This window comes from Centruroides sculpturatus, unplaced genomic scaffold (assembly GCF_000671375.1).
Source record: "Centruroides sculpturatus isolate CEXI.00-Female unplaced genomic scaffold, Cexi_2.0 scaffold673, whole genome shotgun sequence".
Taxonomy (NCBI): domain Eukaryota; kingdom Metazoa; phylum Arthropoda; class Arachnida; order Scorpiones; family Buthidae; genus Centruroides; species Centruroides sculpturatus.
Window position 1 is genome coordinate 108,055 of NW_019385012.1, and position 51,102 is coordinate 159,156.

At 36.9% G+C, this 51,102-nt stretch overlaps 4 protein-coding genes across 4 annotated transcripts; 3 read left to right on the top strand and 1 right to left on the bottom strand.

The window, feature by feature from the left end:
- The first annotated feature begins 7 nt into the window (after positions 1-7).
- On the top strand, positions 8-606 carry LOC111633395. The gene is made up of 2 exons (XM_023377963.1): positions 8-132; positions 234-606. The coding sequence occupies exons 1-2, from the start codon at positions 8-10 to the stop codon at positions 604-606; spliced, it is 498 nt and encodes a 165-aa protein (XP_023233731.1).
- A 5,611-nt stretch (positions 607-6,217) lies between these two features.
- Positions 6,218-7,840, top strand: LOC111633401 (H/ACA ribonucleoprotein complex subunit 3-like). Its single transcript, XM_023377968.1, has 3 exons — positions 6,218-6,329; positions 7,574-7,616; positions 7,681-7,840. Exons 1-3 carry the CDS (start codon positions 6,276-6,278, stop codon positions 7,776-7,778), a joined length of 195 nt encoding a protein of 64 aa, XP_023233736.1. The 5' UTR covers positions 6,218-6,275; the 3' UTR covers positions 7,779-7,840.
- A 24,221-nt stretch (positions 7,841-32,061) lies between these two features.
- LOC111633398 lies at positions 32,062-38,048 on the bottom strand. Its single transcript, XM_023377966.1, has 5 exons — positions 37,922-38,048; positions 36,779-36,978; positions 34,430-34,526; positions 32,494-32,659; positions 32,062-32,397 (listed from the first exon to the last, which is right to left on the bottom strand). Exons 2-4 carry the CDS (start codon positions 36,971-36,973, stop codon positions 32,499-32,501), a joined length of 453 nt encoding a protein of 150 aa, XP_023233734.1. The 5' UTR covers positions 36,974-36,978; positions 37,922-38,048; the 3' UTR covers positions 32,062-32,397; positions 32,494-32,498.
- A 9,766-nt stretch (positions 38,049-47,814) lies between these two features.
- Positions 47,815-50,197, top strand: LOC111633407 (glutathione S-transferase kappa 1-like). The gene is made up of 8 exons (XM_023377975.1): positions 47,815-48,078; positions 48,150-48,231; positions 48,296-48,396; positions 48,461-48,583; positions 49,049-49,084; positions 49,151-49,267; positions 49,332-49,425; positions 49,497-50,197. Exons 1-8 carry the CDS (start codon positions 48,007-48,009, stop codon positions 49,535-49,537), a joined length of 666 nt encoding a protein of 221 aa, XP_023233743.1. The 5' UTR covers positions 47,815-48,006; the 3' UTR covers positions 49,538-50,197.
- The last annotated feature ends 905 nt before the right edge of the window (positions 50,198-51,102 follow it).

The following is a 51,102-nucleotide window of genomic DNA, read 5'->3' on the forward strand; positions in this document are numbered from 1 at the left end:
GAGCCACATGTACAGATACATCGCCCCAGGTTCCATTATCGTTTCCGACAGCGCGCCCCAATATCGCGGTTGTACGACGATGGGCTTCTCGGATCATAAGACCGTGAATCACAGCCAGCAGGGCCCCGGGAGGTAAGGACGACGATATTGTGCTATGTGTTAAGTGAAAGAAATGAACGAGCGTTATTGAAAAAGATACCAAAAAGTGACATTTTTCTTTTTTCTCCTTGCAGATTCGTCAACAGCGAAGATCCCGAGGCCCACACTCAGAACATCGAGTGTAGACACCGCTGGCTGAAGAGGTCCATCAAGTCGCTCCGCACGGACAGGAGCCTGCAGAGTTACACCTGCAGCTACGTGTACAGAACGCGGTTCCTGTCTAAGTTGCCTACAATATCGGCAAAGTTCCGGCAGTTTATCGGGGATATCGTGGCCGTCTACCCGGGCCCCGGTCGCCAGGGTCTCCAACTCAAGACGATCGGAGTGCCCGTGGATCAACATCTGCCGCCAGACGAGCCCTATTTCGATATCCTCGAGCACGAGGGCGACGAAGAGGAACAGCAGGGGGATGACGATCGCCCAGTGAGTAGCGAAGCTTGTGTATAGTGCGCGTGACCGAAGGATACTTTTTTGCGGATTTGAAACCTGGATTATGATTTTTCAGACAACATCGGGCGCTACCAGCACCTTTCTCATCGACCCCCAGGACCTAGCCGAGGCGGGGACCAGCGGCCTCACCCCGTCCTCCCCATAACATCATGGTTATAAAATTGGTTATGAAATTCAATAGTATTATTAATAAATGTTGTCAATGTAATGCACATTTTATAATAAATAATAGATGTGTAGATATATTTTTAATTTTAAACAGCTTTCAAAATATTCCAAAAATAAGATTTAAAATTAAATTATTTGACAATAAACTATATGTATATAAATTATATAAATATATATACAAAGTATTCATAGAACTAGTACATTTTGAAGTCGCTTCAGTACGTTTTGAAATTTCATTGAGGCAACACTGTTTTGGAGGTAAATCTTACCTGTTAAACGTTAAATTACTTAGCCTTTCTGGCGGAAAATAAAAAATGCGTATTATTTTCGTTAAAGTTATCGACATTATTGTATTATTAATATAGCCATAAAAATGATTGGTATTCGAAGCCAACGAATAAATTACTGCTTTAACGTTACTAGTTATTGATAAGTGTGTTCAAGAACTACCGTGAATAATTAGTGACGTTAAATAGCACTGAAAAGGGGCTATAAAATTATGAGAGAAAACGTTGGTGTATGGCTTACGAACAATTACCAATTTTTATCCGAATAGCTCGCGTCCAACAAAAAAGCAGAAACAAACTTTTACCTCATCTTCACTCCCAAAGCTTTTCCTTTCTTTCTTTCTTACTGGTTCATATTCGTAGACACTATATATTCAAAAACAACCAGTCTAAAAAGTACCCTTCCACGCCGAACACGCTCACAAATGAAATGAAATACCACGTGCGCGCCTAAAACCGTACGGCAAAGTGTTGCCAACTCAAAATCCATACTTATCGCCAGTCGTTCAATAAAAATAGCCAAATAGTATTCTTTCTATTACAATTCTCTGTTTTTTCGGGTTAGAAAGTGTCGTAAAAATAGCTGTGGCAACAAATATTTAATTAATTAAATATACTTTATGCTAAATAACGTTGTTGAGCCAAAAATGAACCGTTTATATGAAAAATAAAAGAGATTATGTAGCCTCTACATTCCGATAATAGCTAATTTAAATAATAATTTAGCTAAAAAAAATTAAAACCTAAAAATAATATATAAAAACCGATGACCCTATTTCTTTTGCAAACGAGTTATTTATAAATTCACTAATTGTAATAAATTTAACTGCAGTGAAATATGAAAAAGTATTCGGATCCTTACGGGTCCGATTGTGTAAATCGGACTCGTAAGGTTTGAAATTAAAAGATAATCACCTTAATTTAAAGAAAAAAAAACAGCTCCTAATTTCATAAGCATTTGAGTATGACAAAGCTCACACTAAAATAAATTAATATCGGATTAAATAAGAATTAAGTTGTGCGTAACCGCACAATTCAGACTCTATGACCGCATTCAAAATTTATCGAAAATATAGACTTTATTACTAGTTTAACTTTAAAAAATTGAGGGTATTAATAATTACGTTGCTTGAATATTTATAAAGTGCAAATTTATTGATTAATTAGCGTGAGATAACAGCATATTGTAGGATAAACCACCGAACGCGGTAGGTTGATTGTGTGTTCGCGCTTTGAGATTTGAAGTTTTTCGGGTTTTTTTCCTACGTTAGTAACATCTAAATAGGGACTAGTTTCGCATAAAAGACCGCTCGGGAGCCAGAATGTTCATAGAATCCTCCTCGGCATATTATCCACGTGTCGCGTTGCCATAACCAAATACCGTAAACCAAACGATTATTAAGAACGGGTCTGACTCTCAATGGATTAATCAGTATGCCCTGAGGAACGGAAAGCAGAATAAATAAACAACAAGTCATAATTACATTTTTAACGTAATTTTAATTTAACAAACGAAATAAATAAATGTAATCCGTACATAAAATTATATTGTCAATAAATTTAGTCAATTCTCAAAAGTTTTGAATTTACCTTACTCTACATCTAATTTATGTTTTAAAAAACAGTGATAAACTATAGAGCATTAGAATATTGTCCCAAAGAATTTTCATGTAGTTGTGTCTTACATTATTCTCTCCATCCTCCAGAGTAGAAGCATTATTAGTTAAATGTCTCATTCATGATAGCATGTAGGTCTATCATTTTGTCAGTGGCGTGCCGTCATTAGAAGCGGTGGAAGAGCCGCTTCCCTTGTATTTTATAAAAAAATAAATACATATTAATTTTAATTATACGAAAATAATCGCACAATATTTTATTATAGCCGCATTATGTATCTTATTACAAATTTCTATACTATACGTGAAAAAAAAGATTGCTATTGTATATTCGAATATTAATGGCGGAGTGGAATCTCTGTATTGTCAGATTCTAAAAAGCCAGATTTGCGTACGTGCTTTACAGAGCACCAACCTCACCCGGTTTAGCGGATGGAAGCCTACGACCATGGGTCGATGCTACACATATAACGCTTCCAATTCTATCTGGGACCGGTTCCGGGCTGTTAGCCGCCCGCCCGCTAGATATTTGGCCGATTACGTGAATCACGAGTACATTTATAACTTAACCCAACCGATAAGAATTTACTGGTATGTTTTTACGATAGTTCTGTATAGTTGACAGGAGTTTAAAAAATCCATTAAATTATTTGATATATTTATTCCGCTCTCCGATTTTATATTACTCGTGGATTTCAAAATTAAACCAGTGATATTACGATTTCGTATCTCCCGTCTTTAAGGGAATGTAGAAAAAAACGTGTACAATTCTTGTATAATGTTAAAAAATTAACCGTTACTTCGACAGCGTTGTTTACAACTAAATTTAATGAATGAGAGAGATGCACGAGGTACAGAAAAAGCTCTAGAATTTATTTTCCTTAAATTTACGATTTATGTATCCGTTTGTCATAAAAATTTGTCTTTCCGCTTTTTTCCCGAGACTACAAATATTCGAGTACAAAGTAACCGGTTTCGACTTACTTCTACTTAAGAAGTAGTTAAATAATTAAGCGATTAGGGAATTTGGGACGTAAACAAAACCCTGATGAAAGAGCCGGAATATTACTTAAACAAAAGTTTAACCGAACCAATCTATAACCGAGTACAGTGGGGACTGATTTATTCGAAATACTGTATTAGATGTAATAAAGACAGAAATTTTTCCAGTTCAACGAGAGTAACCGAAAAGTTGTAAATTTTGGAAATTTCCGTGGACAACACCTGGTCCTAAAACGAATTAGTTAGAAAACAAAAGACGGACAATCTATTAAGTTTAACGTATNCGGGTGGCGTAACTGGTAGCGCACCGCACGGTAAGCGGAGGTTGCGGGTTCGAGCCCCGTCCCGGGCCAGTTCTTTTATTCCAGAAGGTTCTAAATTTAATTTAATTTAATTATATTTATTTAATTATTAATTTAGTTACGAGATGGCGCCTAACGCTTACCTCTTAAGACAAATTGCTTTGGTTCTAATCATTTTAAGTAGCCATATTATAGCCCGTTATTCAGGCGATCGTTTGGAAGTTTTATATGTATACCAATCGGGCTTTATGTTGATGTTATTTATATATTAAGTTTAACGTTTTTAGATTTTTACAGCTATGACGAGAAACGTTTAAAATTTACAACAACCCTGTCGCGTCCTTTGAGATATACTAGTGATGCGACAAAAGAGGCATTTGACGTTAACCGGTATCGGCACCCTCGGGATTTGGCACGCATGCACGCAGCGCACACCTACCAAGATCGTCTCTGATTCCATCCACGAGTCACTGATGGGAAGCACTTTTAAGTAAGTGGATTGTTTTAATATTTAAAAAGTAAAGAATATCTTATGCTATTTTTATGTACGTTTCTTCACAAAACTATATTTTCACATACATATAAAAAATTCTACAAAACTTGTGTATTTTTTATATGTATGTGTTATATCCCTTTTTTATGTTTTAGTTGGCTGAAGAGGGGCTTAAGAGCCCGAAACGTGTAATTTTTTCACACGTATCAACTAAATAAAAATGAGGAAACCTGCCAACTGTCTTAATTTATAGCACTTCATCATGTTAGGAGCCGAGATATATTATATTTTAATTAGTAGATATTATCGAAGCGAGAATTGGCATTTAGAAGGCGTATAGAATCTATTACATCTAATATAACAGAGTTAATTATATTAAACTTGCTTATTTATTAAGTGCGTTGGATAATCTATTAATTAAAAATACATTTAGAGAAGAGTACGGTTTTTACTGGCTTATCGAACAAATTAATACGAATGGACCCTAGACCATCACTGACTGACTGCCCCTGGAAGTCGGCTTGTTACAAAAACACAGCTTCCCTATCATCAAATGTCACTGCACGCTCCTGAAAATTACATGAATCACTGAGGATTAAGATTACATAAAAAAACATAAGTATTTATATTTACCTTTGGTATTGTCTTTTCGTGATCCCATCCTAGATGGTTCTTCATTTTTAGTGAGACATCGCGTTGTTCGTTTTTGAGGTACAGACTTACTAATGTACAGTACTTAGAACAATTAGGGAAGTTTGACGGATATGCATCCGACGTTAATGCCCAGCGATCTCGTTGAATTTCTATTTTCTCTCCATTTATAACATAGGAGAAGGTTTTTGAAATAAATCTACCCAACATCACAAACGTAACATTTATTTGTTAGCATCTTGTCGTCTCCTGGAATGCATCGCTCCACTCCTCAATCTTATCGCTAGGAACATGGAATAAATGTCTCTTCTCGTTCGATGACTTATATTCTGCCTTGCATCTTGGCACAAGGCACGTTGGCATTTTTATGTAGCTAAAAAAAAACAATTATTATAGGTCAAAATTACTGACTTCAGTATATACCTAGCAAGAACAACGCTCTCCTGCTAACAGCGGCGCCAACTAGCGGCAAATATTGTCTCTAGCTAAGTTTGAACTATTAGTCGGAAGACCAGTTAATCTACCGACTCTGGTCTTAATTAATTAATTTTATATGGGCAAGAATCACTAAGGGCCTTCCAAGTTTTCTCTGCGCCCGAGAAAAAATTATTTTCTTTTCTTCTCGAAGGCCCTTCAAATAACTTTTATATCATTTTACTATAATAACAGTTCCCGGTAATTCAAAAACAATGGATAAATATTAACAATGAAAGTGGTGACGTTTGATTGAGCACCATTGTATATCACCGCGTAAGATTCGGGTTCGAATTTGCGAAGTAAATGGATATTTAAATTACGAAGCAAAATATTTAATTCTAGGTGGTCCGATTTTAGATAAATTGACCAAAAAAAAATAAGCGAAATTAAAGAGAAAACCGTATCAAATAAGATGGCGAACTCATGGAATTGACAGTACAATACTGTACTTACGTATGTAATTGCGTATTTAAAAATTTATTACTTATTAATTAACACATTTCGAATAACATTATTTAAAATCTTTAACAGCAATAGTAAGTAAATATTTAATTTTAACGTATTAAATTTAATAATTTTTGTACGATGTAAGAACTATTTCTGCCACTAGAGGGTGTTTATTATTATACTGGGGGATACACGTGGTTGTATCAATATTTGAACGTTAATAATGTATTTGAAGTATTATTTAAATGAAAATGGAGATCGGATTTACACGCTTAAAGTAAGTTTAGTTGTTTTGTGTTTCTTTTTGTTCATTTAAATTGCTTAAATGTATGCATGCGAGCGTCATGTTTTTGTTTAATGGTCGTGTGTTTGTCTGTTCGCCAAGATGAGCTATTGTATTGTGAGGACCACTAATAGAATTTATACTTTCAAACACTTCTTACTATTATTACATGTGTAGTTTACTATTTAAGTGTCTTTGATGTGTAAGTAATAAGTATTAGCTTCCAAACAGTGCTTTATATGGAGATGGCAATGAGTTGTGAGCAGGCTGTACCATCATTTGGCCACCATGTTTGATATTGAATAGGATCCAGATCCTTAGAGAAAGTGACTTTCCCATTCTATTATGTAGTATTTATACATTACCATATTACATACTTAAATACAGTATTACCTTTGTATACTAGAATCATCTCTGTTCATCTAAAAAATCAAAAATAAAATATTTGGCTGATAAAGCCTGCATGTGCAATCAAATTTAAATTCTAGTCAACTCTATAAAATTTCCAAAGCATTTCCAGGTCTTTTAAACAGAACTTTGTTGTTGTTTTTCACTAAAATTGCAACTCCCGGTTATGCTAATTTCGGGTAAATACAGCTGAAATCAGACAATTTAAATTGTGGTCGATTAAACCCTGTTTTGGCTATTGTTTTTACATCATTAAATCCTATATAATGAAGAGATTTATGCTTGGAACTGAATATCTGTGTGACAACTAGTAGAATCTTATTCCCATATCATACAGGAGTAAAATAAATAAGTAGTTTATAATGGATGATCAATGCAACTCCTCGACAATAAACGTTTGGTTTGATAGTTGGGTAGCTGCGACAGTTATTCGTACTGCTCTGGAGACTTGGGATGGAATCGGGCCCATCGTGGGCCTCAGTAAAAGGCTCTTTTAGTGTCTACAAAACAGAGATGAAAAAGAAATCTTCATCTTCAGATATATCTCTTGGAACATCATTTACCCTTACAAATGTGAGATTATAAGGATAAAGATACATACCATTTGAATGTATTGAATAATTTTAATGTTGTTTTCAAGTCAATAAAGTATCTAAGTTGATTTTCAATTATTAAAAAGTTTTTCGGTACAGAATTCCAGTACCCTACTCATTTCGGTTGATCCGAGTTGGGTTCGGTCTCATTTGATACGGATAAACTGGTCTGACTGTATCTTAAATGTAGAAGTTAATGTAGATATCTGCTATACTATCATGTTGATTATTTTTCAGGATACGGATCAGGAGGGCAAACCGACTGTATCGGCTCATCCTGGTAAGACATTCTAGCTGTTTTAAATTTATTTGTAGCTTTTTGTGACAACAGTTTTGATTTGCAGCCAGATTTTCCCCAGAAGATAAATATAGCAAACACAGACTCATTATAAAGAGAAGATTTCATTTGCTTCCCATACAAAAGGAAAAGCAAACGTATTAATATTTTGTATTGTGATTCGGTGAACTTGTACAATAAACTGCTAAATATTTTGACAGATTAAAGTTTAACAGTGTTTTTTTTTCTTGTTTGATATCTGCAAAAAATGAGAACAAATTAATATTAGTGTTGCTGACACATGAAGCATTAAAACCCAGCTCAGAGATAGGCAACAAAATATCTCTCAGAAAACTTATGCCATCGTAAAACAAGGTGTAATGTATAAAATTAAGCTCTGTTTTCTTGGCAACAAGAATAAAAGTTCAATAATTATATTTAACATGACTGTTTATTTCCATAAAGGAGTTTTCATGAGTTTTAAATTAAAACTTTTTCAGTTGCCAAGTGGTAAACTTAACCAGTATTCAATGTGTACCACTGAACGCTGATTGTGTATTCATGCCTCCTCAGTGGACTTGTTATATGAAGTTTGCCAAGGTTTTCACCCGCATAACACGTAAATAAAAGCCAGTTTCCCCATAGAAAGTCCTAGAAGCAATGCAACACCTAGGCAAATTGCCTAGATGTTGCATTGCCATATTCCATACTCCATCTTGGAATATAGCCCATGTAATTGCATTGTCTTCTCCCGTCAATCCAAAACAAGTTCTAAAGCAAACACTGGGAATTCCTGCAGCAAAATTAAAAGAACTTTGTTATTTTGAATTTATCATTGTTTAACTGTAGCAAAGAAACGAAACATAAACTAGAACCTGTTTAGAATTTAAATATTTATTTACAAAGTCCTTGATGGGTATCATCAATAATCATTTCTTTCCTTCTCAGAGATCCAAGAAAATGAAAAGTGACATACAGCACTTACTTTAAAGTAAATGTGTGTGCCATTTTGTTTTATTTGAATATTTTATATCAGTAATTGTCATCTGTAAGGCATCATTTGTACGTGTTTGATAGGAACCATTAAATTTTTTGAATGGATACAAAGAACAACAAAGTCTTTGTCTTGTTTCCTCATTCGAATCAGATGAAGTTTTGTTTTTAATTTCTTGTTTCTTCTGCGTAAACGTGACTTTAAAGGGACACCCCTCTTAATTTTCAACCTCCGAAAGGATGAACCACCTTACAAACCCTAAAATTCAACGTATATCCTGTTTTAATGCTATGCAAATTATGGAATGCCTGTTCGGGAAGTTACCTCACAGTCTGTTAAACATGTTTATTCAGTTTTTCCCAGAAGTGTTTCCTAGTCATCGTCAAAACAAAGCGTAAATTTATGTCAGCATCACTTATGCAAATTAACCACTAGTAAAAGAACAATGAATGCGTGTTTACTAATCGATGAATCAGTGTCTTAACCAGACACTTCATGACCTGCATAGTAAATATCGAGCAGAGTTACGACACTGTTACGCCGTTACGTTACGATTTTAAAGTGAAGTTATCTGTTATTGCACCAAAGAAGTAAATGAGAAGCCCCTACTAGACACACCAACACATTTTCTAAATTAAAAATGATGGGAGGAAATACAGTCGAGCCTGCAATAACCGCCATATTTTTGATGTTTCCATCAATGGCTGAGGTTTGTGTGTGGTTAAATTGCCTTGTTACATCATGTACACATGTGGAATGTGTTGGATCTTCCATTGTTATCCAATTAAAACCGGGAAAACAAATTTCGTAAAGTTATTTTCGTTACTTACGAGAATAATAAGGAATTTTTACACCCTTTCTTAGATCGTGTAATTGTTCAGGATAATTTGAAAACGTTTCGTGACCTCAGGATCGCGCTATCACTAATTAGCACTTTCAGCAATCCTCAATTCGCCGCTTTAGGTGTTAACTCGGGTTAACCTCTATTGTTAACACCTTTATTCAAACAAGAGAGGGTGGAGGAGATAAAATTAGCATGAGCACCTGTTTTCGTCACCTGCACCTTTCAAATCACGAAAGACGAATATTAATTAAACGTACCGAGCGAGGGCAAGGACACGATTTGCAACCCTGCACTTTCGTATTGATAATACGAAGGAAGGGCTTACACGAGAGTTTAGCGTTTCCCACACCAGATGGCGGCACGATCTGCAAAAGGCCCGTGTAAGTAGAGCGCCAAACTTCGGTTTAAAAGTTGATCCTCAGAAGCATTACGGGAGAGAGCATTCTCGAATTTCTGCCAATTGAGAGCGCTTTAAATGGCTGGAGGATGATTTAGTTTCACTTGAAAGAGAAATCGGCCACCTTAAAAAACACCTGTTGGCGCGAAAAGAAGAAAATCGACTGCACCCGAATGCCAAAGTTCAACTTGTGTGTGTTCGTCTTATGTCGAGCATCGCTTACAGATTGACAAATGATAAACAGATGGTCAAGGCTTCGGTTACTTTATAAACTGGTCAAAATGTCTTAGTTAGAAGTTGTGCAGTCCTATTAATGTTTAAAATACACTCGACCCACTGTTAAAGGGAAATATGGAGTTTGGCACATGTCCTTATCAGCATCGAATGCAACTTGTGCACTTCTTGATATCAGCGGATGTCTGTAATCAGTATACAAACCTAGAAATACTTTCATAATATTTATGCAAAACTTTAGAGCAATTACTTAGGTATGGAAGGACCCGTTTGCATCACTTAATGAGCAGAAATTCGCCCCCTTTGTCAAGTTATTGCCCATTGCAATGAGATGATCTATAAATCATATGCAGCAACAGCCTATCGAAGACTCAAATCGGAGCAAATAATAGGGCCAATTAAGCATCCAAATTTGTGGAAAGGGGACGAAAAAACTCTCGACAATCGTTCTGTTAGCGTGTATGTCCGTAAAATCGTCCCTTCCGGAATAAAAACTCGACCCAACCCTCGAGCCCCTCTAAAACAATTGTTTTCAATTAATCCTGAATTATAACTAAGGACTGTCAAGTTTTATGAGCTCGAGCTGCAATATCCGGCGAAAATAACAAGATTAGAGGGTGCAAGAGTCATTTGTTAGAAGACAGTGACTCACTGTCGTGGGTCTGACAGGTGGTACCTCGCTCCGGCTCTTCCACATTAATCCCTACATATCGGAGCCAAAGTGTAATATATATGCGAATATCGTTGGCCTTCAATGGTGTGGGGTCGAGTGGGTTGGTTCACCTTTCGCATACGTATTTTATTATATTTTTTCTTTTGGAAGAAAAACGAGTGGTGTAATTCGTTCCTCCATCTTTTGGGGCGCAGCCGAGAGTGGGGGGTTGGAATTTTTTCATTACGGCCTCGAAAGGGTTGAAGCTAGTTTCGGAGAAACGTGACGTACTCTTCTCTCTAGATACGAAGGCCATAAAAAAAAGGGGGATATTAATGAGTGGCGAAATGCAGAATGTACTTTAATAGCCCTCTAATCGCCCCCTTGGTTGAAACCTCATAAATACCATTTGAGGTCCTTTCGAGGGATAATTGGATGTTACATGGGCAGGTAAGTGCAGTATGTCACTGCATTTCCTTGGGGTGGAGCCTTTTTAAGGATGGATTTCTCTCGATTTCAGCTCCGATAGTTTCGGATCTGTTTTTCGATCGCGGAGGAACTTGAAATTTATCTCAGATCTAAATTTGGTATCACGTACAATGGTAGATCATGAATCAATTCTACTTAATCTCCCTCCTGTGATGCGGGGCGTAGATAGATTAATGCCCTTTAATTCGGTGTTTGACCCTCGAAATTATACAAACTTCTCTTTGTTACTCGCATGCAATGTTTTGCATGCGAGTAACAAAGAGAACAAACCTCACATTTCTCCAAAACTAGAGTTTATACAAGCATTGTAATGGCATTAAACTGTAACATAACAGGCCCTGAACTATAGGCATAACAGGCTCCCACTAAAGAATAAACGTGGAAAAATGCCAGGCCCTAAGCTCTAACGTATTACAAATCCGACACCTACCACGAAATTTCTTCTACACAAAGTTTTTAAAATATGCACATAATTGTTACGAAATTCAGCACGCGACGAAGCCTTAGTTTCGAGTGGTAACCACAGATTTATAACGTTACGTGGACTTAAATGCGGTCATGTTTAACCATTTACACAGTGTAACACATGTTAATGTTTGTGTAGCGATGCAGGCAACATATGTTAATTTAAGAGCAACGAGGTAGTCGACAAGAAGGGAGTTTCAAGCGCTTCAGGTGGTCCTCCACCATAAAAACGTAAGAATATCGCGTACCTAAATTCATCCGGGAGGTTCGACCGACACGTGATAAACTTCCGTATCTGTCAGGACAATAAAAATAGAAAGGAAGAGCCCCAAAACAGAACCTCTTCGCGCAACTCCTCCCAAAATTATCTTCCCTATTCCCGCCCGTAATAACGGACTCTTCGTCACTCTCAACCTTCTTCTCACGTTCATAAATATAAATAGCGTGACGTCATCACTTGTCTTTATTATTATTTCACTTGCCCCCTAACGACCGAAAGTCGGGTAAAGACGTGACGTCAGAAACGAAAATCGCAATTGAGATAGCATCTCGATAATCGCCATTTCCTGTCCTTCCTAACAAATAATGATAAGGAAAAAATCGCTGATGTGAACAATCGCCATGATCTTTTTCCGTCAAGCCATTTATACCGAACACGATAATGCATTTTATATGCAAATGATACCAGGCGTTACGCCAGCCGGGGCCTTTCGGAGCTTTAAAGGGCCCCCCGCCGACGTTAGAATCTTCTTAAGAGGAAGACTACAATAGTTTTGTTTTTTTTTTCTTTATTAATATATGTAAAGGGCCCGACCCGAGTGAGGTCGAGTCCCCGAATTCGGCTGGAATCCGCTCGTACTGCCAAGGACCCTGACCAAACACAAGCCGAGACGACACGGACGTGACCCTCATATCAAAGCCCTATCTACCTGTACACTATCGCACCTGGCAGGTGTGCGAAGGGTAGAGACACACCTGTAGAAGCGAAGACCGTAGGACAACGACTTAAAAAATCAGATACATTCTTAAAAGCCCTTTTATTAACACGGCAGCACCTGTAAGAAATATTCAATCGAGTACGAGGAAAAAACACCAAGACAAAAAGGGAGGGTCGAACATTTTTCAAGTAACAAAAACCTACTTTGTGGTATTTTCGGGATTTAAAAAAAAATAACACAGTAATCACTTAGTTTACGAGTTTAAAAAATTGTCACCCGAGGGCTGTCATCTGGTCGTCAAGGGCAAGTTGATCTCCGTGTGAATATCATTGATGTATTTACACTAATGACGAAGCCCTCGGGAGCTACACCTGGTTAAATTATTCTAGAACTAAACACCTTTGTCAATTAATAAACAGGGCCTTTTATGATAATTTTCTGTGTGTGTTTTTTTTTTCCTCCATTTTGAGAATTTACCTTGAGCCTGGATCCAAAGTGGGCGCTACTGCTCCCTTAAGGGCGTTAGAAGGTTCTAAGGGGCCCTAGAAGGCAGGGGGCGATATAGGGGTGTTGGAACACAAGGGGGTAAAAATTCATTTCTAAAGAAAACGTTAAGAAACGTGCACTAAATGGGGGAGGTAGTCCGAAAATTTAGATGATTATTGTTACGAAGTCTAACCCTTAAAGGGCCCCACCGTTATTAGATTATTTTTACATCTTGGAATGTATTAAATTCCATTCTAGAGACAAATAATTGGGCCTTTTAACAACTTCTACTCCTCTTATCGTAGAAATTGTTTCGGTTTCGTAAATCTGCCCTTGCGTAAAATTACTTGGGCGAAAGGCCCATAATTCTGGTGCCCCTTAATTAATTTAGACGCGATTGAGCCCCTTAATTAAAAATATGTCAGGTTTAATCCGAGATATTTAAGGAAAGATAAAAAAAAAGGGCATCTGCCACTTTCCCTGGAGATAAGAGGGCAAGAGACAACGCCTCTACACGTCCGTCATAGGAATTGATAAACGCCAATTAAAAAGCTACGTGACTCACTTCGGCCCTTCAAAATGTCTTCAAAAGTAGAACTTTGACCCGGTGACGTCACGAAAAATCAATACCCTCTGAAAACAAAGGTAGAAGCCCTCTCGAGAAGGGCTCTCTTCGTCCTTCAAACTGTCAACTTTGAAGAGAAGCTGTTTGTTTAGTTCCTCGAAGAAGTAACATGAAAAGAGGATGAGTGAAGCATGTCGGGCCTAAGACCCGTAATATATAATAATTTAAAATTAAGCCTTCGACTTCGTAATCGGTAAGAAAGGCCTAACTTATAAGAAGACAAGATCCTTGAATAATCTTTACGTAGCGTACTTGAGCCTTAATTATATGCTGGATCTCTTCAAGGGCCTTCCATTTGTCTTAACTAAGGCCTTAACTTCTATAATCTGAAAATTTGGGCCCGAAATTTTAAAAACGTGAGGCCCAAATATTGAAGTCTGCGTTAATTATTTAGAGCTAATCGAAACAACAGAATTTGAAGGCCTGAAACATCATCTCGTGGGATCCTGAAAGAGTCTGAAGATGCAATTTCAGGCTGCCAGTATGGGTAATAGAGGCATAGTAAATAGGCTTTCTTTGTAGTGTACTTTAAAGCCTTCTAATACCTTGATTACTTACATTTATACTTATTGCACATTCTTCGACACGTTGAGATTCTTTCCAGCTCTCGGTTTTCAAGTTAAACCATGATTCAGGTCTCTCAGGAATGCAATAGGCTAAGAAAAACTTCATTGCCTTCGCAGGTGCTGTCGCTTCCTCCAACCTTGATCTATATATACTCTTATCTTTTTAGGTTAAGTAATAATTGATTTAGAAGAGGAAGAGGCGACTTTCTCTGCTCGCCATATGTTGTTTACCCTCTCAATTAATTCCTTCATTTCTTCAAAAAAATATCCCTTCCGGAAACACCCGCTTCACCTTTACAATTCCTTCATATTTACGAACATACCTAAAGCGAAGTTTTGTAAAAGTTATTAAAGGTATTCCAAGGCCGGTTGGAAGAGTCGCCAAGATGCCCTCGGGCCCTTCTTCTGACCATATGTTGTAGTTCCCACATTGTCTTGTCGTGGGAAAGTGCAGAAGCCAGAATGTCACATGAAATGACATCTGCCGCTCTTCTTCCACATACGTGCGAATTCCTACACGTTCCCCGATTGCCCCTTATTTACTGGGGGGGTTGGCATGAAAGATCCCCTTCGTGATTCTCTTTATAATGTAACTAACATGAAGGCCCCGTTTGACGACTAAATCTGTTGCCCGTGGTAAGTCAATGGATCATCCGAAGGCCCCGCAACAAGTAAAAGACACTTTACGTGTACGAGTAGTATAAATGAATTGGGTCTTTATGGTACTTTAAACGGGTTTCTGTTACACAACGCGTGCTGCAGCAGGAAATTTTATGATGGCCCCTTAGAAATACAAGAAGTTTTAACGCTATACTGATATACTTTTACTTTTTCTTTATACCCTTAAGCCTTTAGTAACGTGCCGCCAGTGGCCTTCGAGAGATTCATTAACGGATCGTTTTGTAGGGTAAAATCAGGAGAAATCCCCCGAGGGAAGAATGACTAATATTTTGGTTTCAGTTGTTTATACATTAAATATTCGTCGGCCTGAGAAAGAGATTGTTTGAAGAGCAGAGCCGGAGGCCCTTACGTTATGAGGGCCCTCAAAGACAGTTTGCGTATTACCCATTATTATTTGACGAAGGTGAAGGGCCTCTTATACGTTTCAGCGCAGAGACACAACAGGTTTAAATCGTCTCTGTTGAAAAGTGTACGGTAAAAAAATGAGACCTTTTATTTTAAAAAAAATGGGGGAATAAACAGTTTATCAGTCCTGTCATCGATAGAATGCTGGAGGGGAAAAAATAATAATAAATTTCCTCATAAATTCTCACGAATTATTTTTATCTTCGCATACTTCTTTTATATGTAACAAAGGAAGGAGAAATGCTCTACCCCTTTTTTTTTGTAGTAAGGAATATGCAATTCGGTATTTAATCTCTTTACCAAAAATGGGCAGGATGGGTGAGTTCATTTTGTATAACTGGGAGCGAAATCGCCGGTAAATTTCGGGGCAGGTGCACGTCGAGTACAGGTGGTGCACATGTTCTGGAAAAGTGCCAGTTGTGGGACGAACTGGTCGTGCAGACAGCGTGACTGCTCTAGAGAGGCATAGCAAAGAGCAAGACGGGGGGGGGATTAAAGAGAAGAAGAAAAAAAACTCAAGCTCGGTTGTTCGGGAATGGAATTTGCCCTTTTGCCAATCACTTCTTGTGTTATTGGAGATTTTATTAGGGGTTTGTGTGCCAAGTTTGCAGCTGGGGTATTTCAGATTACAGTTTTGGTTACTTCCCCAGGTGTTTTGTTTTTTTACCTCGTTATTTCGCATGGGGAAGTTAAAACAAACAGGGGCACCCTTCTACAAGAGGAAGTATAGAGTAGTGGCGATTAGCCCTTTCCGTTCAGCTGTGTCGCAGCGGTGGTGCCCCATCGCGAAACAGTAAAGTGACGCCTAGTCACGAGCCGGAAAAGTGCTGTGGCATTAATTTTTGGGTGGATCTGGGACGTGTATGTGCTTTGCTATCCTTTCTGATCGTTTACGCAAGATTGACGACGTCGAGACGTTAAAAAAAAAAAAGATGGAAGAAATTAGCAAAAATCGTGTTCGGTCCTCCAGCCATTTGTTTTTGTTTACTTTTTCGCGTCATCCGGTTCACTTGAGGTCCCCTCCCACAATGCCTTGCTTGTTTGATTTTCACTTGTGCAGTTCACCACACTTCTCCTTCATTAGAAACAATTACAGAATTGTTAGAAACCTTTCAAGCTTCTTACGGGTCCCACTTTTTTTTTGACACCCACGTGCCAAACTCCCTCTGAAGTGTTTTCCTATCCGATACTCGTGTATAATTAATCTTTATTTATATTAATTCCCCTGGACTGCCTATTTATAAAGCTTACAAAACGTGCACTAACGCGTTGCTCAAACAAAAAAAAAAACATCTTGGAGAAGGCCCTTAGATGTTACCCTTATGTTATTTGGGCCTAAAAAACCCCCCTAGCGAATTTACGCCAGTGTTGCAAAGTTGAACGATCTGAAGTAGAGAAGTGATCGGATAATTGCAGATGAGAAAAACAAGGCTCCTCGGGCCATTCCTGTTGACGTCTCGCGCGTTTCCGCACCTTTATGACTCATTAATTAATAATCAACTGACTTATCAGTCGAAAACAAGGGGAAATTTTCTTATAACAGTAGAAGACAATCCCTTTAACTAGTGCACTGTTTACATTTTTCCTTTTATTGGATAATTTTAAATGTTTTTAACCAGTCTAATTGGCTGTCAAAATGTACATTTCACCTCCGTCAAACAATAAATTTTAATCTCATTTGCTAATTTAAATTTGTCTCTTTCTCTGATTGGCTTATTTAAATTTAAAATATTTCAAATTTCCTCAACGACAAGCTGAAATGGATAGAGAGAACTTTGTAAATCGGTACGGTTCATTTCACAAATTGTAAGGGCTTTTATAACTGTTTCGTCCCTCCTAAATCCCTTTTCTTTCTACAAGGTCTATTTAGCCCTCAGCTGTTTCCAACTAACACTAGAGTCATAGAATTTAACCCTTCTTAAGAATTTCCTCGTTTTATAAGAAGACGCACTTGTTTTGCCCTCTAATTTGCGCATTAAGAGGCCCTAAAAAGCTGTCCAGACAGAAATCAATAAAAACGGGTTCAAGAAGAGAACAATAACCTGTTGTAGCCCTCTTGAGCCCGGTGTTTTGCTTTAATTGCCTTACCAGGGTCATAACCTTCATATGAGCCTTCGGGTCTATCGATAAACAGCCTCAGGGCTAGGTCAGTTCGATTGTTGGTTTCGAGAATGTTAGAAGCTTTCTATTTTTATGTAAATAGAAATTGCCCCCTAATTACGAGTAGACAAAAATTAGTCTCTGGGGTGGTCCTAGTTTGTTTGCCGTTTTAGGGCCCTCATATTTTGAAAAACTCCCTCCAACACGCCTAAGGAATTTTATTTTGCATCAACATTCGATATTAACAAGCGGAATTAAGATATGTTAATTTATTTCAGTATTTAAATTAACCAATAAGAGCGGGCGATATGAGAAAATTCGTTATTTCGATATTTGAAATTAGCCAATCACGCTACATAGTGCTTAAAAAGTTATTTGAACGGTTATAACTTTACAAAAGTTAAGCCATTGAGGGTTAAAAATATAGTAATAAAATTATTATCGGGTTATAGTAGTATTTTCATCACACGTAACGGAATATAAGGATCAAAACTAGAGAAAAATTCCGGCATTTCCTGCACGATTGGTTGCGTATTGATGCATAATATGCACCAAGCAGCATCACTTAATTTCAAATATGTGTAATATATTCTGTTAGAAAAGCTGCAACCCTTTATTTAAGGGGCATTTTTATATTATGATTATGCTTACTAGCCTTATATTCCGTTAATATTTTTACGAATAAACATGAATTCTCCATTATTTGGTAGAAAAGATCATGAAAGTCAACTCCTTACCAAATTATTGAATACTCAGTAAATGATTTGGCCCTGTGTTAATGCCCGAAACTGGAATGATAGCGTTCAAATGGGGCACTTAATTAAAAATTTTATTCCAGTTGCAGACGATGACGGTCTCACCGTACACATAAAGGGATGCTGCAGGTGTCTGGAAATTGTTTCAATACTTTAAGTACCGGATATCCTTATTGTACATCATTACACCCACACACCAAACACATACTGTAATTGGGAAATTATAAGGATGTACTGAAAGGCCCTTAAGATAAACCCAGTTTAAAGTATTTATAAGACACAGGAACAGTGTCTTTTATAGGAAAAGTTTTAAAATTTTATTTAATATTTAAGATAAAATATAAAACACCAGAACACAAGTAGGTACGGATAATGCCGTAAAAGGACATAACTGATTGGTCGATTTGAATATTTGAACTTTAAAAATTCAAATTAAAAATCACTCATTGGTTTATTTTATTATAATTATATCAAACTTTATATCATTCTGAAACTTTTTTTTTTATTTTAATATTCTCATTACCATTTATAATTTGAAATTCGAAACTGGCCAATAAGAGCGTAGAATGAAGGAAATTCGTCAATTAGGGCCGATTAAATAATTTAAACGTTCAAATCGACCAATTAAAGTCAATCAACGAATATAAAATGATTGAATTATGCAGCAAGAGTTAATTATAGCCTTTAAGGTTATATTTTATCTTAAAATAAACCAATCGAAGTAAATTATAGCGTATTATGTAAACACACTTGTCAGTGAGAGGCGAATATTACTTAACCGGGACGTCATTAATAAACAATATTACTTAATAAATTAAGATGATATAGAAAATGCTAGCGTTAATTAATAATTTGGGAGAGATTAACATAAACTTGTATCCCCACTCCTGTATCGTATTTTCTAAATTCAGGTAACAATTACCCTACACCCAATCAGAACAAAAGCTTTGGTATGTTGGTGGTCTTACAACTATTAAGGTGTGTGCCGTTTCTCATTAGTAAGTCAATACGGAACAATCAATTCAGGGCTTGTCACAATGCAGAAGCAACACGAAACAACTTCTCAACCCCCTTGTTTTTTTTCCCTTAATATCTTTATAGGAATACAGTAATTAGATTTTATTTTTCTACGATATCGAAATTCAGGTTCACCTCATAATAAAAGGCTATAAAATAGGTATAACAAAGATTTATGTTGTCGTTATTCATAAATTAACATACCGGTTTTATCTGTGTACATATTTGTTTCTGTTTTTTAATTATTTTTCTTTAAATCTTATAATAAAGTCGCTATTTTAATGATTAAGTATTTAGATAATTTGATTGGTCGATTTAAATATTCAAATAACGATTATTGACGCTTATTTGCTGATTTAAATATTCAAATAGTCTCAATCGGTTCGTATTGGTTGATTTAAATATTTAAATACCAGTACTTTTAGTGAATTTGAATACTAGAATAATTAATTACTCATTTAATTATTGAATTTGTTAAGTAATAAAGTGTTTATTATCAATATTTATTTTCGTAATTTTTATAACTTTTGAAAAATTCAAATAATTAGCGTTATTGTTACGTAATTAAAACGTATACAACCGTTATTGGTTAATGTAGTTTTTTCAAAATTTTAAATTCGAACTACGTAATTCATTTCGATTGTCCGATTGGATAATTTAAATGTTCGATTAACGGATTGCCATTCGATTGGATTTTGTAATATTTAAAACGAAAATAAATAAAATTAACAAGCCGATACGATTTAAAAGGAATCCTTCGTAATAAATTTGATAGTGAGCTTATTTGAAGATAGCATTTTCTTGATTTCAAGTGACCTTTCGACCTGTTATCTGTAGTAAGGATTGCTCCAATTAGAGAAGTTTTCGCTGACAGCCCGGCATTTTTTTTTTTTTTTTTTGGAATTCGGCTCACGTGACCGTTCGAGGGATTTACTTGTCCGCACAATTTCTTAACAGGATTTAGTGAGAGGAACATCACCACCTATGCAGTCACGACTGAACCGAAATGACAATTATTTGCCCTTCTGTTACAAAAAGCCTTGGCTTTTTTCATAATAGAGGGTGGTCGACTGTTAACAATAATGTTTTCTTTGTTCGACAACATCTGTTACTGGTTCTCGTCCACGAATAAGAATGAAATCGTCACGGATACCTGGCAGTGATGTTGAGGTCGGAGGTCATTCGGGGTCGGCGGGCCTGCGACCTAAAAATAGACGAATCTCTTTATAAATGCCTTCAAAAGTAGATGGATAAGGTTTGATTATAGTATTTAAACTTTTTACAGTTGAAAAGTGTAAATTCTGCTGTTTAAATTATAAAAGAATTGATGAGGAGACGTTGAAAACATTTTACAGTTCATTCGACATCTAGGTTAACGTTCCGCGTGTAAAAAGATTAATAACCAATCAAAAATAAGCTTGTTTTTTCTTCTAATACTCTCAATCGATTATTGTTATTTTCTAATTGTTTAGTTTAGCGAATGAGAAACGACTTTAAATTACGTTATATAAGAACCGTCTTTCCTACAATTTTAATATTTAAATTATCCAATGAGGTTTATTTATCAACTTTTAAATTTCATTAGTTTTCTATTTTATCCAATAAGAAGCGATAATTTTTAAATTTAAATAACGTCACAAAAAGACCGTTTTATTCAATTTTAAATATTTAAATCATCCAATAAAAGCGAGCTTTTAAAATTTGAATTTTTAAATCAACGAATAGAGATGGTTTCTTATTTTAAACAACTTTTAAGTCGGTTATTTTTTAATTTAAAACTTTAAATTAATAAATAATGATTATATACATCAAATAATCCCTCAATGAGCTGTTTGTAATGATTAATTGAGGATCATTTTTATGTTTCGAAATAAAAATACTTTATAATTATCCGGTTTTGTTAAGCATTAACAAAGACATGATTGTGCGCTTATAAAATTAATAATTTGTGACCCACGACGATCACATATCAGACAATTTATGGTTAACCGGTTAGTCACATGATTTACATTGATTTCTGGCAGGCGGATTAAACGATCAACCCATTATTAAAATGTCAAATCGTGACTAATCCATTATTCACGTGACGTCCCAACCAATCGATTGGTCACTTGATTAATCTAATGAGTGCTTCGTACTTGTTTCAAGTCACGTGATTTTCTCAAAACTACTCGAAAGTTACATTTTGAGACACCGGCGTTAAAATTGCCTCCTATTGGATAATTTTAAATATTTGAAATCGGAATAAACGATCTCTGCTTAACGTTTTTTTCAAAAAAAAACTAAACAATTAGAATAGATATCAACTTCCTACTTTGGCAGGAGTTTTAAAAATAAAGTTGAGCGCAGCTGAAGGCTTTGTCACCCACAGACCTTGTATAATTCGATAAAATTATAATAATCTGTTAGAACCCTTCTAACGGATCCCACGAATATAAGTCCTACAGGACATATTTTCTCACATTATGGTATTTTATAGCCATGCTGTCACTATATTTCTCAAATTTCTTACATGGAAGGCGCACGTGACTGTTCTATAGGTGCCCCTCATCTTCGGAGACACTAAACAAAATTTACAGGGGCCTTTATTATCCTGGGTAAGTTTTATTGTCCGCTATAATACGATTTTTCAATTAATGCGACCTGGGGGAGTTAAAACACCTCGCTGCCATTTTTAGGTGACGGTGCGGCACTTCTACTCCCTGCAGGGTCACTGATCGGGGAGGATAAACCAGCTGAAGGTGTTTTACTTCGTCCGTAGCTTCGCTTTCATTCGGAAAGGGATTACACCCGTCTGCAACTCATTCGACAATCAAAGTTGACCGTGACGCAACAGATCAATTGTTATTGTAGTAGCATCGGAGAGATACCGGAGAAGTACAGCAGGTGGCGATGCGCCACCCTAAGCCACGCCGTGGGCTCTCGATCATGCATTCCAGCGAACTGTACTACTTCTCCTGCAATTTATCTTCTGCCTCATTAATGTAACGGCTTCTGCGTTTCTTCTCCGACTAGAACCCACACCACGCGGGCCCAAGCGAATTCCCCCCCGTTCGGAGTTCTTTACCATATAAGTCCCTCTCTTGCCATTTTCTCCTCCTTCCGAGGTGCCAAGAACCACTCCACCCCATGTATTGGCATCCCACCGCTTGGACTCGAGCTACAAAATTACATTCTGGGCCTCGTGATCATTTGCACTCCTTTTCGATCAGGTGACAAGTGATAACTATGAACACGAATTGAATGGAAGAAGGAATGGGGCACCCACGCCGGGACATGAAGCAATAATCTTCTTTTGTCCAATAGTAAAATTGAGTTTAAACGCTCTGTTACGTGTTTGTGACAGGTATGTGACGTCTCTCTTACTTTTTTGAGGCAACAAACCATTGTTTTTGTGGGAAAACTAGAATTGTTTCTTAGAACATTCTCTGTTATTTCCTTCTAGCTACCATCTGTTATCGGTAACGCCCAAGTGTAGCAGCGCAGCAACATTGTTCGAGGAAGTTGCCTTTTTTCCCTCAACCAATAAACAAATCCAATAAAAGTCGCTTCAAAAACCTAAAAATAAGACGGAACCCCATTGGATTTTGACGCCTGAAAGAGCGCGAATTCCTTGTGTGATAGCTCGCTGCGTTTCTTCAAAAATTCATTATATAGGGGGGAGGTTACAAACAATAAAGTCTGAACGGGACTCCACCCACCTTATCGTAATCAATAGAAGGGCATAAAAAGGTGGGTGTAGCTAACAAACCAAACACTAGCCCCGAGCCCTGGCTTTGTCAGGGCTTAATTGAGTCATTAATGACCCGATCTTCTCTCATACATTGACAAATGAGCTCATTTCCTTCGCATCTAACCTCAGCTTTATATCTTCCACAAAAAAAAATTGCAAAAGTGCCCTAGGGATACCAAAGGCATAGACGGCTCTCTGTGTTGAAGGAGGGCCTGGATGTTGCAACTAGCTAGTATACGGGATCACCCAAGAAGACGAAAGGTATACCCCTAGTAGGCATACATATGTATAAAAGTATCTTACATCGTGAAGGTGCAGGAGAAAATTCGCTAAGAGTTACGATGGGTAAGTGCAGTTGAGGTCACAAGCAGCTGTTTCGCTCGAAGCGAGTAGCGGTGCGGGTGGTCCGAGCCTTTACTCACTAACCACTATTGTCAGCGTGATGAAGAAAAATTTGCTTGTACAATTCGAGGCATAACGAACATAATTCGAATTTTACTCTCCGGGGTCGAGAATTTGCCACCTCCTTTGCGTTCCTGCCATGTTTTTTTACCATAAAAAACAAACACAAAACGAAATTTTCAAATTAGCCAATAAGCGACAATCACTTCAAATCTTTCAAACGATCAATAAACACGTTTATTGGTCATTAATATATATCAACCGAGTTTAATTATGACATCAGTTTAAATATTTTTTTAAATTATTGGTCCATTAAAAAACTTAATCGCTCTTATTGGCTCGTTTAGATAATCGAAATGACCTTTTAAAATTTACAATTTAAATAATTGATTTACAGTATTTTAAAATTTTCATTTTGTACCGTTTAATTGGTTCAATTTTTTTTTCTTTAATTTCTGTCGGATTATTTAAAACCTCTTTTTATTGGATTTTTTAAAAAAATTTTGTTATCTCTTCTGATATTCTGTTTATATTTGAAATTTCAAATAATTTCATTTTATTGGATGTTTTTGAAAATTTAAATTGCGTCATTTTGCGGATAAAGTTTAAAATACATATACATATACTTATAAGTATATGTATATGTATAGTGATTTGCTGAGTACTTTATGATATTAAAGTTTAAAAATTCGAATTCTTTTATTTTATTGGATGTTTTTGAAAATTTAAATTGCGTCATCTTGCGGATAAATTTAAAAAATTCGAATTCTTTCATTTTATTGGATGTTTTTTGAAAATTTAAATTGCGTCATCTTGCGGATAAATTTAAAAAATTCGAATTCTTTCATTTTATTCGATGTTTTTGAAAATTTAAATTGCGTCATTTTGCGGATAAAGTTTAAAAATTCGAGTTCTTTCATCTTATTGGTTAATTTTTGAAAATTTGTCGTTATAGTTTCTTCCGATTGGGCGTTTAAAATTTAAATTATTCTCATCTTATTGGCTTATTTTATTTTATTTTTTTTAATGAAAAAATGGCGTATTCGTTAGCGGGCTAAAATTCTTTACATATTTCATTTTCCGAAACACTATGCGGCATAGAAAAATACAGGAAAAATGAGTTAAGACGTATCAAATTTCCGACGTCACACACTTTATTTTCTGATGCCACAAATTACAGAATGGGTTTTTAATTTAAGCTCGACTTACTTTTTAAGCAGATGTCAAGACTATTAAACATGTGGAGAAGGCAGAACCTGTTTTGTATGCGGTGGAGAGTAGCAAAAAGACCAAAAAAAGAGAGGGAGTAAAACAGTAGGGCACTTCATTTCAATTTTACTGCCTGTAACTCTAGATGTAGGAGTTATTGTATATAATTTATACTTCCACTTTCCTCGAATATGTAGTGCATAGAAGGCCTCCTCCTACCTTATCGGGGGATAAGTCCGGTTCTTTTGTCATCTGGACAAATATGTTTCCTTTCCAAGCTCCTACAGTTATGACACGTGAAGCTATTGTTAATGGTGGATGAGGGATGATTCTCCCCCGTTTTTTTCCCCTTTTTACGGGGCGGACAATGAGCCCGCATTCCAATAAAACTGTTTGTGGTACTCCTGGTTTGGTGGGAAGATAACTAAATGGTGAATGACGTAAAGGGCATCCTTCGGAGGGCCCCTTAATAGTTTGTTTGCTCGTCGAGGGGGCCTCTCCGCCTTTCCAGCGAGAGGGTTGGAGGCGTAACGAATGGCGTGTTTTTTCTCCACGAGTTTCTTATAATTTTATGGGGTTCCGCACCGATTTTACGGTATGATCCCGCGGTTTATGACTCGTTCCAAAGATTATAAACGCTATAAAGGGGTGTAGTAGTAGTATTAATAAACAAACGTGATTACTTGATCCATTCCATATTAAGACCCATAAAAGTTTCTAAATAAAAAAAATTGTAGTATTTAATTAATAGATAAGGCCTTCGGAAATTCTTAAATTAGAGCTTTTTTTACGTTTATACTCGAGGAAAATTGTCAGAATTACTAAACACATAACCTCCATTTAAGAGCGTTATAAAATACAGGGTGGGCCAAAAGTCAGTTAACCACTAAAGAGTCTTATTTGAATATTTCATTACTTTTCGCAAAAGTTGCTTGAACATAGCCGAAATCGCGGTTAACTGATTTTTAGGCCACCCCGTAGAAAGTAAAAACGCTCTAGAAAATCAATTATTATTATTTATTGTTTTAAAAGATTTAAATTGTTTTGAATTATTTTAAAATTCTACATTGTCTTCTCTGATTGGTTTATTTAAAAATTTAAAACGATTTCAATTCCCTTAGTCTTCACGCCGTTCACGAGATTTTAACAGATAAACCAATTAGACGAGAGAGTTTAAATATTTAAACAATGTTCACTGATTGGTCCGTTAGAAATTTAACGGTTTATATTGTTTTTAACGTTTTATATCTTATAATTTATCGTCTCCATCGCAAATGTAGCTCGATAGCAGGCAAACGAAAGATTAATTAGATATACCAGCCCTTAAATAAGTAAATTAATGGAGAAATATAGTTCAAAGTACCACCCGCACGTCGACAGAAGCCCGATGCTTCTGTCAACGTGGGGATGGGACTTTAATTCTATCTCAATTTTATTAAATAATCGAAAGTTAAGTAGCAGATAAGATCTGAAGTGAAGGATATCGGTTTGCTTCATCTCTGGCTGAGAGAGGAAATGCTGTCCGTGTTGGTGAAGCATGTCTTTTTTAGTTAGGATGTCACTGGCACAACACAATCTTTCGGATCTCTCAGGTATAAAGTTGCAACATATAAAGTTACAACTGTTCTACCTGTCTGCTCTCGCTGAACGGCCTTTTTTTTATAAAAAAAAAGTGTTTTTTTTTCTTACTTGCGTGCTTCTACCTGAGCGTTAATGCCCTCTTTCTTTCTTGCTCTAAAGCCGGTGTCAAAAGGTAAAGGTCAAAGTTCGAGAAACATATGGCGTTTAAGAGCCACCCACTCGCAGTCGGATTCACTTAGACTAGCGACGAGATAGAGATGCAGACGGGGCCTTGTTTGGCCCACTGACACGACTGATTCATGCCTCCTACTTACACCGTAAATGATCTGTACGAACGTGTAAAAGAACATTATTTACCGTGCCAATCCCGTATGGTGTGATTGGGCTTCATCCATTTTCGGTTGTCGCCGCGATAGCGGAAAGGTAAAAACAAACTCGGACCGGGATCAAGATGGATGAGGAGGCCCTTCAACTGCTAGTGAGGTCCACTTATGCCCCGTAATTAGACGTCTACTACAATTCGGTAAATTAGACCTTCTTCGCGGCTTTGCTTCTGCAACTCCACCCCCCTTATTTTACCGCAGAAGTTAATTATAAGGTGTCAGATGAGAAAAGTGATGAAGCTATCTACGGACGGCTGAAACAATGGCGTAATAGGCCCCATTTGAAGGGGGGTCTAGATTCGGTTTGCTTACGGTCGTTTCTCTTTACCCCGGGCCGCTGCACTTAAGCGAGATCAATTGAAGATAACCCAACTTGCTATTCATTAAATGCGTTGAGGCCCACGCTCGGTTTTAATGTAAATATTTCTACAAACTCCGGTCAAGGCCTCAGGAATGAAAATCAAAAGTGAAAAACCGTTATTTACATGCCATTGCAACTAGGCTATCTCCACGACGCGTTTTGCAAAAATTGGCGGATTAAATAAAATGGGGCCCCCTGTATTGATAGCTTCTCCGCTTTTGTGATGTGGGGGCCCCGATTTGTGACACTCCCTTCGCCTACGGAGTCGATCGTATAAATCTCTCGATTTTACTATTCGTACAGTACAACCAGAAGGCCCCTTGAAAAAACTGTTGGAAGTTTAATCTGGGGGCCCCTTACGGGATCTCACGATCACGTATGCGGTCTTAATTATGCTGTAGTTTATTTCTCTGCCTTCATTAAACTAACTTCGTAACCGCAGTCGGGTAGGTCTGATGAATTAAAGATACGAGGCCTACTATGAATAAAAATGAGGCCTGATTATTTATTCATCTCTTCTGATAAATTATTTAAACTGAGGATAAGATCTGCAACGATTTTAAATTAACAAGAGCGTATTTTTTTGCCTAAAAAAATAACCCAATTAATTGCATAATTTTTAAATTTAGGATGGGGCCTTTGTTTAGAGCTTTAGAGCTTTTTTTTAAAATGAATATCTAAAATTTCCATTATTCGTTTATAAAAAAAAAGAAATTGGTAAGATACAACCCTATTTTTTATAAGGGACTCATATTCGCGGAGGCCTCAAATTTAGGTGTTTCGTTTCGGTATTGTTCATTTGTTACTTTATGAGAAATTTGAAAAGTGGTTGGGCCTCTGAGCTGATTGCGGCCGTAAGCTATTCATGTTAGAGGCCCTTCCCCTCCAAATAATGATACACGTAGAAATGTACGGCCTTGAGGTTGTACACTCATATATAACACGAGGAGGCCCTAAGCTGCAGCTTGTTTAGCTTCAGCGCAAATCCGGCCTGCTTCGGATAAGGCCTCGATACAGGACAGCTGTTCATATTAAAGGCCCTTTCGGAAATCGAAATCAATTTATGATTTCGTTAAACGTTTTTCGTTGGACCTCTTGAGATGCCGTTTAAAAATGAGAAGTTCCGTTAAATTTCAGGAGGCCTACTAAATAGGCCCTTCTGAAATCTAACAGATGCATTCGATCAGTGTTAATTCTCACGAGAAGCTAAGTAAATCGACACTTGACTAGTTCGAAAATAGGGGGTGGCCCTACTAAAGGCGTTTCACTGACGTCACCAGCAGATGTCGGGCGTGGATCTTTGGCAGATGAATAGGGCTCCACGTGCGAAGAGGGCACCGAAGGTCTCAATAAGAAGTGAAAATTGAGAGCAGGACCCCCAAGGCGGGGAGAAGATTGCATTTTTTTTTCTTTTCTTTCTTTTTTTTTTCGTTGTTTTCCTTTCAGCCCCGTGTTTGAGTGAAGGTAAACAATCTGTAAGAATTCATGACCCCGAGCTACTCGCCAAAAATGACTCCCCCTCCCCACCGGCCCTCTTTTTTCCCCTGTAAAAGGGAGCCGTTGCAGGGGTCGTTTCTACAGGGATGTCTATAGTAGAATGTTTGGTAACAGGTCCTGATCCCGATGCCGTACCTCATCCTTCCTATATACCTTCTCGGGCCCCCTGACGAATAAAATCCATCAGGAAGTCTTCATTAGCCCTCATAAATAAGTAAAATGTCATTCCATAACAATTAAGGGCTTTCAGGTGAAGAGAATCAGGTCTCGACCTTTTACAGATAAGCAAAGTGCGAACAAGAAAAAGATAAGAGGGAGATGATGTCGTGTCGGCACTTAGAAGGGCTGAGTACTAAAAGGACTTGTTTTTAGATTAGAAACATTTTGTAGAAGGGCCTGCGGGTAGTATTTATTTAGTGAAAGTGAATTTTTCGATTTTGAATTTAGTTCTTACCGATAGGGCCTCTCGCTTCCTTCCTTTATAGAAAGAGAGAGAGGCCCTGACTGATAAACTAAAGATCCTTCCATTTAAAAGGATGATCGGAAGGCCTTTTTTTAAATTTCAAAACCTAAATTCTCCATCTCTTCATTAGTCAAAATGATCATCGGGATTTTTTAACGGGATTCCTCAGAGTGCTAATTGTATTCCTCCGAAAATTCACGTTTATTCGTCGTAATGCCTCCGCATATGGGGTCAACAGTTAGTAAATATGTTATATTTTCAGGGCCTTGTAATATTTTTATAGTAGAATGAAAATCCACTCAGAAGCGAGTGGTCTTTCCTAGCGAGGCCTGACAGAAATGTTTTTTATATTCCTGTGTTATCTAGAAATATCAAACACTGCTGTAACTTATCAGGGCATAGAAACGGTAGACTCATTTTATAGCTGCAAGTATCTACTGGACTTGGGTCATATCTTTAAAATACTGATCTAAACTTGTACAGAAACACGGCTCGCCCAACTCTACTAAAAATCTAAGAGCCCTTAAAATGTCTGGATCACTCCCAAGAGAGTGGAGAAATAGTTGATAAAAAAAAGGAGCAGGGCCCGAAGGCTAGAAAGTGACAGGCGGGATGACATTATTTCTGAGGACCGTATATCAGTGGTCGTGATGGATGGCCCTCTATTGTCCCGCCCGTTGACAGCTGCAGGTAGTTTGTAAAACAAAAGTGCGATAAATCACCTTTCACAAAGCCCTTGACAGGGGCCTCGAACGAATTAGATCACTTTTCTGTAGGTTTTTGAGCCCTTCCGGCCCTCGTCACACATATTTCCGCCTTCTATTCCGCTCACCGGCTTCGGTATAGAGGTTATTTAAGAGGGCCGATGTTTAAAGGAGAGGGCCTCGAGTCGAATGGATTCCTTTAACCGAATTTATTTCCGAGACGTAAACTCGGAAAGAGGTACCCTGTAACGACTCATTACACATCAAAAGAAGAAGGTCTTACATAAAGTATCTCACCTCTATTCCCTCCTTTTAAACCCCTTCTCTTTAACATGGGCGGGTGCTTTACGAGTAGAAGGCGCTTATCTTCTTACGACAGGTTTATTACTCACGTGACACGTGACAAGGTGAACCGACACCGTGCCTCCGGGGCCCCCGTTCTTCTAAGCAATTATTCATTTTGCTTACCCGACTATTAGTATTCATCCGGAGGCCCCACCACGTCCTATGATTTCTATTGTCACTGGCTCTGCACTTTACTGACCCAGTGAAAGGAAAAGGGCAGGTGGACGCGAAGTTCTTTTTTTTTTCTTCGGTTGTTTTTGTATCGGGGTAGATCGGGAGCCGTTGCACCTGCTCGACCTCTTGAACCATCGAAACAAGGATGCAGACGCACGTAACCAAGAGAGAGAAAAATAAAATCCGTTTGGCTCGGCTTATGTGACGAATTGCAACCGTTACGTCAGCGTGCGTCACCCCGCTTTTAGAAAATCCGGGTAGAGAAGGGTTTTCCATTTTGCAATAAGAAAATCTTATTTGCAGCATCCTCAAATCGTTGGGTTCCTTAAAATTCCGGTTACGTCTTGCGGCTTCTCCGGCTTCATTTGCATAATAAGATTCATTGCCATTGCCAAATTGCTATTTCTAGCATAGTTTTTTCAGGTTATCAACCGAAAAACTCATTACAAATGTTCTTTTAGAAGAAAAATAGCCGAAAATTTAATAAAATGGTGTTGTCTGCGCTGGTCCATGCGAAAAAAAATAAGAAATCAAGATGGCGTCGAGTTCTTCAAACCCATCCGACACGAAACTATTTCATTTTTACGATTATTGCCGTTTAAATTACAGACATTGTTTTAATTTCCGCCCGTCCCACTAAGCAACTGTCCCAACCACCTGTTGAGCCTCGAGGCTACATCGAGCCTCTTAAGGTTAGAGGGGGGAAGAAATGATTGTTATAAAACCTAGCGACCGTTAATCCAATCAAGTGCGTTGTTAACCCCATTGCACTCAGGGCTAATTCTAGAAATCATTGTTTTAAAAGGCCAAAAGAAGAATTTGGAGGGCCCCCGATACGTTTAAAGAACAATAAATGACTAATGGCTAGAGGAAACGTCATTAATTAACCACAAAAAATAGACAATGGAACTTGGTGAACTGCGACTCATGAGGAACTCTCTCGACGTGTAACGCACTTGACTTTTAACGTATTCTCTAGGGGGGTACGTAACCGTTTGGAGGCTCACCATTAATTCTAATACTTATTTTAAACTTAATTTATGAAACGTTGCAGCGTGCTGTGCTTCATAACAAAGTCTACAATCCAGAACGGCTGAATAAATAACAGAATGGTAACACGCATACAAATGATTTGTTATCGTAACTGTCGAAGTATGGAGCTCGAGCGAGGGACCCATTTTATAGATAAAAAAAAAATCCCATGCGGTGTGTTGCCATTTAAGTGCCTACCAGTTATGCAAATCGGCATCGATCGTACCCGAAATGAGCGTATTTTTGAATGTTGCATGCTCGTAAAAAGATGCACGATCGTGAGGAACTCCGAAAGACCAATGTGGCACCCTCTAAATCTACGAAGCCAAAAGCCAGATCGTGAGGCACTAGTAATTTATTTACATGACCTGTGTAAGAGATGGTATTCGTGCCCCCCTCTAAATGTAACCGCGCACGAAAAATCGACCCCCAGCTTTTTCAATATGGCTCGCCATTGAAGCCATTCAGAAAGGGACATCACGCGCTTTTGTGAGTCAGTTTATTGTGTTGGTACCTGGAGTCCGGCGATGTCGCATCGTAATTGCAAAGGACAAGCGACGGCAGATGGCGCAGCATGCAGAATAGGAACCGGTAAGCAATCCTGCAGCTTTACCTCCCCTTCTTTCCCACGCTGAGATCGAAGTGTGGGAATTTACGCCATATGGCGGAGGGAGACCTTGCACTCGAGGTATGCAGAACCAAGTCCATTCGCCCCGGGCGATAGACTCCCTTCGGTCTTCTAAGAGGGCTTTAGATACGCTCGAAGTGTTGCCCTCTACCATAGGTGTCAGCATGGGTGTATCCGGAACTTTTTTTACGTTGCCAGGAAAATATATGTTTAAAAAAATAAAATCCCCTCGACCACACCCGACAAACAGGACAGACGTAAAGAATAAAAAATAGTTTTTATTCATACAAATATATATATATAAAAAAAAAAAAAATTCACACGTTAGCTATAAATCTGTACATGTTTATAAATTTTTTTTTGGGCTATTTACATAGATTAATGGGGAAAAATTCGCCCATATCCCATAGTAGAAGCGTTTGGTACAGGAAGGGGCCGACCTGCATCGAAAAGGAGCCCCCAAAAAATTAATAAAATCACCCAAACTACACTTCGCGACTATAATATTAATAATTTCGGGGGGTGGATTCTCTTTCTCTCCCCTGTTTCGCATCACTTCCAAGTCTTGGATGGCTCGTCCCGAAAATTGATCTAGGCACAGAGAACTGGATGGATGGGTGCATGCTGTAAGGAGAAGAAAAAAAATGGTGCTAAGAAACCAGTTATTACACTGGCATCGATGGTTAGCGGTGTGGTGTTAATCCCTTATTTGTTACTCACCTGATTTACAAGAGCTTTCTGTGGCGCGTGAGGTGGTAAGATGGGATGTGACGGTTCCTCTCCCTCATCCACCGCTGAGGCACGGGCATCGTCGGGTTCACCACCAAGTGGCGTATGAGTTCTCGGATTTCAGATTGCCCCAATTGGTTTACGTCGATAGAAGATCCTGAAAACGAGAAGTGGGGGGAAAGGATTAGCGACAGTCGTTCCGAAAAAGATCACGTTCCTGTGCAACAGGATAAATGGTTTTATGAAATAATCCCGATGGAATGACCTTGAAGATAAGGGTATTGTTGGAAAGGATAACAATTACCTGTATCTACCAATTTGTTTGGGTGTGTTTCTTATGATTAATTAGTAGGAGTCGACGGTGAAAAAGATAAAGCACTTCCACCCCCGAGCCATACAATTTAACCTCGGTTTCTGGTTTATCTTAACGTGTACTCGATTATGATCGGTTCGTATATTTGCATGGGGTTATTGTTTCTCCATAATGAGTTATAAAGATCACGAGAATTTTGTGTTCTTGTTTACATTCTCAATATTAATTGCACGCGGTACAATTCCCTTCAATGCATTATACATTGTAGGGACTTTAAAGACCTTCACGATTGCCCATGAAACTTCGGTGCATACTTGAAGCATCTCTTATTAGAACAGCAACTCTAGAATCCGACTAAAGAGACATCTGTGAGAACTTTTAATATATTATATGCCCCATTAATTCTTGAAATCCGAGCACTTCTAGAATCTCATTCCAGAACTCCGCTGAAGAATCAGCAAGCGGTGAACCCCGAAAACACGGAAAAACACCTGGATACAGAATGTCATTTATGAAATTAAAATTGAATTCCTTCACGATTCTTTCTCGTATTGAAAGCTTACTAGCGCTTATCCGAGGGAGGTAAGGTACAAGATAAACGAGGATGGGATTATGGTTGTGTCAACTAAGAGGACAGTGCCCAACTACCTTCGGGGCCGTTCTTTAACAAAACACTTCACCGAACCCTGTGTCAAGGAGTGCCCTCGACTGATGGCTAACTATGAACTCGAAGAGGAAACAGGTTCTTTCTTTGTTCCCTCCGCTCCTTTGCACTAATAAGGTGTACTGGCAGGTGTCTGAAGACGTGGGATGTACCGCTGACACGTGCATTGGGGGCCAATGGACCGCACAAGGTCAAACTGATTAGACTTCGCCTAGTTCGCTTCTATAAAAACTCAACTTCGCTATTTGACTAACCTTTTCAGTTTTTTAACTTCGTTATTAATAAATTAACTTACTACGGGAGTAATTTCGGCTTCTCATACGTGATAAACACGGGATTAGTGTAATTTACTCGAACGAAGTTTCCAAAGCTGCGTCACAATAAAAAAAAATGGCGTCGTGGCAACAGTGCCCCTTTTCTGGGGAAATTAATATGTATACGGGAAGGACGTAACTGATATCATTAATCAATCCTCCCAAAAATACCTTCGGACAGCGTGTCTAATTAGCCTCCCCCTCTGCCAACCAAGAATCTGGATGGAGGGTAAGAAACACGTCAACACAACGTCGCAACAATAAAGACGTACAATATGTTATTTCGTTAAACACCAAGGGGGGATATACTGTTACATCAACAAGAGTAACTCCCGCGACCGGAGAAAAGCCGGAGGAGTTGTTAAAAGAGGCGTTTACACCAACATTTTCAACAGGTTTGCGTTGGGAGGTGCCCCGTCGAAACCCAGTCACACCTTCTACGGAATCGAACCCAGTTCCTGATTCCTTAAATAACATCTCTTTCACTCAATTAGTCTTTTGTGCACGGGCAAAGAGAGAGCTTCCTTGTTTAGATATCGCATGAATATGTATGCATTTTTTTTTTCTATTTTTGAAGGGGAGACATTCAAACGTGCAGCTGCCAGTAACAGGAGAAGGAGGGGAGACAAGAATTACCTTGTAAACACTGTGGCAGGCCTCGATTTCTTAATTTTACGATCAGGGCACTGTGGAGGTGGTCGATATATCTGATGGCCTCTTCTATCACCGTTACCTGAAAAAAAGGCGTGTAAAAATGTAGCGTAAAATTCAAAAAAAATCTACATTAATTGTAATTACTAAATTGCGTTTTAATTTCCATTTTTTTTAATCACAATTAACCGAGACTTAATGTCAATCAATTTCTTTTTCTCGTGTCGATTTCATAATTCAAAATAATCAGTTACGTTGTCAGTTACGTTAATAAATTCCGATTAAATCTCATCAATTTCACTCGTTAAACGCAATTAATCGGTCTTAATGACAATTAAATTTCCCATCTCGATAATAAACGGTTTCAAAATTAGCTATCGGTTACGTATCGGGTGGCAATTAGTAGCCATTTTTTTTCTCTCTCTCTTTTAATTTTATTTTTTTTACTTTTAGTCAATTACACCCCGTTTAAACTCGAATTAATTAGATGCTGACAATCACTCTCGATGACATGTTTACGAAACGCGTGGTCGTGTAGCAGCCATTCCATCAGGTAACCTGTATGTAACGGGTCAAGTCACGCCAAAACATTCGTAGAGCGTTGTCAACAGGCTCATTGATAGACACTAGGCAGACACGACGCCACCCAGCGGTAAAAAAAGGGCTCCTTTGTAGTCTAGAACGTGGAGAAAAAAAAAGGAAGAAAACAATACGGAGCAATATACCTGATTCTGAAAGAGGAGGACCCACTTCTTTTTAGAAATCGCTCTCTTGTGTGTGTGTGTACGTACTGTGATAGCGATCGGATAAATAGTTGTTGTTAAAAAACGATTCTTTAGTAACGAAATCCAGATGGAGTGTTAGCACTTATATACCAGATGTCTGCTACGTTAGATAACGCTGTGATGATAGGATTGCTCAGCATCTGGTGGTTGATCTGTTCCATATCCCACACTTCATACACTCCTAGTGGTTTTAGTGGTTTCGTAAAACCTGTTTTTGATACTTCGACGCCGATAGGATTTCTCCTTTTGCTTCCATATCAACGTCCTTTTCCTCCCCTCCCTCCTCCTCCTCGCCGGTTGAAAAATATAGAAGCATCCCGGCTGTCGGTTTTGTAAGATGACCCTATAACAAGGTTAGATGTCGAAACTGTTTTGCTTTATGGGGGTTTTAAATTGTAAAATCCTCCCGTTGTAAAAAGGGTAGGGCGGCATGCAACGTTAAATTTCGCCTTTCCGGATGATAATCTATTTGATTTAACGCTACATTAATATTTATATAAACAGTATGTTGCGTTTTTCCGCCACTGTAATACTTTATATAAAAGTTCAGACGGTTGCGGAAACGTTATAAACGAGTTTTTATTACACGTAAGATTACGAGAGAAAAAAAAAAACGTTAAATATCGGGTGACGTAAGACGTTAAGAGTTAAATCTAAAAAAAAAAAAAAAAGGATTAAAAAGAAGTGGAAGAAACCGAACGGCATCCGACGATTTTAAATTACAATTAACAGGGAAATCGATTAATAATTTTTAATTGCAATTAGAGAATTCCAGTCGATTTCACGTTTAATTACAATTAACGGTGCGAAATCGATTCATTTTCTTAAGCGTGTAAAATCAGTTTCACTTATTAATAAATGATATTGACAAATTATTAAATAGACACGTGTGAAATTGAAATTGACTAAATATATATATATTTTTTTTAAATCATTTTCATTGGTAAATGATAACCAATGAATGAACTTGAACGAAAAGGAAAAAACGATGACGTCGGTGAAAATTCCCGCGAGACGAAATTGATTAAAATTTATTTCTGTGTATTTAAAAATTATTTCGAATTAATAAAACACAATTAAGCCTTCGTTAATTGTAATTAAACAATAAAATTAATAAAATTTTAAATAAAAATAGAAAAACAGTTTCATTTAACGTTAACAATTCATGCATTCATATTTTAGTTGTTAAAAAAAAAAAAAAAAACATATTTAAAAGAAGCCTTAAATATACTTTAAAAGGCCTTTTTAGAAACTTATCTGAGACATTTTTAAGGCTATTTTAAATGCGTTTACAAGTTAATTATTAAAAACATATTTAAAACCTTAATTGTGTTTAATTAAAAAGTTAAAGGCTAAACGCTTTTAAACGCCTTAAAAACGTGTTTAAAAAGTCGTAAATATGTTTAAAATGAAAAAAGTTTTTTTTTTAGAAAATGGTAGCCTTTTAAAACTTTCTAAAAAACATATTTATGGCTTGATTAAACGCCTTAAACAGGTTTAAATACGGTTAGAAACTTCTAAAAATTTATGCACCGATTGTTCCGTTTACCTTTGAGACGTGAGGATTTGTGGCAATGGATGGTACCATAGACCTTAAACGTTGATATTCCCTTTTTTTGAGAAGCTTCATCTTCGATTTCTTATCTTTCTCACCGGTTTGCCTTGATCCTTTCGGCAATTGTTTATCTTTAAGTTTGTTCTCTTCCGTCCATCCGGCTTTTGTTTCTTTGTGTATTTTCGTCATATCAACTGTTTAAAAAAGAAATAATAACAAAAAGACGTCAAGAACCGAAACAGCATTTATTATCATCAATTATTGTTAATAATGGAGTGCATTATATAAGAATTTTGCAGAGAAGTGTATATTGAGATGGTAGTGTCACGAGAACAGCCCATCCCTCAGATAGGGTTACAAAGCAAATACGTGAGTGAGTTTGTCCAGACATGTATCGGGGATGGTGAGTAAACTCTAGTGATGTGCCACTTTCGTAGGCGAGTGCGTGTGTGTTACTTCATTTTTTTCTTAATTTCTTCGTTAAGAAGGGAGTGTAATTAGTAATATTATTAAAGGGGGAGGTTGGCGTGGTTTTTAAGAGGATGCCACGATAAGTCAAAGAGCATATGCCAGGTAGAGAAATAAAGGCACAGATGGTATCCAGATCTACTAATTACATCCTTCTGGGAAACGATGTTGCGAGAAGGGGTCTGGATATTGTTGGCAACGTCGAGGCCCTCTAAAAGTCTTCAGAAAACGCCTGGCAACGTCGATGAGTGAAAAATTACAGTTAAAAAAATTTAATCTTTTTCTTGCTCTTTTTGGCACTTTTTTTTTTTAATAACCTGGTTTCTATTTTGTAACACATAAAAAGGGGTGTTGCGCTTCTATCTGCGACAGTTCCAACGACATTCCCATCTGTCAAGTGTGGACAGAATCGAACCAGATGTTAAGTGACAGACCGCTTTTACAAAGAATATGCTGCAAAAAGGAAAATTTCGACCCTAAAGCGCAGGATGTTTGCTATGTAACCCAGGGGTATACGATTTTATACAACATCTGGCTCGCGGGTGTACGAAATACATAAGTACAAAAGCTCGAAATTTCCGAATTTTTGTATTCGGTGGAATGGTTTATAAAGCAAAAATTTAATTTTAAAATAATTTTTTAATGATAATAATAATAAATAATGCTTACCTATTGGGCGAATTCACGGCGATTTTACACTAAAAAAAAAGTTTGAGTATTAAAATTCACAGAGTTTCAAACATAACTTCAGAGGGCGCTTATGTGACTAACAATCGTTCAAGTCCACAATCGCTATGGAAACGAAAACTTTACCTCCCCTATTTTACTTAACTCATCTCTTCTCCTATTGGTCGAAACGTTTCGTCCATTCACATATCAATCCGAGTAAATATTTGCATTTTATACGTTATCTATACGTCAAAATTAATATTTTTGACGCAAAAATACGACTGTTTAATCGAACGGTATTAAAATAATTAAAGTATTTTACGATTTAATCGCGAATATATCGAAACAACGCGGAACTATTTTCTTTCTATCGGCATACCTCAGCGCTCAAGAATACATAGAACCGGTTGTAACGAATGAGGCAGATGTATATTTTCCGATCTTTTTTTTTTTTTTTTTAAAGTTTTAATCCGATAAAAACTTGTCAATTTTATTTAAATATTATTACTTCTTAATAAGTTTTATTTATTAATTTAATTATGCATTCAACGAGTTTGACATGTGATCGGTTTTTAGAAAAATTTTTAATTGCGTCACGTGAATTTAAATATTATCAATTTAACTAATCTAGTTTAAATCGCGTCACGTGACCGGAAGATTAGGAACGGAAACGTGACGTCAAATAATTATAAATATGAAAAACTATTTCGTTTTTTAATTACGGCCGGTTCGAATTATTATTTTCTGCTTCGAATTTTATTTATTCCAGAAAATTTTCGAATTTAAGTCAGTCACGTGACGAAGTAAGCGGCATTACCGATATTCATTTGAATTGTTATTTTCATTTTAAAATAATGTAAACTTTATTAATTTTCGCTTAAAATGTGTGAAATTTTATGATTTTTAAACTAAATTTCTTTAAAAATTTACATTTAAACTGAAAAATATCGTCTGATTTTCAATGCCCACGTCACAGTTTTTATATCGGAATCGGATTGGTCGGATGAAACGACGTAATTTAAATTTAAATAATTAAAACAGTAAAATTATTATTATTATTATTTTTATAAAGTGAAAGAAAATAAATGATTGAATAATTCATAAGAGACGTAATAAACAATTTTAAAAAACACCGTTTCCATTTTAAATTCATTTGTCGAGTCAAGTCACGATTTTAATTGCTAATTGGAGGAATCGGGTGACGTATTTTAAAAATTTAAATTTGAAAAAAAATATCTCGTTTTAAATTTAACCAATGATACGGACGGAGGCGGATAAGATCGCTAGTTGATTGGTTGTAGTTTATATGTTTCACATTTGAATTCGGTAAGTTTATTTTCGCACGGAAAAAAAACGTTTTCGATTTTAAATTACAAATTTAATCTCTCGGAACGATAAATATTCAATATAAATTATTTTAACACGATGCTATCTCTAATACATTCATCGAAAGCTTCGCTCTATTCATGAATATTTCATGAGTAGCATCCTGTTGATAGCGTCTACACAAACAAATTAAAAAGCGAACGTATTTTAAGGTGACAAAAATCGGGAGGTGACACCACGAATCACGTGATTAGCACCTTAACCTCGCTGCGAGTCACGTGGCAGGCTTAAAAATGTGCGCCTTTTACTCTTCAATCCGCGTAGCGCGCAGTTCCACATGTCTTGGTGTGGTATATGTCTGACGTGCCAGGGGTCATAGGTCATGGTAATACGATTTGTTTCATCCAGCTGATCAACATTAAACAGAAATAAATGCATTAGTGAAATTGACCCCTGTCATCTACAGATCTCACGTGTACAGTACATAATGCAGGACATAATGGAAGAAAATAAGATATTTCTACACAGTTTAGTTTTTGTCGGGTGATTATTTTCCTCGCCGGTCACGTGCTTCTGCTCGAGATTTCCTCAAAAATTTACAGAGGCTCGATTGTATGATACGGCTTATCGATAAATTTCGCGAGAATGGCGTGACGTAAAACTCAGATTACATGGCAGTCGGCCGAGAAAAATAACTTCGTGACCATATAAGAAACGAAATAATTCCATAACAATCACGTGAGAGACAGTGAATGACATCTCCGGACAGCTGGAACGTGTTTATTGACAAGTCACGTGCATTTTTTTGAATTGAATCGGTATCCACGGACCAAGACACGTCCCTCGACAAGAATTTAACACCAGATGATAGCGATGTATACGGGGGGAGAGAGAAAGAACCTTTCCGGAAATACGAGTCACGTGGTAGAGAAATATAATTAAGTCGTAAAAGATGTGAGACGTCATAATAGACATTTGTATCACGATAATAGGGGCACTCACGTAATAATGTCACGTGTTAAGGAGCTGTTAAAAGGGTAATGTTACCCTGTAAATTCTAGATTTGAGGCACGTGACTTCGTATCGTTGACTAAATGATAAGTCTACAAGCAGTAAATTATGGCTGCTGCTTTCGGTGTTAAGCGCCAATTCGTCTTCTTTAAAAACGTGGAAGCTGTAAACTCGACACGCGGTCTGTAAAGTACTCCTCTGCAAAATATGTAGGCCTACTTATTCACGAGATTCTGTGATCTGGCTAATTTAAGGGGTGCCGAGGAATGGGATTCTTGTCGAAGAATTGGTTTACAATTTAAGATTCAAAAATTTGAGGCCGATTTTAGGAATAGCATTGTGTACCTTCGTCTAGACTCTAGACCAAACCCACCCGTGACAATCCATAATTTTTGCCTTGCAGATTGTAAAAGTACATCTGTGGGCAGTGTTTAATTATACATTGTCACCAATATAAGGCCCTAAAAGTTGACACCGATCAGTCTCGACAGATTAGGAAACACGAGACGGGGTGGCCGCCCAATTCGGCTGGTATATGCATTACACATGTCTGCTTCTACTCGGATGGAGCAACCCGAAGAGGGGCAAAGGGCTTCGAGTTCTGTTAAATGCTACTGTATCTGTACCAAAGACCCTTAGAAGGCGGTGGATCAAAGATAAGTATCCGTAGCTGGATCAAATAAAGATTTGTCGAACATGTGGTCGGGCGCGGAAGGACCACACCTTTTTCCCTAACCTTGCAAAGGTCAATCACATCTAAGGGCTTGATAACGATGACATTTTTAAAATGTCCCTGGCCTAAATTTGTCACTGTGACTCAAAATAAGTCGTCTAGGAAGACTCATTACACAAGCATCGGCCCTTCTAAACGGATATATATTATAATATTTTGCCATTTATAAAGTGCACGAAGTATAGGGTTTACGTTAATGTTATTAATGTTATTTGAAAGGTAGAGTAGCACCTGTCATCTATTGCAATATGGGGCATAACGCGTGTTGGCATGATGGAGAGGTTATGAGGTCAGAAACCAAAAAAGGTTTCTGCTGGAAGCGCCTGTACGGCCCACACGAGCAGGAATTAACCCGAAAGCAGGACGAAGATTGGGCGTTGGGTCAACTTCCTGCACTTTTGTGGGCGAATTCGGTATTTTTGCTAGTTCCTGCTCTCGGACATCCGATTCTTCGCACGAAACTTTTACTTTGTAGTCAGATATTGTCTCAGAATGAGTAGGTTCAACGATGCTCCATTTCCTCTTTGTCAGTCACGTAATATATGCACAAATTCAGTGATACCACGTGACTAGAACGTTACTGAATAAGATGCCGTTGGGCTCGTCGCTCCCACCTTCATCCCACCGGGTGATGCGTGACGTTTTAATAAAGAATTCGAACCGTGATCCGGATGCCGATGCCTCGCCCGTCCTTATAACGGTCGATCACGTGAATAACCGTCTCGGTTGTAAAAGAGTTCCGACGGGAATACGTCACCATTCATTCATAAATTCCGCAATGAATGAAATGCGATGACGTCACGTAGCGATTGAAAATTTTCTTTATGAATGAGCGGAGGAAATCCACTACGTAGTTCCCACAGGAATTATCATTCTTTACAACTACAATAGCCATAACAGATGTGGAGAAATCTACAAATAAACACAAAACGCCAAATTTAATTCGATTCTGCTTATGACCATACTTCTTTCTCTTTCTTTTCGGTTCCGTTGCGAATCTCTAAAAATTAGACAGCGTGGATCCGGATTTATTCAATTACAAATTCAAACTTTATTAGTAAATTTGGCCGAAGGCCAGTCTACATTGGGGTTAATAAAATTAACATCACTGTTTTTGCATATACTTAAATAATAAAGAATTAAACAGCTAATCTGCTTTGATGAAAATACTCATATATCCCGCGGTTCCGGACTAATAAACACGGAACTCAGAATTAGGTTCTATTGGAATAAAAATTTATTTCTATCAGAGATAATTTAATAATAATTACAAACGTCGACAGAAAAATTGAAATGATTTTCGTCTTATTTTAATTCTTAATCACGCAAATGAAATTAATTTTACTTCGATTACAAATACGAAAATCTTATGATTAATTACGCTTTTGGAAGCGCCTCCAAGTTGACAAAATCGTAATTAAAAGGCAGCCGATTAATTACGCCCGGTCACATGACCGATTAAATAATTTGATAATTACAATGACAAATTGAATAAAATAATTCAATGAGAATTAGAAATCTATTTATTTAAGATAACTAAAAATTAATTAACTAAGGATTTTTTTGCCCAGCCAGGGTGTGGACGAGTTATCCGGAGTGCCGGGTTACCGAGGGTCGAGTTTTCGAGGTTCTACTGTATTAAAAATAAATACTGTATTTAAATCATGATCAAATTTTCAAGAAACAAACGTTTGTATTGAATTTGGACTACTATTGACCAGCGCTAACAGACTAGCTATGGGTGGCTGAAGAAGACGGATTTATATATAAGAATATAATGCATAAACCTACAAGGCGCGAGGCATAGGTGGTGGCCCACGTTGCCCATGCTTTACGCTGCCCTTGGTCATAGAAATGATGTAATTTGAATATAAATTATATATAAATACGTATGTCTAGTTATATTCTTATTACGACGCAAAATATATTTAAGAGTTTACTACCACTGTGCTGGGTGAGACGTTGTTGAAACAAAAAAATGTTATGCATTCCATCACGTACATAAACAGTGTCGTTATTCGCCAAGTGCAAATCAGCAAATTCGTAAAATTTTTTGTTTATTTTCAACAATCCGGATAATAGAGGTCCGGATAATCGAGGTTCTACTGTATATATATATATTTAAGGAGTTTTGTCCAGTTGCTCCCAGAACAGATTACTTGTAACCAAAATTTCAGGATTATTCGTCATTTTCCATGCTATCGTTTCTGTTTTTTGTGACAGAAGTCCGCGACGATTTTAAGGTGGGAAATTTGTGTCAGAAAATGTGACGTTCATTACATTTCCCACTTTATTTATCGTCGCAAATTCTGCACTCGATGCAGACTGGATTTAGTTTGTAAATTCGACAATGTCAGATTAAAAGCATCCCATTTATCGTTTCCGAAATAATTTTTGTCGCCGAGTTGCCGCATCCGGAATCAAGCCGATTGCCTGCGTGAATCTGAAAGCAGCTTTTTTGTTTCTGCCCGATAAGATTTTCAACAATAAACACTTCGTTTAGTTTTTGCCGAATGGTGAACAAGGAATTTTATTAGGAATTATGAACAATTCTAATACCAAAATCCAACAGTTCTAATAAACGTAGTATATATTATTTGTTTTTTTTTCTTTTTTTTTAAATAGGAATGTTCTTATAAAATTTCAACTCGGATCACATTGACGTCTTTCAAAACACCTCCGTTTCGATTAAAATTGTTATTGCTGAATATATAAGTTACATGATATAGAGACTCTGCAATCGGTACAGTCGATGTCACGAAATGATATATTCTTTTTGAATAAAGAAAAAAAAAAAAAAACAAAAGCGTAACCTTTCTCTGTCTCGTTTCGCCCAGTTTTAAAAATGAGAAGCGAGGATTATACGAATTAAATATTTCATTTACATGCTGAAAATATCGGTTTGCATGCGATATTATAAAATGTGACAAATAATGGCAAGGGGGGATAAATCAAAATGCATGCTTTATGGCACAAACTGGCAGTGATTCGAACACTACGGAATTGGTCTGACAAGTAACTAAGAAGAGCAGTTTAAAATGCTCTCCCGATAAACATTTGTTAAGCCAACAGGGGCATTTCGCCCGGAGAATTCCACCAAATCTCATTGATTGTAAACAACAATAAAATATATATAAACACTTCTGATAAAGCAGTGACGGCAATTTGGGCACAAATAAAAACTAATCGAAGCATTAAGAAAAAGTATGATATTTTTGGATCTTATTTTTGACATAGATGTAGGGAATTCGATCCCAGTCCTTATTTCTAATCCCGGGNAAGTCACGTGACTTTATATATCAAAACTTTTTAATTAAAAAAAAATGGCAGAATTCGTCTTACGTAGTGTGAATTTATACTTGTAGACAATTTTTAAATATTAATACATTCTTCCTTTTTTTGCTCCACTTTTTTTTAAGTTTATTCCGAAATAATAAACAGACATGTCACGTGATAATTTTTTTTCTTTTTTTTTTGAGTTTCTCTCGGTAGGAGGAGTTATGGCAGGTCGGATCGGATAAATCCCCGAAAGTGACAGCTTAAAATGGGAAGATAAGCGAAGTGTAAAGAAAATAAAAGAACGTTCGATAATTATCATTATGCAAAAGCTCGTTAGTATGGAAGTAGAAAGAGCCGGGAGCCACAATTTAACAGTGATAAATTTACAAACACACCCCAAGAAGCTCCTAATTAGTCTTGTAGAGAGTCTTACAGACTATAGATTGATGAAATTATCCAAATTATCACCTGCTTGACCCCATTCCACGCTCGTTTGTCTGTTTGTGCTTTAAAAGATTGCATAAAAGAAGGGGGAGGAGGAAGGAAAATAATAATAAAAACTAATTTCGCAGCCGGTATTGTTTAAATCTGTGAATGATGAGGTTTCCCGGTAGCCCGCTTTTACAACAGAAAGGGCCCCTTTTTTGACAATTCGGGGTCCCGGGAAATTAATGGATCGTTGTTTGACCCGAATCTAATTACAATACGGTTCCGCGACAACTGTGAAATTTTAAAATATGGCCGAAAATTCGTATTTTTTAAAAAAAAAAGGTATTTAAACTGGCAACACTTGTAGATTTTTTTTTTAAATTTGAATTTACGGTCACGTAATTGGTTAGTTTAAATCGCTGGCGTTATTACGTAATTGGTACGTATTCGAGCATTGTTATTTAGTGGAAATCGTAGTATTTTGTTGCTCGTTTTTTACAATTGTTACTGCAGTAGCATCGTTTCATGTTAATTGTTACGCGTATTTAGTTGTATTGCTTCATTATTGCGTAAATTTAGATTGCATCTAATCATTGTTACGTACTTATACAGTTACGCAGCTATTGTATCTACTGTTTTAGAAGACTTGACGCATCTTCAACTGTTTCATGTGTTACGTCAATTCGAAGATTATCCTGTATTCACAGCAAAAAAAAAAAACACAATAATTTGATCCTGCACAGTAAAAAATGCACATTAATACAGTAGATAAGTTCCCAAATGGCCAACACTCTAGGGATTATTACTGGTGTTAATGTCAGTTAAATAGTGTTAAAAGAAGCGGGACGAAGAACACGTGTAACCTAGTAAAAAAAAATGTTAAAATGCAATTTCGGTGGCATTTTCTGCTATTTAAATGGAATAAAATCAGTATTGTAACACAGATCCTTGTGTTCAAAATATTAATTTTGAAATTCGTCACAGTAACGCGCTTTAGTAGTAGTGTTACCAGAGAGCAATGCTCTAATTAATTATGTAGGATGTTCATTAAAATTAAGCATTCTATGTAGTACATTCGTAGGTTTGATATACTGTACATACGAATAGGTCATAGCAGGAAATACAATTGTGCACATTGGCGTAATAAATTGTTCTACGATAAGGAAACAAATCACGTCTCGTATGTTATTAAAATCCGCATAAATAAACCAATATTATCATTAACACAAGTTAATTAAGATGCACAAAATAATGCCCCGATTCCGATCACCCATACGAGCGGATGGAGCGTGCATGTTGCACGAATGTATTTTTACCGAAATTTTCAACAAGTAGTTCGCGAGCAACGTTTTCGAATCTCATCGCGGCATTGTAAGCGAAGGTTGAGAAACGCAGAAAATTCTTATGGCGTTTTTCTCGTTGTTGTTATGGTTCCCCCACGCAAAAATTAATACCGGGGATGGACGTATTCGATTTTAAGAGATAGTATTAGTTTTTTTTTCCTTCCTCCCTCCCTCGTCCTAAATTTTTCCATTCAGACGATTTCAAACCGACCGGATGTAGCAATTTCGGATACTATCCATCCCATTCACTTAATTCACGCACCGGCAAACAAGCGAAACGGAATTTTCAAAGAAGTGAATGGGAATACTCGCAACAGATCCTATACACTTCACGGTATTGTCCTTCGATACGGTTTTGAAACTTTTTAACATTTCCTCCATGTCTCCTCCCTTTCTCCAATTACACTGAATGGAGGAAGGGGGAAAAAAGTCGAAGGATTCATGGACATTTTTTGCTAAGGGAAATTATAGTTTGAAAAACTTTAGCATTTACTTTAATAGAAAACCTTACGCGCCGACGATTTTTACAGAATCGTCGCTACCTACTCAATTAAAATCGAATTAATGGGGATTTCAAAGGAAATGATCGAATCGCCGCCTTGTGGAGTATTTTTTTTTTCCGACGAGGGTCGCCATTTTTGAAAAAACGGCTGTAATTCTGTTATTTATTTATTTATTACTTTTAAATCGTTTAAAAATCATTTTGAAATATTTTTATATGAAAATTAAATTTAAATTCAAAACGAAATTTTAAACTTTAAAAATATAATTATAAAATTAAAAATAATTCATACAGAATTTATTAATTAAACGAATGCGTTTGAAGTAGTATATATTAACACTGATAGATGGCAGTGAAATATTTTATATAAGCTCCATCTGTTGAGTAAAAGTGAGGTTAGTAAGTTAGAATTAATATTTACTAATTAATATAAATTCAAAAAAATGCAAAATAACGATTAAAAATTCTAGAATAAAAAAACTAGATTATTTTAACTAATTTTGCATCGTGTAAAGAGAAAAAATCTTTGTTAGAAAGTATTTTATAAATTTAGCTCGTAGCTTTGATTAATTGTAAAATTAACAGGATGCGTTTATTTATCGTTTACCAGCGTTTAATTAGGGGCAATTTTCTAAATTATGCAATGAAAATTGTAGAATTTTTCGCTTCATTCAAAATCATATGACTCGTTCCGAACCAGTTTCATTCGCATGTCATAACTCATTCGTAAATGCTCTCGTTTAGTAGCGTCGATGATTTTTTTCTTCATATTTTAAAATGATTTTAAGAAAATCACTCGCGCGTAGTTCCTCGAGTTGTAAATACTTAAAATAATTCACGATAATTTCGTGGGATTTTAAAATTACCTACATTTAATGTTTCTATAATGCAAAATTATATACAGCGATTGTATTGTGTAATTAATTTTTATTATTTTAATTGATATAAAAATAAATTTTATAATTACAAAATTACATTTCTATATCGATTAAAATATTCGATAAATTCTTAATTATATTAAATATGACATTTTCATTCGCTAGAGGTCACTCGTGAGTCGAAATGGCCGCCATCTGGTGGACACGACAATTGAGCCTAATTAATTAACATTAAAAAAAATATAATAAAATAAAGTCAAAATTTTTCACTCGAACCAAACTTATTTTATTATTATTATTATAATAATTAAAAAAAGGAAAAAATTAGACGATATTTCATATTTTAATTTATAATGGAGTTTCATTCGTATACACAAAAACAAAATGGCGGCGGAGGCGTTGTTGTCGCCTTATCTTCCTTTAATAGGCCATTAAAGTATATTTCGATGCAGTTAAAGTAATATATATTGTTACTTCTGCATTATTTATAATTAAAAATACGTAAATATAAATAATAAAGTTATTATATTTTTGATCACGTGACCTCTTGTGGAAATTGTTATCCGATAATACACGTGACGAGCATGGTACCTTCTAAAATCACAGTGGAGTTCTTCTATGACGTCGTTTCGCCCTATTCTTGGATTGCCTTCGAGGTGAGTCGGTACTTTTTGTCAAGTAACGCACCCCAAATTATAAGCACATGTGTTAAATGGTCTGTGTATAGGTGCTATGTAGATACAAAGTCAAGTGGGGCTTGGATTTGCAATGGAGGCCATTCTTCTTGGGTGCCATTATGAAGGAATCAGGTAATTTCCACCATAGAGTGATCTGTATAGCTATTGTATGTGATGTTCAAACCTGTGTTTACAGGTAACAATCCACCTGCATTTGTGGCGAATAAGGCTCTATACATGAGAGAAGACTTGAAGCGATTGGCTGATTACACTAAGATTCCGGTGTGCATACCGGAGGTAAGTATAAAGGAGTGAATACGTCAAATGTTTTTGCTGTTTGCGAACGGTTACTTTCTAACAGAATTTCTCGGAAATCATGAGGAACACGCTGGGAACTCAGCGGTTCATCACGGCGGTAGACATGAAGTACCCGCAGTACACCGAACAGCTGTCCAGACAGTTTTGGACGAAGATCTTTAAAACTGTATGCTTTAGTAGAATTCGGTACAAATTTGAGTCTGAATGAGGCGGTTGGGATCTTATCGGAGTTGCGTAAGTGAAAAAGTTACGCAGACCGTCAGTTTCTGTGATCTGTCATGAGATATAACCCCCAATTTTACCCATAACAGAGTGCGGAATGTGTCTTTGCACCCCAGCAGTTGGTATGAGTACTCTGGTAAAGTGAAAATATCTCATTTTTAGCATTGTTTTTGCTAATAGTTTCAGATTTTTTTCATTTAATTTTTGGGGCCTTAAATTTCAGATACGCCAACAATGAGGAATAGATCTCACAAAGGTCACATATATTGTCGGTTTTTTGACATGTTTACTCCCGCAGGCACGATCTACAGCTCCGATAAGGTCCCAACTGCCTCGTTCAAGCTGCATTTGTACCTAAATTTCACTTTAATATTTTACGTTCCTTAATTTTGCATGTTTTGTCGATTAGTTTGAAGACGTAACACAAGTAGAAAGCATGAAAGAAGTAAGTTTAAATCAGATTTTCTTATCTTTCCAAATTTATAAATTGAAAGCATATTATGTATTGCAGACGGCAAAGGAAATAGGCATGAAGGATTCCGAAGTCAATGACGTGGCAGCAAAAATAACCGCAAAAGAAACTAAGGACAGATTGAGAGAGTTCACCGAAAAAGCATTAAATTACGGAGTACAAATTTTAAACTTTTGCTAATTGTTATTAGAACGGCATGTAAAAACTATTCTCGTTGCAGGGGTTCGGATCGCCTATTATTGTGGCTCACGTCAATTCTAAGCCAGAAATGTTCTTCGGTTCGGATAGATTCGAGTTATTGGCTCACGTATTGGGTGAGAATACAGTTAATCTTTCTTATCGTGTCGATTTTGAAAATCGTTACATTTGGAACTTTAAATTTTAGGTAAGAAGTGGGATGGACCACGTGCAGGCAGCAATTTATAAGAATTTTTAATAATTCTTTTCTAAACTTCAAATTTGAATGTTGTTTGTACGACAGTGTAATTCTGGTCCCTGGATGTTAAGTATGGCGTATGTTACACAAGGATCCGAAATGAAATGACCGATTTATAAATGGGATATTTATTTTCTAGAATTAAGCATTAATAAAATTTAAAACCCAATTGTTTTGTTATGTTCTTTATAGGAAAAACAAATTAAAATTTGGTAACAACACCCAGATTACCAGCTGCAAAGTGCACCAGTGGCTTTGCTGCTGTGGTGGACCTGGGTTAGAGTCCTTTCAAATCTTCAGAAGTCCTGCTATCGGACACACTAATCTTTGAACTCATCGCGCATTCAAAAGAAGAGGCTCTCTTAGTGCTCGCAGAACAAAGAGAGCCTCTCTGCCCCGCAGACAACAGTCGAGCCGTCTGCACTTACTTTTGTAGAACAGCCGCCGTTTTCTGTGATGTTAGTCATCAGAAAAGAAAGAGAAACAAACTCGCTAATGGAACAGATGTTTTTATTTCCTGTACAAGTGATGCAACATTTTTTTTTTTCTACCAGGAAATTTAATTTACAATCAAAAGATATATCTCCAGTATGGAGTAAACAATTTCTGGTAACCACGGCTGCAATTTCGACTCCAGGATTATCCGTGATATTTTGTACGATTACATCCATTTACAATTTGCATTTAAGTAAGAAAACAAACTCTGTTTCCGACAAAATCTTTGAGGAGTTTCTTGCAAGCTTTATGTGACCGACGGTAATCGATAGACTCTGCGGCAGAAAATCGAAACACAAAATTGCAACGTACCTCGAGTTACGTCTGCTCGTAAATTTCGACCCGGTCCGAAAATTTAAATTGGCGCTCCACTCCGGCCCTTCTTACAAAGCGACAACTTAGAAATAGGAGAAACAAACAGATATTTCGAAACCGAACACGGTCAACTCGATGACTGACTTGGCATTGGTAATTATACTTTTTCCATTTGAATTTCAAAGGATTAAAAATCAATGGTATGTGCAGATTTTTAAACATTCTGAAGTAAATACAGTAGAACCTCGATTATCCGGACTAATTGGGGATGAAGGTAGTCCGGATAAGGAAAAATCCGGATAATCGAAACAAATACTTTAATTTGTCTTTTAGTGATAATACAACACATTTTCTTTCGATGACATATCGGTAATACAGTAGAACCTCGAAAACTCGGCCTAATGTGGACCGAAGGGTGGCCGAGTTTGCGAAAATGCCGGGTTATCGGGAATGGGGTTAAAAAAGGATAAGTATGCGTGTTTCCTCAGAAAATAGTGTACTGTACTTGTATGTATTGTTAACTTGAGAATACAACAGAGAATAAACTGCCCAAATACCCTTAAACAAAGGAAAAGTACGTACTTTATGAAGGCATAGAGCCTTTATTACATGAAAATGAAAATTAATGAATACACTGTGTACAGTAATTTACCTGATAAGACAGACCTCAGAAAAATACTTTATGAGAGCTTTTATACTTTTATAAAGCTGTCTATAATGAAAATTAATTAACTAAGGATTTTTT

Coding starts and splice junctions, on each gene's coding strand:
- LOC111633398 (XM_023377966.1), bottom strand. CDS start 36,973: ATGACGAAAATACACAAAGAAACAAAAGCCGGATGGACGGAAGAGAAC. Junction 34,527..36,778: donor CAAATCCTCACGTCTCAAAG/GTAAACGGAACA, acceptor CCTTTTTTTCAG/GTAACGGTGATAGAAGAGGC. Junction 32,660..34,429: donor CCTGCCACAGTGTTTACAAG/GTAATTCTTGTC, acceptor TCTCGTTTTCAG/GATCTTCTATCGACGTAAAC.
- LOC111633401 (XM_023377968.1), top strand. CDS start 6,276: ATGTATTTGAAGTATTATTTAAATGAAAATGGAGATCGGATTTACACG. Junction 6,330..7,573: donor ATCGGATTTACACGCTTAAA/GTAAGTTTAGTT, acceptor ATTATTTTTCAG/GATACGGATCAGGAGGGCAA. Junction 7,617..7,680: donor GACTGTATCGGCTCATCCTG/GTAAGACATTCT, acceptor TTTGATTTGCAG/CCAGATTTTCCCCAGAAGAT.
- LOC111633407 (XM_023377975.1), top strand. CDS start 48,007: ATGGTACCTTCTAAAATCACAGTGGAGTTCTTCTATGACGTCGTTTCG. Junction 48,232..48,295: donor TGCCATTATGAAGGAATCAG/GTAATTTCCACC, acceptor CTGTGTTTACAG/GTAACAATCCACCTGCATTT. Junction 48,584..49,048: donor GGACGAAGATCTTTAAAACT/GTATGCTTTAGT, acceptor TTTGTCGATTAG/TTTGAAGACGTAACACAAGT.
- LOC111633395 (XM_023377963.1), top strand. CDS start 8: ATGTACAGATACATCGCCCCAGGTTCCATTATCGTTTCCGACAGCGCG. Junction 133..233: donor AGCCAGCAGGGCCCCGGGAG/GTAAGGACGACG, acceptor TTCTCCTTGCAG/ATTCGTCAACAGCGAAGATC.